At 42.4% G+C, this 61,174-nt stretch overlaps 5 protein-coding genes across 10 annotated transcripts; 3 read left to right on the plus strand and 2 right to left on the minus strand.

Moving 5' to 3' along the window:
* Positions 1–21,335: 21,335 nt before the first annotated feature.
* On the plus strand, positions 21,336–23,483 carry LOC136945707 (uncharacterized). Its single transcript, XM_067239691.1, has 7 exons — positions 21,336–21,582; positions 21,674–21,727; positions 21,835–21,888; positions 21,970–22,032; positions 22,238–22,321; positions 22,451–22,582; positions 22,695–23,483. The coding sequence occupies exons 1-7, from the start codon at positions 21,339–21,341 to the stop codon at positions 22,976–22,978; spliced, it is 915 nt and encodes a 304-aa protein (XP_067095792.1). The 5' UTR covers positions 21,336–21,338; the 3' UTR covers positions 22,979–23,483.
* A 429-nt stretch (positions 23,484–23,912) lies between these two features.
* On the minus strand, positions 23,913–37,578 carry mfn2 (mitofusin 2). Of its 4 annotated transcripts, XM_067239693.1 has the most exons (18): positions 37,496–37,532; positions 37,220–37,303; positions 34,739–34,917; positions 34,085–34,220; positions 33,778–33,940; positions 31,800–31,924; positions 31,458–31,566; positions 31,182–31,289; positions 29,823–29,976; positions 29,649–29,716; positions 29,391–29,512; positions 28,797–29,028; positions 27,789–27,891; positions 27,477–27,697; positions 27,184–27,339; positions 26,877–27,073; positions 26,243–26,377; positions 23,913–26,022 (listed from the first exon to the last, which is right to left on the minus strand). In XM_067239693.1, exons 3-18 carry the CDS (start codon positions 34,911–34,913, stop codon positions 25,953–25,955), a joined length of 2,274 nt encoding a protein of 757 aa, XP_067095794.1. In that variant the 5' UTR covers positions 34,914–34,917; positions 37,220–37,303; positions 37,496–37,532; the 3' UTR covers positions 23,913–25,952. The 4 variants fall into 4 exon arrangements, with proteins under 4 accessions (XP_067095794.1, XP_067095797.1, XP_067095793.1 ...); XM_067239696.1 differs by lacking the exons at positions 37,220–37,303; positions 37,496–37,532 and adding an exon at positions 37,554–37,578; XM_067239692.1 differs by having other exon boundaries at positions 37,220–37,567.
* Positions 37,579–37,937: 359 nt separating this feature from the next.
* Positions 37,938–47,831, minus strand: plod1a (procollagen-lysine, 2-oxoglutarate 5-dioxygenase 1a). Of its 2 annotated transcripts, none has more exons than XM_067239933.1 (19): positions 47,663–47,831; positions 46,765–46,856; positions 46,400–46,533; positions 45,959–46,122; positions 45,693–45,805; positions 45,521–45,584; positions 44,374–44,471; positions 44,159–44,260; positions 43,428–43,559; positions 42,491–42,612; positions 42,199–42,303; positions 41,944–42,069; positions 41,681–41,822; positions 41,345–41,458; positions 41,121–41,186; positions 40,883–40,987; positions 40,579–40,725; positions 39,568–39,693; positions 37,938–38,810 (listed from the first exon to the last, which is right to left on the minus strand). In XM_067239933.1, exons 1-19 carry the CDS (start codon positions 47,754–47,756, stop codon positions 38,655–38,657), a joined length of 2,202 nt encoding a protein of 733 aa, XP_067096034.1. In that variant the 5' UTR covers positions 47,757–47,831; the 3' UTR covers positions 37,938–38,654. The 2 variants fall into 2 exon arrangements, with proteins under 2 accessions (XP_067096034.1, XP_067096035.1); XM_067239934.1 differs by lacking the exon at positions 39,568–39,693 and adding an exon at positions 39,970–40,095.
* A 774-nt stretch (positions 47,832–48,605) lies between these two features.
* Positions 48,606–53,795, plus strand: kiaa2013 (KIAA2013 ortholog). Of its 2 annotated transcripts, XM_067240654.1 has the most exons (4): positions 48,606–50,128; positions 50,357–51,210; positions 52,575–52,627; positions 52,770–53,795. In XM_067240654.1, the coding sequence occupies exons 1-3, from the start codon at positions 49,171–49,173 to the stop codon at positions 52,605–52,607; spliced, it is 1,845 nt and encodes a 614-aa protein (XP_067096755.1). In that variant the 5' UTR covers positions 48,606–49,170; the 3' UTR covers positions 52,608–52,627; positions 52,770–53,795. The 2 variants fall into 2 exon arrangements, with proteins under 2 accessions (XP_067096755.1, XP_067096754.1); XM_067240653.1 differs by having other exon boundaries at positions 52,575–53,795.
* A 2,303-nt stretch (positions 53,796–56,098) lies between these two features.
* LOC136945312 (atrial natriuretic peptide receptor 1) lies at positions 56,099–59,330 on the plus strand. The gene is made up of 7 exons (XM_067239074.1): positions 56,099–56,308; positions 57,107–57,241; positions 57,338–57,512; positions 57,608–57,706; positions 58,017–58,108; positions 58,648–58,788; positions 59,031–59,330. Exons 1-7 carry the CDS (start codon positions 56,099–56,101, stop codon positions 59,328–59,330), a joined length of 1,152 nt encoding a protein of 383 aa, XP_067095175.1.
* Positions 59,331–61,174: the final 1,844 nt, after the last annotated feature.

Consider the following 61,174-nt stretch of genomic DNA (forward strand, 5'->3'; position numbering starts at 1 on the left):
GAGAGAGAGAGAGAGAGAGAGAGAGAGAGAGAAGATTGGGGTAGTGAAAACTTCCGTGTGTAATCTAATTCCATGTACCATATGACTACATCTCTCTACATTTTGTGAGAGAGAAGACGTCTGAAAATGAAGACATAGTCAACATATCCAAACTGACCCTAGACGAAGGAGTGTTGCCTGGGAGCATGTTAATGTTACACTGCATTCTTTGTGGTTGACTGTGGGTATGGCAGTGTGTGTGTGTGTGTGCACGCGCTCCTGTGTGGGTGTGTGCGTGTGCATGCAAGCGTGTGTGTGTGTGTGATAGCAATCAGGCAGCTTCTCAGTGACTGAGTATTATGGAGGACGCTCCTGAGTCATTGCTTGGAAGAAGGCACATAAGCCAGCTTCATTCAGACGTGAAGATGACTGATAATGCAGGAACAGCGGGACCCCTTGCTGAGTTCATTGGCCCCTAAGTGCTCCTTTGCTGAATGTGTCCCTTATCTTGGCCTGACAGCACTAATAGAATATGCATAGCTCTATTAGCATACAAGGTAATGGCACCCTTGAGGGGGGCAGTGACATAAAACTTTAAGTAGAAATCAAAACATGGGGAGGGAGACGAGAATAAAGGAGGACCATTGTCACCCAGTGCAAACAAGGCCTGGGGCCGTGGACGTGCACAAGGAATACACACACTCACACACACACACACACACACGGTATGCACACCCATACATATACATACACACATGTGCAAATCCCAGACAAAGTCACATCCTTGGCACTAACTGGCGAACAACACACGCAAAAAAACACATTATGCACGCACACACTCACGCACACACACACACACACCGACCAACAGACCTGTGCTGCACCATCTCCTTTAGACCCTGGAGGCATCTGAGAAAACGGAATGGGCAGGATACGATACAGAATGCCACTGTGTTCTCCTAAATGACTGGAAATGACTTTGAGCTTAGAACAACATAAGCAGTTTTTGACACTGTAAATTCTGCTATAATAATCCTTGCACCACAGTACGGAATGGACAAGTATTTTTTCATTCATAGAGGAAACCTATGGTCTTCATTAGAGATTTGTGGAGAAGATAACCAATGTAATTAATTAAATATGAATCTAACGTTTTGACAGTGTAAAGTGCACATCTCCGCTCAGTTTTAATAGGCATGAGACCCACAGTCCACTGTCATGGGTCAGTCCGAACGACCTCCATAAGGCTAATTGAGATTCATTAAAGAGAGCTGAAGTAGTCAAATGGTTCTCAGTCTGGAATGAACACACGTGCCAACTCCCTGAGCTGGTCTAAAGACCAACAACAGACTTTCTATAGAAGGAGCCACAGGCCTGGCTTTATCTGGGGGTGTTTTCACCCAACCCTCTCGTCTGAGCCCGGGCCACATTTCCAGGCAGAGCAGATCAGATAAATCACAGAAGGCCGATAGTGGAATGAGCACACCACATAAGAAAGCAATTTGCTCCCAAAACATCACCCTGAAATTATGGAGTGAAGGAAAGGGGTCCGGGGAGAAGCCTAATTTAGTCACGTCCATGAACACGAAGCAGCAGATTACTCCGAGGTCGTTGGCCAGATTTAGCCCGCTGCATTTCCACTTATTAACTTTTATTAAAGATATGTTAACCTTGGGGAAGAGGTTGAGGAAGCAGTGTCAGAGAAGGTGAAGAATTAACGCCTGAAGGGCCAATGCTTTAAGGAGCTGAATTTGTTCACTTCCTTTTTCTTCAGTTTTTTTCTTTTCAAAGTACAGCTACAAGAAGTGTGCAAAACAAAATCAACACTAATAAGGCAATAATAATAATAATTGCATCCTCAATTATAATTATGGTAATTACGTAGTCCTCCTTGATATGCATTTCTGCTCTCAACGCGATATGAGCCATATGTGAACACAAGCAATTATGCTAATCATTCTACAGCCAAGCGTGTAATGCTAAAGTGGAATAAAGTTCAGCTGCCTGAGCATGGAACACCACTGAGGTATGAAGCCTAAAGCAGGGGCTATCATCTGTGTAGGTATGAGGCGATTCAAGAGTTGCTGACAAGTCACTGAATGGATTAGTTAATTACTCCTATATGGAGCCAAGGTGTAAGCCTAGATACTATACCAACTGACTGTGCAGTTGACAATTCCAAATTTGAGATATTTCATATTACAATGCCGGGGCGTAATTAGAGCTGGCATGACTTTTATAGGCTATTCTGAACCTTTAACGGCTCTGAGCTCGGACTCAAACAGACCAATAAACTATTGCAGAGGCGTTATTAAACAGAGGCAGACACTATTAAGAACTATCAACTTCGTCTCTGACTGGGCATCGTTGCTGCTAGAAAATGGTGGAGTGAAGACAGGGCTTGTTTTAAATGTGGTTTATTTACTGTGTTTATTGCATGGGTGGCCAGTTTAACAAGCTGCCTCTGGACTATGTCTAGTCACGTATCTAATAGTATACCTTCCAGCACAAAATCACAAGCAAAAATGTTGGATCCACAAGAACCAATAAGCGAGTAAAAAAATTGATAAAATGTCTGTCACATTCTTAGTGATGACGACTTTGAGAGTACTGACCCTGCTCTCCACAAAAAAAGATCTCTTTTCAAGAGCATTGAACCTCCAGGTCTTGAACTTCCAATTGAGCTTATTGGGTTCCAGCGGTCACAACATTAGTGGAAGATGGAGTGGAGTAGTACGGCTGCACTGTAAATGTCTGAGGTTCCCTCTGGTCCATACAGATGGTTTGGCTGGGTGACAAGACAAACTGGGCCCAGCACCAAACTCCAACCTCTATTTCATGGTGGCTTAGCACTTTCTCTCTCACCAGATTACAGTTGCTGTGCTTTAAGGACCCTGTCCTTCATACAGACTCACCAAGCCAATGGCCAATCCATTTGTCCAGATATCATTCCAGAGAACATGAGTGGGTATGAGATGAATAAAGAATCAACGTCACCATAGTCACTGGCGGCGAGGCCCAGTCAATCCAAAGAAGTTTTTATTCAACGCGAGTGCAATTCATTTGGAAGGCGTAGCGTTAATACTGAGAATGATCTGGTGATTAGAACCATAAGTGCTACACTAGTGTGAGTTTGACTCTCAGAGTGCAGCCTGCGAAATGTGATATACTGTACATTGTGTGTGACTGTGCGAGTGTGTGTCCCCAAGGCCTTTCCTAGAGGCCTGGCCTGGAGCTCACACACACACACATACTAAGACACACATACAGTATACATACACACACACAAACTGGGATCTGAGCCCGGGATTTCCTGGATTTCTCCCGACCCTCTCTCTTTCCTACCAACACAGTCAGTAGAGGGACAAGCAGATGAATGAGGTGACTCATACTAGTCTATTGACGGCATACAGAGTCAACTCTTCACTTTTACTCTGACATCTACAGCAGAGGAATGTGAGAGTGTGTCTTATCTACTCAGAACACCTGGCATTGGAAGGCATCATATCAAAGAAAACAAAACCTTCTTCTTACTCAGTCCATCCTTCACTGCACTCAAATGATCATAGCGCAATCTACCGAATCTGTGGCCCCACCCTGGCTCCCTTAATCATTACATGGGGGATGGACAGGCACAAACACAGACACACAACCACACGCAACCCCATACACACTCTCTCTCGCTCTCTCTCTCACGCACACACACACACACACACACACACAGGAGGAACCATTGTTGATTACTCATTACTTAACCTGTAATGTGTTCCGCCCCTTTGTCTGCATGTCCTGCTCTTCCCCTTTCCCTCTTAAGTAAATGGAAAACTATTCCCTGCCTTGGGCTACTGGTGAACTTCTCACTCTGCATCCAATTTGGAGCTGCCCCCCTGTGATGTAACCAGAGCGCCCAAACCTGGAGAGAGGGACATGGAGGAACAGGACAGAGGGGGGAGCGATGAGGTTCTGGTGAGGGAGCAGGGAGGAGATGGCAACCTTCAGACCTCAAAGGTCACGGCTCTTAACCCCGGTATTTAGAATCTAATAACACTTTATAAATGTTTCAGTTAGAAGTCATTAATGCAGCCAAGCATCTGTTTCCAAAAGAATACAAATGAGGTGCTGGTCCCCCCACCCCTGCTCACCCTTACCCCGCCCCGCTCAGCGCCCCTCACCCCCTCTCTGTTTGCCTCCTGGCCCCAGCATCCTGATGTGCTGGGCAGGCTGTGGCCCCTGGGACCCTAGGTCCGCTGTGCTAAACCAGAACAATCTCCATGGAGCGGCCTGACCGCATATTTAAAGTCATGGAGGACACCGTTCAGGCACACATCTGGTCACTCAAACTCAAAGGCACGGGGGCTCATTCCAACTTCTACTAAATAGAAACCGAAACGTGAAAACTCATGGTCTCTCCTGTGTCACTCTGCATCTTAAACAGTAGTTGTTCAAACAACAAACTTGAAAATATCGGTATTTTTTTCACAATAAATAGCTGAGGTGTAGGCCGGGGAGACTGAAGCAACACAAACTCAAACCCTGCCAAGGTCAGCCTGAATATACAACCGTAGAAACCATCCCAGTGGTGTTAGTGCCACAGGCTTCCAACCAAGGTCTACATACAGTAGACTTCAGAGGGGATTAACTGGTATACAGTATTTTCAAATGGGGAAGCTTCTCAAGCATGACTCAATACAGAACTGCCTGACACAGTCCACAAGCTGCATTCTCTGTTGAATTGGCATAAATGAATCCAATACAACACATAGAAGAGTGGGTTGGATAGGTAGATAGAAAAGGCAAAAGGCAAAAGGCAAATGTGTGTTTGTGTGTGTGTGTGTGTATGTGTCTCACAAAAAATGTGAGAATGCACTGCTTAAATAACCCAACAGGGTTCTGTACCCTCTGATTTGGCCAGTTTGAGAGGCGGTCACAGGAGAAGGGCCAGGGAGAGAGAGGGGAATAGAGGTGTCGCACCCATGATGATGATGATGGAGTATCTACAAATATGACTCCAAACAGGGGTCATTTTGATTTGGCGGGCTGTGTAAAGGCCGGCCCGTTAACTCTTGACCTTTTGAGCGTGACCTGCGTGGGCGGGGCCACAGCGTCTGGAAGGGGGACGGGGACGGAGAGAGAGGGCTGTGCAGTGTCAGGCCCATTATGACCCGCTAAAAACTCTCGCTGCTCTCCGCCGAGGAGCCATCCATCATCGGGGCCTCTCTAATCAGCATGTTTGTCACTGTAACTAAACAGTGGGCTGAGCCACGCTGCCATGCTATTGGCCGTGACAGGGAGAAATAAATCTGCCGCCGGCCAATGGGCTGCAGGCAGCCGAGCGTGACAGGAAAGGTGACAGCCTCTCGAGGTCTCAACTAGAGAGAGAGATTAGGGGAACTAGCGCAGACTCTGGGGCGGAGGAAGCATTTCAACGTTTTTACTGGTCTTTGGGCGGTGGTTGGGGCTGGGACTGAAGCAGGAATGCAGTGGGTGTGGGTGTGAAAGGGAGAATGCTTTGTTCCCTCGCACACAGACAGGTCCATTTGTTCAGTTAAGAGGGACTCTGGTGGCTTTGTAAAGGGGAACAGATAAGTGTTCTGTTCACTTTTTCACCCAACATCGTCCACTGAAAATTCTCTCTGTGGACACAGGCTTCAGAAAGGATTAACTATGAAAGAAAATATTTTTTAAAGAAAGGTGTGTGTCAGCATTAAAAATGGCATCCTTTAAATAGTACTGACTTCAAATGTTTGTTCCAGTCAGTCCAGGAAAGCATAAATCGGGCAATTTAGATATCCGTTTTTATAATGTGCAGACCCATGCAGTCTAATCCTGATGGAACAAAGCCATTTAAGTAAGTTAATTTAAATAAATAAATTATGAATAAATTATGAATCAGAAAAATATGCTTTCAGCCCTGTGGGGTATTCAGTTGGTTGGTCTGCTTCTTGGGCCTGTCATTGTTTGGTTTGTCCTGAACCTACTTAAATCTCTGCGGGCGGGGAATGAACAGAAGCTTAGAGCTGCAGCAGTTTGACCATTTGGAAGGTGCTGCTTTTTCCACACAGGGCCCGGCTGCTGTCGGGAAGACCAAAGCTTATTCAGTGGCGCTGCATGTGCAGTTTACTGCTGCTAAGATTCGGTACTGAGTTCCCCAGCATTTTCTCTCACAATGTAAAATAAAAAGATCTCTCCAATAGTCAGGAAATCACAACTGGCACTGTTATTTTGAAGGTTTGATGGCCAACATCATAACAGTGGACCTCCTTCTCTCTTGTGCTCTCTGGCTCGGAGCTCAGTGGGTCCTGGATCCGTCCCAAACAGCCCCTCCGGTTGCAGCTTTTTTACAGCTGAGAACAGTAATACACATCAGTCCTTTCACAGTCTGTCAAAGCCTTGTAGTTCGCAGCTTTTCGGCTCCACTCCCCAACACATCCCACAGAGAGAACGCAGGGAGAGAAGCTAGTAAAAGCCCAGCCGTAGAAGACTGCTGTCTGGGGTGTCGATTTTGTAGTATGGAGGGATGTGGATCTAGTTTGATGTATGACAAGACTGAAACATTGTTCTCAGACTTCAAATAACCAGAACCAACTGCTACATTAATCCACCCCAAACCCCACAAAAATACAACAAAATGCACAGTATTCTGTTTTGCCACTTTTGATTGGTCAAAAGATTTGTCACATTTTCAATCCATCTAAAATGCATGTAATACGTGATCACAATGACAATGATCACAATTGCGACTAATTATCGGCCGTTTATGGCAGTAAATCTTCATTGATATTGATCTTGACTTTTTTGTAAATGCTCAAGAGACGATGTTCAATGATGTTCAACAGAAGTATGCACTGTGCCAGTACACTGACCCAGAGGAGAACCAAGAGAGGGCTCTATTGTTCAACGCACTAGATAAATCCAGCTCTCTTATCAGTGAACCAACATGCAAAGAGGAGGGCAACTTATGGTCTAAGACCATAAATAGCATTGCCTATACCTCCTATCTACAAAGTCCTTGTGTCAGTAGATAATGGTTTAATAAGAAGTCTGTTTTTTATTTTGTAATACTGGTAGTAACTCTGGATCACATGTCTCACTCCGTGGGTTAGGACGGAGGGGAAACAGGGGGGGAAATACATACACTCATTTCTGCAATGTAAAATGACACTATATCAAATCAAGCATTTCCATATGTGGGCTGCTGCTGCTGCTGCTGCCGCCGCCGGGCTGGGCTGAGCGCGACAGGACGGCCGAGCTGCATGGTCACCACAGTCAACAGAGAGAGAGGGATTCAGTGGGCTCTGGAGCCTCCTACTGAGAAAGAGGAGAAAGTGCCTCAGCACTGGGTCTTAGTCAGTCAAGTCTAACTATATGCCAGAAAACCTTGTCATCTTCATCTCACCTGCATGTACTGTCACCTCCTGTGCAGTCACCTCCTCACATGCACCAAAGAATCCAGTGCAGATTATAAGGCCTTGAACCACGTGTAACGTGCAGCAACGTTGTTCAAGATGTCCGACAAAGACACAGTGAGTGTGCGTCTGATATTCTGACACAACATAACCATCGCAAGCTTCAACCCTCTGGTCTGGTGAACACTGCAGAGGCTACAGTTACACAGGCACTGAAACTAAACTTCTGCAGCCCCAGGGAGCAACGGGGACACAGTGTGTGAGACAGACTTTACCTCTGCCGCTGAACTATGACAGGTTAATGACTTCTACTTCGCCATTAGACATGGGAACTCGTCTCATAAATCTAAAGGGCACCAAGGACCTGTCCGGGGGCCAGCTCTCATAATTGCACAGAGCAACCCAGTGTCTGGATGGATGACATTAGGGGATGTCTTTCCATACAATGGAGCCACATGTTGTCCACTATCAAGGATAAGAGGCAAAGGTCAAACCATACCCTTCAACTTTTATCAGCACTAAAAGAGCATTTTTCCAAAGCTTACATTTTCCCAGGATGGTAAGAGCAGTGCGGAGAGCTTTGCCATAATAAAAACATTGCCGCTTCCTCCACCTAACGAAATCAAATGAGCCACTCTGCTGTGGCATGGGTCAGTGGAATAGCCAGTGGCCTTTAGTGGAAGCTCCCCTCGCCAAGCTTGTCTTTGCAGACATAAATAAGCTTGGGAGTGCTTGGCTACAACATGTCAGGGCCAAACGAAGATTGAGCGATGAGGTCGAACAGGGGAGACTCAGGACCAGGGGGACAAGTGGGAGAGAGAACCTTTCCCCCCTCTTCTCCTAAGCCCCCAAAAAACATTTTAAAGGGGGAAAAACGTCCAGTACATAAGTTGGCACGAGTTAGAAGTCAGGAAGTCCAGGAGACGCCTCTGCCTGCCCTGAGAGTGAAACCCAAAACCAGTGACATAGCCAATACATGTCATATTCTCTCAGTCATGAACAGTTTATTTTTCAACGAGGAATTTCTACCTAAAACCTGTTCTTCATAATTATCCTGATTTGTTTGAAAAACCAATGTGGATAGTCCTGGCCCAATCACCAACAAGAGACCTGTTGTTAAAGTTAAAGAAAAAGATGGTTTCCAGCTCGAGACATTCACTTTCACATTTCTAAAACAATAACAAAAATGACATCTTCTACTGTCAGCTGAACCTCCTTCATCTACTATCTGAGCTTGTTGTCCCAAACTCACAAGTCTTTGTGCTGTTTGGAGTAGCTCCAGGTGAAGTTTTAAATCTAAATAACCTTAGTCTTTGGGATTGGTCTGGGTAAATCTAGAGAGTGCTTTCTGCTTTCCTGCCGAGTTTTATTTTTTTAAGGAACAAGAATTACTCTCAGTCTTAAAGCTGGACCATCTCCCAGAGCTATGTTGAAACAGATTGTAGGAAACAAATTCAAACTGGTACAACTGAGAGGTTTAAATTGTCTATAAAATCTGAATCCCCCATTTTTATGAACAAACAAAGTAAGCTTCTTTCGCCAGGGAATCTCTGATACTTTGTCAAGCTGCCAATAATTGCCGGCTTTCCATGTTGTAAATGGAATGCATAAGTATGTAAAGGTAATTCCCAGACCGGTTTGCCTCAAATTATTCATGTAAATGCACTGTCAATACCATATATCTAACTGTCCCTATGTATGTTGTTTTGTGTATGGTCCAGTTTATATCTCTAAATAAGGTTAAATAGAGCTATTAAGAAATTCAAAACCAGATGACAGAGTGGGCAACTTTTTTTGGTTTCTGTTCATTTAGAAATACATAGTACATTTTAATCACAATAAAGTTCCTCTGTTTTAGAGATGCTGGCAACCTCACTCCTGGACTGAAAACAATGCTGTAGATTCCAATGATGCTGTAGATTTAAGACTAATTTAAGACTTGGTTTTGAAATACAATTAAAACAGCTGTATCATTAATAATTTCACATTTTGTAAATGTTCTCGTTGACACTATGGATTCTTCCATGAAGGAATCACGCATGAGAACCCCACAGATATTTCTAGAATGAAGTTGAATCAAAATACGTTTTATTTCATTTCCTTTGCGGTTGTGCAATTCGCAAAGATATCGTAAAAAGGGAGGGTCTTAGAATTACATGGAATGTTTTGTCAATAATGAAAACTAAACTTATTGACCATTATGTGAAAATGTGCCATAAATGCTGAGATGAACACAGAGAGCTTTTTCATTTCATTGGTCAATTTTGTTGACTATATAATGTATTTGAAATGCTACTTGTTTGAATCCCTCTCCACCCTTATCCTATCTACAAAAAAATCTCAAACGTCCATTAAAATTGTTTAGGGAATAACAAAACATAACTGAGTAGTTTAGATCTATAATGCAAAATTCATATTTATAATTTAATAGGTTATAACTTTTTGTTTCATTTCAGATATATACATTGGCGTATTTGAGAGCGGCAGTGCACTCAACAGAACGGAGACCTTGTGCTCACCACCTTGGTGAGACTAGAAGCAGGGAAGAAAAGCCTTTCCACACTGTTTGTTCTGTTTAAAAAACCCTGAGGTATTAGGGTGCACTAATCTTTAAAAGGTTAATTTATTCATAGAGATTTTGACAGAGATGTATGGCCAAGCCAACATCTCAGGCACCTCTTCCCAGAGGGAGACGGCTGGTGCTACGAACAGAGAGGGAGAATGAGGAGGGGGGGGGGGTTGACTGAGGGAAGGAGGGAGGTAGAGAGGGAGATGGGGAGTGACTGAGGGAAGGAGGGAGGTAGAGAGGGAGATGGGGGGTGACTGAGGGAAGGAGGGAGGTAGAGAGGGAGATGGGGGGCAGAAAGATGGAGTGCAGGAGAGAGACAGAGTAGGGAGTCAACATTCTATAAACACAAAGACATAATTACCTCATTGGGGCTGGCAATGGCTCTGGCCTTTAACCCAGTACACTACGAACTTATGGCTCCTCATAGTTAGCTTGGGAAGGGAACAGATGTAACTTGAACATACACAGTATATAAAAATGTGGACTGACAAATGTAGCACATGAATTCCGAAACCGTACATTTCATTGTGCTGCAACGTGTAGCGTGCCTTTTCCGTTTACACTGGTGAGCAGTGTATAAGGTATACAACTATTAAAAAATGTCTAGCCAATGTTATCATAAAAAATACAGACTCTTGATTGCAACATGTCCCCACATGGGGGATATGGAAGGGCTATGACATAACAAATGAGGTAATAGATCTATAAATAAATCAATTTGCGTCAACTAAACTGGACCAGAGTCCACAGCATGAGCAGTCTAAACCCCATGGTTTAAGCTAAATGATGCTGAAAGCATAACGGGGGAATTTCTGTAATTTTTTGTAACTTTTTTTGCAGAGAAAAAAAAATAAACAGCAAAGTCTAAACAATTAAGGGCGCTCCAACAAAACCCTAAACATCGGAGGGGTCCGTGTGGTGGCACATACAAAAGGCTGGCCCTCTGGACCTGTATGGGGGTGGGCAGGATGAAGTGATTCTTTGTGAAGCTCTGTTTACAACATCCATAGGAGGGTTCCACACATATCAATCACCCACGTCAGACACTATAAGCATTGATCTGTTGCTGAGAGAGACCGCAGTGACTCGCCAGGCAAGACATAATTTAATTTGTACCCAGGTTTTTTTTTCACTAAATGGCCACGCATCACTGAACAAGGCCACATTTTAATTTTCTTCTATGGACCTCCACTCTCCTGTGTAGTGAGGTGGTAAGTTGTTCCAACTGCATTTAATCTTTGGGTAGGGGTATATCACACCCAATTTATATTTCTTTATGAATCATGTAACCTTTCTGATTTAGATCTGTTAGATAATTTACTATGATATTATTATAGGACAAATACGTGGATGTTAAATAATAGAATAAAGTTACTGGAATCTAATGTTAAGGCTACCCGTTTAGGTAGATTACACAGGCAGAGGGAAGAGGGCCAGGGAAAGGTCAAGAGATGCTGTGCTGATTCAGATTCATTGCTGGTACTGAGGGTTGAAGTTGGGTATTACTGCAGTATATTGGGCTGCTTGCCTTTAGCATTTCCAAATGACATCAGTGAAATGTTCCAGAGCACCAAGACCACGTCAGTTCTATTCTTGGTTTTCAGATTGAAAAACCGGTGATAAAACAGGCACGGAAAGCAAGGCAAACGCCAATGTGCCATCTCCAATTCTGTTTTAGTTGGTCTTGAGAAGTCACTTCTGACACAAGCAAGGATGCATTAGCCTTTAAAGCTCTCTTGCCCCCCTGTGTCCTCCTCTGAGAACATACAGAGGCCTTTATAAGGCCTGCTCTCTAATTGGATAGGTTTTGGCCTGACAGCTTCTTCCACCCACTGGCCATCAGTGTGGTAGAGCGGTTGTCAGGTAGGGCAGCCCCGTTGACTTCCATTAACCCCACTCAGACATGACCCGGGCAGCCTGGCACTGGCACGGCCGGAGAAGGGAGAAGGAGGTGGGAAGTGGGAACGCGACATGCCCCCTCTTCTCTTTCACCTTTCTTCACTCCTCCAGTCTTTTGGGCCAGGTCCCCCACCCTCCATCTTTAGTCCCTTTGCCCTGGGCGCATCTAATTGAAAGCGATCTCTGGGCTGAGAGAGTTCCGTTTCTTCTCTAATCCTTCCACTGGGGGAGGCTCACATGGTCTCAATTACCCCCCCCGCCCCCCACCCCACAGAACACCGGGTCGCCTCCACTCTCTTCTCTCTCTTTTTCTCTATTCCTCTCTTCCTCCGGCCTGCTCCTCTGCCAACGCACCGGCCCGAGCCCTTTTTCAGCAGTTTATGTTATTAACCGCGCGCTGCCGAGTTCCTGTCCGTCACGGAGGCCTGGAGATGTTATCGCCGCCGTCGCCGTCTACGGTTACCTCCAAAATATTCCATAAATTAGATTGGGATTGGCAATTCAGAATATGGAAGTGGGGCTGGGGTGGTGGGGGTAGCGGAGGGGTGTTGAGGAGAAGAGGGAGGCGCTGTGTAAGTAATAGCATGAGAGGATCTCCCGATGTTTACGTTGGACAGAGAACCATTGGGAGGTATGTCACTGGCAAAGCGAAGGGGAACACACGAGGAAAGCGCTTAAGGGCTTTCGGACGAGGAGAAGACGAGACTCAAATCCAGGTCTATTTGGATAGAGATTCTTCTGGTGGTGGATTGGAATATGTGGACTAAGAGCCAAAGCAGGGTGGTGGACTATAGGGGATCTGTGTGCAGTGATAGGCGTGCATCCCCCCTCCTGTAATTAAACAAGGCTGTATTTGGACAAGTGACTTTCCAACCCCTGGACGGCCCTGTCAATCCCTGGAGCATGGAGAAAGGTCCTAAGCAGAGACATCCATGGCAGATTGGATCAGGAGGAGCCTGTGAGGTCTCCAAGCACTGGGCTCTTAGAGGATCTGAAATAACACAAACATGGCCCCTGACACTGAACTGCACACATCAAAGAAGTTGTTATCACTCCCTTCTCCAACATTTGCAAATCCAGTTTATGTGAAGAAAGTGAGGACAATGATTTGCCAGGGAGAGTTTACTTAGTAGTCTATCATACAATGCTGTGCTCATGGTACCAAACTAACGCAAAACTCCTCAGCACACCACCATGATCTTATACAAACTCAGCTAACAGAAAAGGTGTAGCCCTATCACCCACTGTTACTCCAGGCCACGTGTTCCTGAGCAGGGAGACAGAGGACCTGCTCCTGGCCCCAGTGGGATGGTGACTGGCCTCAACGTACTGTACTCACACTAGTGAACAACGTACTGTACTCACACTAGTGAACAACGTACTGTACTCACACTAGTGAACAACGTACTGTACTCACACTAGTGAACAACGTACTGTACTCACACTAGTGAACTCCCCCCCACCCCCCCCCCCCTCCCCAAGATCCGTATTTGGTACAATACAGTCTTAATCATCAGATTGGACCAAAGAAAACTTAGAACACAGTAATTTACAAACACTGTACACAACTGCACATTGTTTCCTCCTAGCGGAGTCATGCTAGTATGGGTGGAGGTAGCTACTGGAGTTCTACCAGGACTAGATTCAGCACTGAGAGAGTGGTAACTATGGTGGTGGGGGGAGATAGAGGGGCTTGGAGAAAGGGAGGGAGGGGTGGGGGAGGAAATGAGAAACTGTTTAGTCCCCTGTTCAAGCGAAAGCAGGCAGGCAACACAACTAAGTAAGGCAAACACAAGCGGGTTGCAGAAGAAGGGGGGGGGTCAAGGGTTCAGACACTGCCCCAGGGCCAGCCTGATCTAAATTCTGTTACCTGCTTGACTGTAACTCCATGCATGGCTAATGTGGCACGGTGTCCCTTTAATTAGGGCTGACCTCCTGGAGAGGCAGGCGGAGCTTAAAGCTAGCATCTTGAGACCTGGGAGTGGGGGGGGGGGGGGGGGCTCACTTTTAGAGAACACTTAGCATCTTATACATCTGCATATTGTGCATCCAGCCTCACTCAGTGAGAGGAATTGTCATAAAACTTTATTTGACTGAAGCATGGAGACACATCATGGAACAACAGCAGTGAACCATTAGCTGCGCTCATCCAGAGTGGGTTTCTCTCAGCACGTCGGTTTTTATGAGGAAAAACACCACAAAGCCTATGTTGCTGGTCGTTAAGACAGCGGCAGTTAGCCTATGTAGCCAAACAGCAGCTCTGGTGATAATTCTGATGAACATTCTGATGACCTTTTAATGATAAACAGACAATAGTGAACTTGTCAGCCCAAATTCCAAAGACAGCCTACACTGCTTATGGAAAAACAACTGGCAGTAACAGATTAAAAATAATAAGTAGTATATCATCACTTAATACAACCCAAGCAATATTCAAGATAGTACCACATCAGTGCAAACATCCTTCCTACTTAAGATGAGGAACCAAGAAATAGAGGGCGAGAAATTTGAATACGAAAATTAGCATTTAATTGCCTCTGACCTCCAATGCACACAGGGGAAGTAAGCAGAGCTGTGGATGTCAACCAGTGAGGCGTATGCTTCAGCAGAAAACCCTGTGCTCATTCCCAGAGGACACCTGGCTACCTCCACATGCTTCAACCATGAACAGTCCTGCATGAAGACCTCCAAAACCTGGCTGTCCTACATTTTTAGCAAGTCTGTGCTTCCTGAAAAATACATTTTAGTAATAGAGTTTTTAAAAACCATGGCCATCAAACCATGTCTCTAAACCATGTCCAGATCTTCAATCTGCTTAGTGAAATATGTTTTTTTACGGAACATTGTTATGTGCTTTAAGTAGCTAATACTGAGACATTGTATGGCATCTGAAAACAAGTATAGTCTAGGAAACCTTTAATATGGCTCATAATTAAAACTTGTGGTGGCAAAAGTGCTTTTCGTTTACCATCTGTTTAAGAAAATAATACATCTTTAACTTGTCAAAACATTCAGCAGTACGCGACATGTTCAATTGTGCTTAAAATGTGTTGGGCCAAATTTTCTTCTTTTTTTTTTCTTTACTTCGCCCGTCTCCTTCCACCATTGTTGCGAGAATCTGTTCTTCATTTGGGTTTCCAGATACATATAAAATGCTAAATGTTGAACAAGAGTGTGGCACTGGAGTCAAGTAGCCTCTGAGTCCCTGATAGGGCAACAGCTCTCCCTCTGCTGTGTGTGGAGTGAAGGGCTGTCTGAGTCCGTCTGTCCTTCACTCTGGAACATGTGGTTTTGGTTACAGAATGTTTTACTGCTGAACAATGTTTCTGCCTTGGAGCTCGGCACACCACATAAAGAGCACTTTGTCCCCGGTGCCCACACGGGAGGAGTCCGCCCCATCACACACACACCGGGTGATGATGACATCAGCAAGGTCCATAAAAGCACCTTTTTACCCCACTAGACAATCGAGGGGCACTACTGCAACGCAGAACCCTAACTTCAGTACCCCTCTGCCTAACCTCAGTACCCCTCTACCTAACCTCAGTACCCCTCTACCTAACCTCAGTACCCCTCTGCCTAACCTCAGTACCCCTCTACCTAACCTCAGTACCCCTCTACCTAACCTCAGTACCCCTCTGCCTAACCTCAGTACCCCTCTACCTAACCTCAGTAAGCCTACCCCTCTACCTAACCTCAGTACCCCTCTACCTAACCTCAGTACCCCTCTGCCTAACCTCAGTACCCCTCTACCTAACCTCAGTAAGCCTACCCCTCTACCTAACCTCAGTACCCCTCTACCTAACCTCAGTACCCCTCTACCTAACCTCAGTACCCCTCTACCTAACCTCAGTACCCCTCTGCCTAACCTCAGTACCCCTCTACCTAACCTCAGTACCCCTCTACCTAACCTCAGTACCCCTCTACCTAACCTCAGTACCCCTCTGCCTAACCTCAGTACCCCTCTACCTAACCTCAGTACCCCTCTGCCTAACCTCAGTACCCCTCTGCCTAACCTCAGTACCCCTCTGCCTAACCTCAGTACCCCTCTACCTAACCTCAGTACCCCTCTACCTAACCTCAGTACCCCTCTACCTAACCTCAGTACCCCTCTGCCTAACCTCAGTACCCCTCTACCTAACCTCAGTACCCCTCTACCTAACCTCAGTCTATGAACTGATGCATCGTATGCTGATGCCTCCAGGCAGGTGATGCTAATGCAGGCTTGCCTGCTGCACCAGGTCTGGTAGTAAAAGAAGCCAGCATAACTGCCACATCCCTGCCCTATGACAGAAGGATCATTAGATCAAAGAGAGAACAGCAGATTGCGCCACAGAGCCAAGTGCTGCTGACTGAAACTAATAAAGATCAGACATACTGAGTGGCGGATCATATAAAAAATAATGAAACAAGAACTTAAAAAGTGGAATTACATATGGGTTTGTAAAAGCCAAATAAAACTTCAAATAGGAACTGTAAATTACCGAATTATAACAATGGGATCTCAACAGCTAATATATTGCACCAACCCAAACTGTATTTGAGTCAAGAAAATTGAATAGAAATACATTGAATGTGACTGAAGCAACATTACCACTCTGGTTCCATTCATTCAAAAGGGTGTTTTAGAACAGGAGAATCAGATTTTCATTTGCTGCCCCTATTTAAAAGGGGTGATTAGCACACCCAGGGGTGCAAGGTGAGGGGCGAAAGAAGTGAGGAAGAGGTCTGGCATGGCGTCACTGTGGTTGGCACACTGACTCGTGTATCTCAGCACCTCACTGAGGCTCCAGAGGAACACTGGTCACTCACATGTATTGACACAGCTGCTGTACTGGGGCCATTTAACAGCTCCTGCACTACATTACAGGCAGACTCCATTTCCCAGCAACACCCCCTGACCTCCCCAAGAAGATGTGTTGTGCACAGTGTGTTTGAGTTGTAGTTCATGCTCATGTTGCTCACTGCACATGCTTCATTACTTATAGGCTTGTTCACTAATTGCTGTCTCGTTATGTAAATGTGTGTACTGCCACAAAATGAACTACAATGTGTTTAGAACAAACAGTTTGTATCTTTCTTTGCCCAGAAATAATGACAGTAATGTCATTTTTAGAGCATGATTCTCCATGACAATATCCCCATGGCTTAAACTAAACTCCATTTGAACTTGCACAGCCCAACGAGGCTGCAAGTTGCAAGTCTACTTGGTCCATCGCAGCACATACATCTCCTTTATACTCGCTCCCAAAACTGTTCCACCACACCCTGAGGCCAACAGCATGTGTGACACCCAGCACTCTCCTAACCTTGGACATGGTAACAGACGGAGCCAGGTCACATCACAGACAATGACAGCCATCCAGGGATTCTGCTGCAGTGAGACAGAATGCCAAAAACACCTCTGCTGAGCTCAGGAGAAGTTGAAAGGTGACATTTGTTCCACATTACCACATGTAGGGTTCAGTGCGTGGATGGGAGGCTCACACCTGCTGGTGTCCAGGACTAAGTCATTGTTATGACTCAAGCCCTCTGCTTAGAGGGAGGAAGGCAAACAGCCCTATATGCTTCTGTACAACGATTACAGTTTCATGTATGCGGCTTGACATCTGTGCAGTTGCTGTAGCATTAGCAGGTGTGGTTAAACATACAAATGTGGTCGTGATCATATGTGAATAAAATGTACATGATAGCGATTTATCACCCTCATAGCCCTTTGTCAGAATAAGCTTATAAACTCTTCCTGTCCTCATATAATCATTTAATATAACATTAGATCACAGATATTACAGCTCCTGTCCTGGCATATGTGAACAAAATATAAAGGCCATGATTAAAGACATTCTACAAACGCAGATGGTGGTGTTACTATTAGCAGCCTATCCATACGTTACACGTAATTTAATGTTGCCGACTTTACAGATGCTTTTGTAAAAAAAATACAAAAAAATAATGAAGCATTTCCAGATTATCTAAATCCATTTTAAGAGAAAGTTGACATTATAATAAAAGGCGTATCTGCGTCTAAAAAGGCGCTGCTGAGGTGACCACCATGTGTCGCCATGGGGTTTGTTAGGCTACTATCTTTCACAGACTTGTATAAAACTACAGTATTTCTGTGTCAGAAGCAATTAATTTGAATGTAATTTATTGGAAGACATGTCTCTCAGTCCTGCACACCATGGTATACAGGCCAAAACAAATGGAGCTGTGGGTTGCTACAGAAACCCACATTTGCTTCCTAAAAACAGCCCCAACGTAGATGAAGTTATATTTACATGTTTACGGTAATGTAGTATTACTGTAGCCTACCTTATATTTTTCTTAGAAAGCATTTCCTTTTGGGAAGTCACTTGATGGATTCAATTTCACCTGATCTGTAGAATTCAAAATCAATATTTTGTCGCCCTCCTCTGGTCAGCATAATACGAACCATCTTGAAGCGAATAGAATGAGGAAAATTTAGACTTTGTATAGCCTATAGCCTACTTAGGCATGGGATACAATCCAACATTTTGAAATTGTACTAAACCAAGCTGGCAGGCTTGTTATACATATTGAAGAATATATTTTAAATTATTTATGTTGCAGTGCATTAGCCTAAAATAGCTAGTCAAATAGCATATCTTACCAATCAGATCGGCTCTTTAAAAGTTTGTATTCGCCCTATCTTTATTGGTCTTTATTAGATAACACACAGACTCAAGGGACAAAAGTGTGTCATTAGTAAATTGTTATTGTAACCTGAACAAAACAGTCGTGCTGATAGTAACAAAGCCGTGATCCGACATAATACATTCCCCGAGCCAATAAAACACAACATTCAGAACCTGAAAAGGGTGGTGGTGTGTGTGCAGGAGACTGGGGGTGACGAAATTGCTAATTTGACTGTGAGAGCTTGTTTCCCTTCGCTGCTAATGATAATTAACATGCAAATGAGTCTGGGGACCAAAAAAGGGGCTCAGTGGTCCTCTGTTCATTACTGGCTTAATTACTGTTTGAACGGTGTAACATCATGGTTATAAATGGGAGACTTTCAAATACTGGGCAGGAACGTAATTTGGGTTATGACTGAGACTGTAGTCACAGACAGCATAGCCATGTCAGCAAAAGCACATTTTTATTTTAAACTAAATGTAGGCCTTGTCATGGCCATGCCCTTGTTTTATGTGTAGACTAGTTTTCCCTGCCCTTATGGTTCTATGCCCAATTGCTTTCACCTGTGTCTTGTTGAGTGGTTTCAGTTTGCTCGTTAGCATGATTCTTTTCACCTGTGTTTTATTTGGTTTTGTATTGAAGTCTCAGCAAAGATGGGAAATAACGTACACATACTTTGTTATTGTACGTAAGTCGATTTTTCTGGTATCAGTACGTTATTTCACTATTATTTTTTCTGACAACTTTTTACTTTATACTTATTATATTTTAAATCCAGGCTCGTTACTTTAGTTTTAATCTGTATTTGGTGGCATAATCAACATAATTCCTTGTCATTGATTGCCCATTATTAATTTCCTGTTTCGAAAAAAGGTTTCAAAGAAAAAGTTTCTACAGGTTGAAAAAATATTTTCAAAAAAACTTCGGCTTCTCTGTTCTCCCCTCTCCTCCTCTCCCATCTGCTCCTCTATCCTCTCCTTTCACTCTGTGTGTGAACAAAACGTTTCGAAAAGCTGGGAAAAAAGTTTCGAAAACATTATTCACAAAAAGTTTTGACAGATTGAAAAATATATTTTCGACAAAAAGTTTGCAGGTTGAAAAATTATTTTCGAAAAAATTGTTTGTACAAAAGTGTCTCCAGGTTGAACAAATAATTTCCCCAAAAAAGTTTCCACAAGTAGAAAAAAATTCTACAGCTAAAAAAAAACGAAAATAAGTTACTTTTTTTTGTTGCATAATGTATTAATATGATGTGAGGTCAAACAGGTAGTAGTAAGGGCTACCTTTTACTTAAGTATATGTCAGAGCCCACACTTATTTACTCTAACTTGAGTAAAAAGTGTAGTGTAGTCAGTACTTCAACTTTTACCAGTCTTTTTAAACATGAGTATCTGTACTTCTACTTGCTCTTCTACGTGCTCCTAAACTGATTGCTTATCTTATTTAGTACATGAATGATCGTCAGTTCAAGGAATGATCTGTTTTTCTCTTTGTTTCCTCAATAAAATAACGGTGTTGAGGACAAAGACCAACCTTCACAGCAGCAGCAATAACATCACTATAAAGGTTGTTCAATAGGAAATATGCCATTGACTTCACCATAGCGATGCACTGATGAACAAATAAAAACAATCAGGTAACAACACCTTAACTAGATCTTGATAAATATATCCCAAATCTAGAATCTGTAATGAAGGGAGAGATATGACCTAAACAGGACTAAAGGGGTGCTGGTTGGCACTGTCCATCCATGATTTCGGGTTGTCCTTGCACCTTCTTAGGTGACGGGACTGCACCCGACTACATCAAGTCTCTCCTCCAGCCTTACACCCCCACTCGCCACCTACGGTCTTCTTCTGACAACCGTCTGGTGGTCCCACCGGTCAAGAGCGCCCGGTCCCAACACAAGCTCTTCTCCTGTCTGGCCCCCCAATGGTGGAATCAACTCCCCACCTCCATCAGGGACACTGACTGTCTCCCCACCTTCAAGAAAAGGCTCAAGACGCACTTGTTCCGGGAGTACAACGGCATTTAGGAATGCTTGGTTGAACCTGATGTTAGTTTCCTCCAGGATCACAATGACTCTTATTGAGAGACTTGTTGCTCTTGTTGGTTGGTTGTAACGGATTTAAATTCTTGTACTCGCTGTGAAATATATATATATATATATTTTTACTGTTGATTGTTTTTCTACAGGTACACTTGCACTTTTGAGTTTCATGTTGTTTAATTGTAACTTGTTTAACTGCATGCTCTTATGGTTCTTCCCTTTGGCACTTATTTGGTTTTCACAATGTATGCTTCATGTTTTGGCTGCTCGCAATGTTCGGGGCTATCTCGTTGTTATGATCAGTGACCTATGCACTTTTGTAAAGCTCTCTCTTGGAAATCGCTTTGGATAAAAGCGTCTGCTAAATGCATAAATGTAAATGTAATGAATTTGACAGTAAATACAGATTTTTCTGCTGTATGTAGGCCTATTGTCACATCAGTACAATGTTGATTCTTGTTTTATCCTTTTGATAGTATAGTGTTTTATATTACACAAGAATTTACATTACACCGATGTGACAACCATGACATGCCAAGTCTTTTCAGTCTTTATACCTAGACTAGTTTTTGTACACAAACTTACAGAGTAAAGGTGCAGGAGCACATTTGCTATGAAACTATACTGTATGTTACTGCAACTAGAAAATATTGGCACAGCTGTTATCATATACTGCACGTGTATTACATATCAGCTGTCAATGGTTAAACAAGTGAGGAGAGGGTATATAAAGGATCAAGTTAAACAGAGATAAAACATTACAAGAACAAGAACAACAATGGAGACCACTGTGGTTGTGCTGGCGTTGCTGTGCGGCTGTCTGTGTTGGACACAGGCTCAGGGAGACACTGTAGATGGAGTCATTGGGAATGACATCCCTCAAGAGGTTCTGGAGATGAGGACCCAGGGAGCGCGCTCCCAACAGACCTGTCAGCCTGACATCCATACCGTGCTGAGAGAGATGAGCGCTATGCTGGCCGAGCAGAGAGTCGAGATGACACATTTGAAGAAAGAAAATGATGGTAACTAATTAGAAACTAGTTTGTTTCTGTTCCCAGTGTTTCTGCTCCAGTGTTTCTCTTCAGTGATGGTAATGCACCCATGTCTTTGCAGCACAGAAACTTCAGCTGAGGGCGATGGAGGAAAAGACAAAGAACGAGTTTGAAGGTATTTTATGAAGAGATATTTGATAAAAACAGCAAAGTATAATGTATTTGCCCAAATATGCTCCAGTGTTTCTGTTCAGTGATGTTGTTGCACCCGTGTCTTTGCAGCACAGAAACTTCAGCTGAGGGCGATGGAGGAAAAGACAAAGAACGAGTTTGAAGGTATTTTATGAAGAGATATTTGATAAAAACAGCTAACTATACTGTATTCGACCAAATATAAACTACAGTCATCACTTACAGCACAAGCAGCAGACCTGACCTCCACTGTAGGCCAGGTGGAAGCTCTGAAGAGGAACAACCAAGGTAAGATGATTGGATATCTTGGAGTTACACTGATGTATTTTTTACAGTATAATGTAACAGGCATTACATGAAAAGCTTTGCGATGTTTTGTGTCCAACAGTCAGACAGTTAATGAAGATATATTTTATAGAAACAGCTTACTATACTGTATTGCAACATGTCTTTACATGTTTGTCCAAGTAATAACCATTTATCTCCCTTACAGCACAAGCAGAAGTCCTTGACTCCATTAGAACCAGGTCAAACATCACTGAAGGCCAGGTGGAAGCTCTGAAGAGGACCAACCAAGGTAAGGAGATTGGATATCTTGGATGTCTGTTGTTTAAGGTAGCAGTGTATAGGCTATACAAACACTGGTGTATTTGTACAGGTAACATGCTTATGTCACATAGATGACTGTGATGTTGTTGTGTCCCAGTCAGACAGGTGGCGTTCTCAGCCTCCCTTTTGGCCTCTGGCTCTGGAACCCTGGGACCCTTCAACATCCACACCAATCTGATCTTCAGACACGTTGTCACCAACATAGGCAAAGCTTACAACCCAGACACAGGTATGGGGGTACACTGCCCAATAACAAAATATAAACATGGCTGTAGATATGAACCATTGTGCATTCTTTCTTGTTTGACCCCACAGAATAATAAAAATGTTCTTTGACACAGGTTTCTTTATTGCACCAGTAAGAGGGGCCTACCAGTTTCAGTTCTACGTTAGTGCACATGGGCAGTCTTCACATGCCTCGGGTGCAATCTTGGTGAGGAATGGACAACATATATTTGTTTCCTGGGAGCACCAACCTTCTGGTTATGGGACTTCCTCTAATGGAGCCTCACTACTGCTGGAGGAAGGAGATGTTGTCTTCCTTAAACTGTATGTCAACACAAGGATATTTGATAATGAGAACAACATCAGCACCTTTAGTGGTCACCTGCTTTTCACCATGTGAGGTGGAACATTGCTGAGTTAACCTTGTACTATCCCTTATTAGATTGACACAAAAAAACTAGTTATACCATAATGTACTATAACTGCCTAGCTATATAGCTGAAATGATATGTTCGATTATATACTTAACTCATGTTTCCATATGGTTAGTGATTATATGTTGTGATACATAATTGTAAATACATTTTCAAATCCAACCAGTAAAGATCTATAATAAGTCTTGTTTATCATACCCACTGTCCCTTCCACCCAATTAAAAACAGAACTGTGTACTGTATTGTACTGTATGTTCATATAACTATTCCTTCAATGACTCAATGTTATATTTTATCTTTGTTGCTTTAATATAATAGGGTAAAGTGTTGGTTTACTTCATGGCCATCAAGTGTCATTCTTAAGTCCAGTCCTAAACCCTGATGGTCTACAGAATGCATTGATTGGTGTCCATGCACATGAACAGTTTATGTAAAATGTTTCAAATAAAAACAGGATGTATAATAAATCGACATAGTTTGTGTCTGTGTTATTATATCACCTGCCAATGGTTAAATAGGTGAAGAGAGAATATATGAAGGAGATACAGATGCATGTAATGTAACAGAGACACATGGAGACCACTGTGCCTACAGACATGGGCTTAAACAGGCCGTCTCAACCAGTCTTGGTCACAAATCAAGAGCGTAGTAATGGTACTAGGTCAGCTAGCGAGACATGTCACTACTACTGTAAACGCCTCCAATGCAGTGACACTACAGCTACAAAAATCTTTGTAAAAATGGGCTTGAAGATGATGTTTGACTATTTTAATCACCATGGTACCTTCAGTGGTGACCAACTTTTTATAATGTCAGGATGGCACAAAAAAATGAAGTATTAATATAAATCACAACATTGAGTGTAGGACAGTGTGAAACTAAGACTCCTTTACAAGACTATAGGTTTCCTAGTGTCAACTTTATTACTCATCTTTACATTGACGGTTAACATGACAACAAATCACAATAGTCACTGCATGCATATCTACATGTTACAATCTAGCTTAAACCTTCTTGTGTCTACCCAAACATGCTTTCTGACTTCTTTCTGCTATTGGGAAACTATATGGAAAGCAGAAATTAAGTACAAAATGAAACAAACAAAACAGCAGAATAAAACAGCAGCAAAGTATAAAGTGCACATTTGGGCTCCAGAGTGATCTGCTGAAGTAGCCTTCCTCTATCACTTGGCACAAACACAATCCAACATAAGAGACTTTGGCTGTTGCTTATTTACAGTTTGGTTTAAGCAGATGCTTGGTTGTTTCTGTTAAACTATCAAAACAAACAAACAAGATACCCAGAAACTGGACTTAAAAGAAAATGTCATTTACAATAAAGGTGCCAAACATGTACATGATTTCCTTATTAATACAGTTAAAGAATGCAACTGCTTAAGCCAGACAGAGATGAATAAGCATCAGCCACATCGCTTTACACCTGGAGGACAAATAACAATGTTAACAGACAAGGAGATTGAAAAACACGTGTAAGTTAATAAATATGCCATTCAGTAGATAGTGCCAATGCCTGTATGCATCATTCTATGGTATATGCCTACACAGTGAGTATCTGTCCTGTACCTTCATTCCTCTACATGTCACCTGTTTGGGTCAAGGCTTTTAATATGCAAACACGTCGATTTGTTTGCCATAATGACGCTTCAATAAATTCTGCTTGAACAAACTCAGTTGTTACAACACAGGCTACCTTAAACCAACTGTCCACGGACATCTAAAAAGATGTGCAAGTTCTTTTTTTTTTTTATCCCACCAATCATACTAATTAGATTCATCAGACAGCTCTTTCTAAACGGTCATTACCTAGGAATTCCACATAGTGCAGTTCAGGTGAAGAACTCCCAACGAGGTTGCCAATATATGGGTTTTTATAAAAGTATAGTGTTTGACAAGCTTTCTTTATTGTGCATTTCCTCCCTAGCCTCTATTTTGAATACATCTTAACTGGAGACTAGAAACTAACACATACACCTGCCAGACAACCTAGCTGTATCCACCAGGCCATGCCCATATATGGAGACAACACTACAACTTCTCCACCATGATTGTTGAAAGTGCATCAGGCAACAGATTGGACAGTTATAGAGCATATTCTTCTTTTTGACACACCCTGATTTCTATCAAACCAAGGATGAAATAAAGTAGGCATGGCATAAACATGAGCCCAAAAGGCATGTGAGTGCATTCAAACTAAGCCAGCCCCTGAATGGGCCAGCCCAAGACCATGTCAATGTATCCTGTGAGTTTGTTCATGTAGACTGTCATTTCATGACCAGAATACCATATCGTAACCACAAAGTATGCAGTAGTATTGTAATTCATAGGAATAAATAATCTATACTTCTGGAATTCCCTGCTATTTACAAAATGACAGAAGTCATTTTTTCAATCTCGTTCTTTTAGGGTGCATGTTTTAGGGTGGCACTTCCATATTCAAAAGGCATGACTGTACATCAGTTACACAAAAGAATACATCTAGCCTCTTTGCTCTACACAACTTGCATGACCGAACAATATTTGGTGTCAAATAAACTCCCACTTCTATAAAAAGCACTGATAAAAAAATATTCTCCACAAATTAATGAGCAAAACAATAAGCAAGAAAAAGATGGTTCCTATGATGGCCATGAGAGTGAATTACTTGGGGAGGCGTTTGTCTTAGTAGCGATGACCCTCTCTTTCTCTCATGTCAAGACTCTCTCTGGCTTTCTCCTTGCTCATACACAGGACACACTAGGTCTTTGCTCATACACAGGACACACTAGGTCTTTGCTCATACACAGGACACACTAGGTCTTTGCTCATACACAGGACACACTAGGTCTTTGCTCATACACAGGACACACTAGGTCTTTTCCATGGATGTGACCCTGCACGGTCCATCTTTCCACCAAGCGTCCGGGAGCGGGGGTGATGGTATCTACCGGCCTTGATGCAGGTACTGCTGGGTAAACATGTTCAGCTCGCTGTCCAGCCAGCCTGCCTTATTCCTGCACACACACACACAAACACACCCCCACATCCAGCACATCATGCTTGGTGACAGGTAATACTTGCAGACTTAAAAAGCATAAAGCATGTTCTTGGTTGGGGTACATTGTTACATCTACTAGTACAAATGAAGTCTGTTGGGAGTTGAGACTGAATTGTAGTTTTAAGATAATAAGCAAAAGCTGCCATTTGTTTTCTTCCTCAGTGCCTCTATTTTACCTGAGCAGTTTAGCCTTGCTCTGCAATGTGTCCAGTAGCTCAATCTTGGTGTTCATGTCAGTGATCTCATCCTCCAGGTTCTGCCGGGTCACGTCCACCTGCTGGCACAGCTGGGAAAAGGTGCCCGCAAGCTCCCTGACAGACACACAAAGAGCGGGGGTCATGGAAGGAGGGGTGAAGTCAGCTTGAGAACACTTGTCCAGTAACAACAAGCTCCATGCTCAAGAGGCAGCAGAGCAGCTCTAACGCAGAATGTTGTTCAGCGCTGTCAGTCCCTCCTGTGTGTCTCCACTAGAGGGCAGGAGTGAGCCACCTGGATCCAAGGCATGGTGTTCTAGATCAAATGTCTTACATAACACTGTGTGGAAGATTGACTGCCCAGTGGGTCCACTAACCAGCTTTAGCAACCTCCACCCTGATAATGTTGTAAACATACAGAGACTAGATAAGAGGAGAGCAGGAGGGGCTAAGCTAAAGCGACCAAAAAGGCCAATAGACTTTAGTGGCATATGAGAGTGGAAATGTGGGGGGGGAACCTCCATCTAGATATGAACGAACTAGGCAATGAATCTGGGTGAGATATAGAAAGATATATAAATGTGAGTTCCCAGCTGCTGTTAGTGTGTCCACTCACTGCTGGACCTGGTGGCTGCAGTTGGAGCCGGTGTAGCTGACGATGAGCTGCAGCTTCTCGCTGGCGTACTCCACAAACTGCCGCTTGAAGGCGCGCTCCTTAGCCCTGGTGGTCCAGGTGAGCCGCTCGTACACGTACAGCAGGCCGTACAGCCCCACCGAGAGGGCGATCAGACGCCAGCCCACCGCCTTCCAGATCTGACACACACACACAGAATACCTGATGAGCTTCAACACCAGGAATAACTGATTCACGTTTTTCATTCCCGACTTTTCCCAGATGCACAGCGTGTTCTCTGTCTACGTACCACACCACCGACCACGATGATGCCCATGGAGGTGCGCGAAGTGAGGGAGGCCAGGCCGGTCACCATGGAGACCATAAGCTCCTCCTGGGTCATGGAGTTCTGGGGGAAGGGGGGCATACTGGTGCTGATTGGAGTGAGGGCCATGGGGCGCGGAACCTGGGAGGGGGAGAGACACAATCAGCTGGGATTACTCCATATTCACCTAACTAAGAACGAGCAGGCAAGACAAATCAAACAACACAACTCTTCAGAAGACATTCGTTTACGTCCCCACAGACTGAAAGGTGAGCAACCTGGTCGTTGTAGCCCATGAGGGCTCGCCGCGTGTTCTTGGGCCCCAGGAAGCGGTTGACCAGCATGGTCCAGCCCAGGGAGAAGTGGAAGCCGATGTCCTCCTGGAAGTCGGAGCACAGCTTGTCGCAGGCCAGGTCGTAGCTGAGGCTGAAGCACTGGCGGGGCACCAGCTTGTCCACCTGCTCCCTCACCGGGCCCGGCAGCAGGGGCTTCAGACCGTCTGGAGGAGAGGGAGGGAGGGACATGTTAGCTGGCAATGACATGAGACTGGTGAGGACCCACTTCCCTTGAGGGTATCTTGCTGTACGTACCGATCATGTCGGTCTGGGTGGTCTGTAGGGCAGCGGTGATGGCTGTGGAACATCTCTCAGACATGTTCCTGCCCAGACCCTCCTCTATGTGTCTGTGGAGCTCCTGCAACACACACGGCACTGGTGACTTACCTTCATTCAACCTACTTGTACAGTCCACAGTGTTCACATGTGTTACAATATCCCTTAAAGCACAAGACCTTGTTGTGTTTGTTGGGAAAAATGCAATGTAAAACCATAAGCCTGATAAGCACATCAAATCCTTAAAGCTTTCCAAGAAATTAAATACCAAAAGAAAGGTACACTGGCAGTATTCTAAGAATAATGCGTGGAGAAACTCACTTAAATTCCACTAATGACATAATTTGATGTGAAAAGCACAAAGGCTGCAGGCTGCGTGTACTGCCTGACCTGAAACCCGAGCAGAGTAGCCTTCAGGTTCCCCTTAAACACAGCTTCAGGATCGCTCTGAAAGCTCTTCTCTTCATAGAAAAGTAACTGGCTGACGTCATTTTTGCCTGCAACATGTCTTTCGACACACTGTCACAATCCTAACTCATCTAATCATCAGGCTGGTTACGGTATTTGGACATGGACTATGTCAGTGTGTTGGGATAACTACATGTCTACCTACCTCTAGTACTGCCCTCTGCCTAGGGAGAAAAGAATGCAAAACAGCCCAGAGTTCAGATGACACATTCCAGACCTGACCAGACAGGAACAGGTCGTCATGTGACACAAATGAGACTTTGTGAGAGGAATGTTCCGGGGGGGGACAGCACTGGCTGGAGCCAGAGGCCTTAGAGACCCCAGCTCCACTGTTTATCAAGAGGGGCCTATTTACACCTCCACTCAACAAGACAACAACAGGAGATTATTCCAGGCTGTGGGAGCATTCGTTTAGGAGAACAGCAAAGCTGTCAAGCATGGGCTTCTGACCAAGCCTATGTATCTGTGCTGGTGTGTGTGCGCGCGCCTGCCTCTGCAGTTATAATTCAACCCACTTACATTCTTGTAGACCTTGAGGACCACCAGTGAGGGGTGGAAGTCCAGGTGGAAGTCGTCCACCAGCACGTTGAGCCTCCTGATCTCCTCGGCCATGGCGTTGGACACCTGTCTCTCCACCTCCTCTGTGATCTTCTTGATCTTGCTCTTGCAGTCCTGTGTCAGCAGGTCCAGCTGTTTGTCGATGAACTCCATCCGGTCCTGACGGTCCTCTCTGGTCTCCATACAGTGGATCCTGAGCACAGTCACCATCACACAAGATTTAGTTTAAAACAAGGACCCCCCCCCCCCAGCCATATAAATACTGTTGCCCATCATGCATCACATCATCAAACAGTAATGTACTGGAATATTTAGCACACGGAATACGGAAAAACAGGATTCGCATTGAAGCTCAACACACTGTTGGTCAAATGACACATTTATGCTGCGCTCTCATTGGGTGTCCTGAAGGGCCAGATTCTGTGTTGGGCGAGGTCGGGGGAACGCTGGTGCCCAGGGCTTGATGGGATGAGCTCCACAGCCTTGACGTGCTGCCACACTGCTAAGCTTCCTCTCAGATGCATTATGGGAAGCGTGCCTGACTCCGGGCCTCACCTCTGCTCCTGTGCGGCTACGTGGACAGAGTCCATGATCAGCCGCAGGGCTTCAGAGATCTGCTTGGCCCTCACTGTGTGCTGCTCAAACTTGGTCTTCACAGCCGACTGGGAGATGCACTCCTGCAGACACACCAATGAAAGGACCAAAGACAGATTATAGTATCTCTCTTGGACATGCTGATATTGTGTATATAAGTGTGTAATAGTGATGTGGCATGCTGGTATTTCGGTTTCCAATATTTGCAGCTAATCTTACCTCAAAGCGCCTCTCGAAGTTCTGGAACTCAAACATTCTGGCCTGGAAACCTTCGGCTAGAGCCCCACCTGAACGGAAAACCGCAAGTCTCACAAACTGTGTGTTTGGTGTGTACGTGCGTGTTGCATACCTGATTTGTGTGTGTATGTGTGTGTGTACGTGTGTGTTGTGTACCTGACTCTGGCATGCCCTGGGCCTTCTGGACTCGAGCCTGAAGAACCTCCTTGGCAGAGACGAAGAAGATGCGGTCGCTGGCCTGGGCCCTGTCCACCACGCCCAGCTCATCCACCAGGAACCCAGAGCAGCGGTCCATGTGCTGCCTCCGCACCTTGGGAGGGGGGGGCAGACGTGCAGGGAGATGTCAGCCAAACACACACACACAGCTCTGAGAAAAAAAGGTTGAGACCACTGCACCTTTTGTCTTTCATTTAAAAAAAAAAAAGTTGAGAAGTACAATTTTGAGTGAGGAACAGAAGGGTAAAATTTAAGAGGCCACTGCAAATTGTACCCTCATGTTCCTCCTGTATAATTGCCCAATGTATACTGTACAGCCGTGGCGAAAAGTATTGGTAATTGGTATTGGTAATTGGCTAACTTGTACAGTGCAGAGACTGTACAGTCAGCATGACCAAGGAAGGACAGTCAAGTCCAAGTGCAACCCTACCTGAGGCAACCATCACTGTCACTCTAAGTCTAGCAGCCTTCAGTCTCCTAATAGGATCACATGGCTGTCTAATCTGAAGAGAGTGTCATCAGTACTAAGCCACTGTGTGTTCTTGTCCACGTGACGTGCACAATGTTCCGAAACCGTAAATGAACATTTAGCTCTCTCCAACGTAAAGCTAGTGCTATCACACACCCAACCTCTTGAGTTGCATAAGCCCAAAGAGCAACCTCTACCGTAGTATCACTTACGACATATAAGGTAAACAGACCAAGACAACCAGACTCCTCTGAGTGAAGCTAACCCACCTCCTCCATGCAGCACTGGTCCTAGCACATTTGGCGCCCTAGGCAAGATTTATCACGAGCACGTGATGGCGTGGTTGACGCCCTTTGCTGGTAGTGCGGGAGGGTTAATTAATGGATGCACTTCGGAAAATGCCGCCCCCCTCTTCATGCCGCCCTAGGCGGCTGCCTATGTCACCTATAGGAAGGACCGGCCCTGCCTCCATGTACTCGGGCTCAGAGAGTGAAGCTAACCCACCTCCTCCATGTACTCGGGCTCAGAGAGTGAAGCTAACCCACTTCCTCCATGTACTCGGGCTCAGAGTGAAGCTAACCCACCTCCTCCATGTACTCAGGCTCAGAGAGTGAAGCTAACCCACCTCCTCCATGTACTCAGGCTCAGAGAGTGAAGCTAACCCACCTCCTCCATGTACTCGGGCTCAGAGAGTGAAGCTATCCCACCTCCTCCATGTACTCGGGCTCAGAGAGTGAAGCTAACCCACTTCCTCCATGTACTCGGGCTCAGAGAGTGAAGCTAACCCACCTCCTCCATGTACTCAGGCTCAGAGAGTGAAGCTAACCCACCTCCTCCATGTACTCGGGCTCCGAGGCAGACGCATCCCAGCGGTTGTTCAGGATGAAGATGTTGGGACTGGAGAGGCGCTCGTTGACCTTGTGGAAAAACGACTTCTCCTGGAGACATAATAGTTGGGTTAAAAAGTTCACCTTTTCTTTTATTGATATGGAATAACATTGATTTCAAAAGTAACTTCTTTAATGAAACATGCCAGCACTACAGGTTGAAACCGACAAGAGTATAACACAAAAACATTGAAATAAAAGCTTCAAATCCTCTCTCACCGTCTGCATTAAAGTGGATTCGGAGTTGGCCACTAGAACAAAGACGTCGGCATCCAGACAGAACTTGTCGATCCAGCTGTCCAGCTCTGTGGTGACGTCGATGCCAGGGCTGGGGAGGCAGACACAACACAGCCCACTCCAGTCAAGCACAGACCGGAAACATTTTGAGGGAATCAAGGGACAGTTCAACCTAAAATAATCAATCTAATCACATCCCACAAACCTGATAGATGCAGAGCTTAACGTTCTTTGAGGTAATGGTGAACAATAACCTTAAGATCTGTGGTACTAACCTGATTAGAAGTGGGCATGTGTGTGGAGCTTCAGAAGTACGTCTCTCACCTGTCCACCAGCACCAGGTCATCCCTCAGCAGGGCACACTTGGCCTTTGGCCACATGACACACACCAGACTGCCTGCATCCAGGTCCTCATCCTGGTGCAGAGCGTGGGCTAGCTGGTTCACAGTCTGGAAGAGGGGTGGGGGAGTGGTGGCAGACAAAGTGCTGTTGAGGTAGATCCAAGATTGATGCAATTATGTCTGTTGACTTGATTGAATGAAATAATTCCAGCAAATCTCGTCTTGGTGGATCATACATTGCAATCGTGGCTTCGGTTTGCCTACGATTTCGGGCTTTCATCGGCAATCTCCAAGAAAACTGAGTGTGAATTTGGGATTATTAAATAACTTACTCAATATAATTTAGTTTCACTGCAATTGTATTCATTTCAATGGGATTAGCTAAACTGACCCTGAGAGACAAAGAAAATCCCTATAGTCGTGTTTGAAGGAGACATTCCATGAAGCAATATGTGACCACATTTGACTCCAGACATATTGATCTTCATGCCACTGTTACATAAGAACAGATTATAACAACAGTATGGAAATAGATGCAATCCATTTGTCCCATTGCATATTTTAGAGAGTAAAGCTATATCAAACACAATTTGTGCAAAATGGAGAACAGATGAAAGGGGAAATGACCGAAGCCTTGTTTCCATAAGAAGCAGCCTGGGAAAGCCAGCAAACACAAGGAATATGGACCCTGATAAGACATTCGATTGGACTCTAGTCTATGTTTCTGTTGTAACTATGTTTGGCCACGGCATGGATGACATTTAGAGGGTGTGTTGGTCAGACGTGTGTGGTGACAACACATGAACCACGGTCCCTGAGATACGGCTTCTATCTAGGCCACGGCCATGACAGCGCAGAAACACAACACCTCCGACCTGCTCACAGTGGCTGTGAGAGTGTCTGGCACATTTTATAACCTGGGTGACTTGTACAATTATTTACCATCTGCATAATTATAACAATTTACTAAAATGCTTGAACAAATCCATCTACTTCTTCATGTCATTTCGACAAGAAAACCTCTTTCACCAAGACACCAAAATACAGCTGTATTGAGCCAAGTCACAATGTGTTGCATAGGCAACACATTGCCTGAAATCGTAGGCAAACACATTGTTGCATAGGAAGTGTGGCACATTTTCAACTGGCAGAGCCAACTCCTAACTAAACCAAAATGAGCTGTGGTCACTTCCATACTGACGCACTGGGAGCATGAGAGTCAAGGCCGGCAATATAACTCTAGAGAAAACCTGTAAGGAAATAGCATGAAGGAGAACTTAAAAAACCTAACCATAAGCTTAAGAAAATACTGAGGTGAAAAACCAGCACATAGCGGTACTTGAGGAAGTGGGAGACCATACTAAAAGCTATTAGTAGTAATAGAAGGCTATACAAATATTAGTAGAGCTATTCAAAGTACGTGTTCTATACCAACGCTGATGACAACTGGAAATCACAACACAATGCCTGATCAGAGATATAAAAAGGCTTCTTTACATGACCCTGTCCAAATGGCATTATTTAAAATAGCTGACTAACTGCTGTGAGAGTGTTGGTTGTGTGACAGTGGACTATTGGCTTACAAGGCTCCTCACGGTTCACTCAAGTAACAAAGGCTTAGCAAAACCATTTGTGACAGATCTCTGTTTGGTTCCAATCATGAACGTGTCGATAAGATAGTGCCCTGGCTGTGCATTAATCACATTAGTTCCTTCTATAGCTGGATGCTCTTTCTTGCGTAACAGTAATTAGAATGTCTAATATAAGTTTGGATTGGTAAATGAAAGGGCCGTTTGAGTCCCCAAAGGCAACTGGGTATGAACGTGTCTAAGACGAGGGGTAGGTCCATCATAATCATGTGCCATAAATGTTGTGCTGAGTCTGCACTACGTTTACAAAGTAACTTGGAAACGTGTGAGTTTTATATGAGTCGTGAAAACACGTATTGGTGAAATCCTCACTTTGATACTCTTCTTCTCCTCAGAGCCTTCGGTGAGCAGGAAAGACTCGTGTCCATCTGTGCCTTCCACGCGTAGGAAGCAGTTGGTGGTGTGGCCTATCCCCGAGGGCAGCACTTTGTCACACAGCATGGCGTTGATCACAGAGCTTTTCCCGTTACTCGTTCTGGAAAGCGAAAACAGATCTTATTCACAATTTTTTAATGATCCTGTTGACTAACTGTTCTTCGAACTAACAAGACAAAGGAATGAGTAACGATATGCTGGGAACAGCAGAAGAGTACAACTCTGTGTGGTGTGGCAGACGCACCTTCCAAAGAAGACCACCTTCATGTGCCTGCGGGCTAGCACCTCTCCAATCCCTGACACTTTGGAGAGATAACCTCTCACCTCCTGAACCTGCTCCTCGGTGGTGACTGGGTCCAGCTCATCGTTCTTATACGTGTCTAAAACAAAAGAAGTGGATCTTTAATACATGTAAACGTGTGAGTATTAAACTTCGCAGATAGTCACAACCCATGCATACTCAAAGCTACCATGTGCCGGTACATTTCATTAGTTTCAATCAGGCTCATGACTTCAATTTGATCACGCATACAGCATTCACTTGAGGAAGAGGCATGTGCAGGACAAGGACTGTATCCATTGAGACTTATGGTTCTTTTTACACTGAAGTACACATTGAAGTTGTTTGCACAGTTTGGTAGAATGTCATACATTCCAGTTATTTTGTTAAGGAAATATAGGCTAGTACGTAAAACAGATGGTCTACCTCTGGCAGGTTGATTCCAATATCTAATCTTCTTAACAAAACATTATTCGACTTATATTCAAGGTTGTCAAAAAAAACCTGAATGTACGGGAAACAATCTATACATTGTCGATGGCTACACAAATAGCAGTCCAAAGCTTGCTTAGATTTAAGACACCAATATAAGAGAGTCAATATAGAGTAGTAAATTACCTTCTAAAAAGGATGAACTCTCTTTGATGTAGGCAGCCAGCTGCTCAAAGATGCCATTGATCTTCTTCTTGGCTGTCACAAAATGTTTTAACGGGGAAGCGTTCACCTCTGCCATTAGTCTTTTGTCCTTCTTGCCGATAGCGTTGGTATTGGGTCTCGTAAAAACCAGAGACATTGCACTGAAAGACAGGGACATGACAAAGTAAGGTTTAGTTGTGGTTAACAGTCTTGACTCACAGAATGGTTTAATGTCATTTGTCTTTGTAAACATTTGAACACATTATTTAAAAGTAAAGTGGTTTAGATCGGCCCTTGCCAGAATGACAGCAGTGTTCAGCTTACTACATTCTGCTCATTCCAAAATGGTGGTGTGATGCTGCCTTAACAACAGGCTATACTCTAACCTTTAGTCTCACACATGATGTAAAGAGAGGCTTTTTCCAGAACCCTTTCAACTGGACTTTCAATATCCATTCATTGAAAGACAACAAGCATGTTATGAGTCTATGATGGAGTCGAACAAATAATAGGTGAAGAAGATGGAAACCTGAGGCAAGATCAAATTTCAGGAAAACAGAAAGCTAAACCAGCTAAATTTGGTACAGTACACATGGTGAAGACTGTCATTGTACATAGGCCCTACATTTCTTTCACAAGACCATTTAGACTTCCAAATATGCAACCCTGTGATATCAAACTGAATCCCAAATTCAAAGAAAAAGTGATTTTCCAGATCTAAATGAAGAGGAGTGGGGCTAGGTAACTTGCGACCAAAATGGGATTACAGTCTTGGTAGAAACAAATGCATAAGGTATGTCCAACAGCACATGCAGTATGAAGTACGTGCGACACCACCTAATTTCCCAGCCAGTAGGCCGTCTCTTTCTCTCGGAGCTCTTGGCTCTGAGTTTAAAGTGTCGGGTGTCAGCCAAGAAAAAAAACCTTTGCAATTCCAAATTCAAATTGAATATGGACATATGCCTAAAACCTGAGAATTACACTAAGTAACAAACTTGATCAATTTCCGATAGTCTACCTTAATAATTATAAACCACAAATATTATTCATGAAGAAGTCAAAAAGAATTAGAGACACTGAGAGCAGCTGTGAGAGTCACCTTCAGTGCTCAGTGAGGGAAAGCACTGCTGTCCCTTCTGTTCACATGGACAATTCTACTTCCCTGACAGTTACTCAAACATCTTGCAGTGATATTAATTGGTCATTGAAATAGGCAATTATTTGGGATACATTTGTCCTTATAAAATAGACTACATAACTAAATCAAATAATTTTACATAGTTCTCACCCGGTTATTGTCCTCAGCCCGCAACAGAATGAAGAATAAGGAAATATTTGTAGGCTTGAAGCCCAGTGACTTAAATTAGAGGCAATTCCATATATCCCAGTTGAATATCCAGTCCAAATCTAAAACCATTTGGCTGTTGCCATGCGAGACAGTCTTGAAGATTTGCTTAAGTAAATCACCCTATGTAGTAATGCAAACCAAGTACATACTGTTCTGAGCAAGTACTTCTGAAATCGTTTGCGACTAAATCACTGCCATTAACAGTTAACGGTTCAGCTACTTTGCTTAGACAGGCAAGGGAGAACAGTCTTGACTCTGATAGGACACTCCCACTTGGATCAGTAGCTGCGCAAATTAGGCTGTCTCACGTCAAAGGTGATTAGGAAAGACTACAATGGTCTGTGTGCTCAGTCTATTACATATTGGGTGTCATACGGGGATAGCTAGCTTGCTTCTAACTTGTATTTTACGTGCAAACCCGGTCAGGGAGATATGGGCATGACTCACGTTGTAAGGCAAGTATGACTATGCGGTGCTAGCACTTCACCCTGACATTTTACCTGTAGCCCTACAATACAACGCAGACCTATCTAGGGCGAAGTGAACATGAATCATCAAATTAGGCAGCAACATACAGTTAGTTACGTTATAATTAACAGTACTACAGTTGTGCCTCGACAATATATGAGTGGACGTAAATTATGAGAGTCGAGCATTTACTCTGTTATTGAAAATGCATGCAGCTTGTAACGCCGGTTGCACGCAGATATACATGATAATGCTGCCACCCCAAACGCAAAACCAAACTAGTAGCATTGACTTTCTCGGACCTGTCTGTTCAATGTCAGACACAGCTGACAGTGACACTAGTACTGGCTAACTTGGCTAACATATCACGTTAACTATCAGGTGTCACCATAGAGAGAACAGCTACAAGCATTCAATCAAAATGGGTTCCATGTTATATAATATGCAATACACAAAATCCTGTAGGCCTACTACTGGTGGCCATCATCAGTCCATCATCGAGGACAAGATACTCGTCGTACTGTAGTAGCGACTTTTTCCAAGTAGCTAGCTCTAACTATCTAGCAGTAGTACTTCCTGACTGGCATTCTGTTAGCTAGGTACTAGGCTAGGTGTATTTGTAATACTACAGTATGGGTTAGACTTACCGAGGAGGGGCGGACTGATTTTATAACCAGTCGTCTTGCATTTTGATTGTCTTTTTCAGCTTGATGAGCCAGCCAATGCGTTCACTTATGTATCATCAGTGAGCCAATCAAGTTAACCTTGCTAGAGCTAACTAGCTAATCTAGACAAAATGACGAGGGGTGATGTACCAGTACTACTGTGTAAAGGCAATGCTACAGTACTAGCAAATACAGACTAGCTCGTCTAGTAGTAGTTAAACGTGCCAATGAAGCCCCCAGATATAATTAGTAATTCACCTTCATCATATAACTCAAATTTTTAGCCGCGTTTTCGGGTAGCTGAAAATCAACTGACGTTTTTCTTCTTCGTTAACTTTGTTCCTCCTTCCGTTTCTTCTTCATCGTGGTTAAGCATGCCATCAGAACACCATGCACAAACGTACTGCCACCAACTGGACAGACTTGAGATGTACTACAATCTCTTGATCAATGTTATCAGTAGGTTCTCATTCTGACACTTGTTTTATTCCACAGCATTTAAACAGTATAGTTAATCAAGAAATAGGTTTGAATGCTGTTTTTGCTTTACTCAGGCTAAAGCTAATAATAATAAAAATAGGCACGGTGGGTGCATCCGTCCATCCACATAAAGGTTATGCATTCACTAACTGTTCTTAATATTTTGTGCGCCAAAATGCAAGGTGTGAAATAATATTTTCACAGATTAATTACAGTTTTGTTGTGTTTAATTGTCAAATGGACAACATATACACATTTTCACAACAATCCCTATTCTAACATTGGGTGCACAACTGCAAATATCACTTGAAATGATCACAAAAGACTATTGCTACTATTAAACATGTTCTGCTCGCAACATGAACCCTTAAGAGGAGATGGAGAATGTGCTTGTAAGTGGCCAGATATTGCACATTCAAAAGTCTTTGGCATACTTTCACAAACTGTTTAACACATACAAATAAATAGGATAGATGATTGGAACTGTTCATTGCAGAGATGACTTCAGCACCCTCATTAGTGACCAATACATTAGGAGTGTTTACAATGCAAGTTGAAATACCGAACATTTCATATTATCCAATAAAAAGTATCTCATGCCTGTGAACATTGCCCAGTTTCTAGCATCACAAATTGTTATTCAAATAAAATGCTAAATGAAATGCACATTTAAAAATAGACTTCAACAATACAAACATAAGAATTGGCTTCTGGAGTTTTCCTGAATGAGTCTAAGCTCAGCAACATACATAAAATGACCTTTTGGCAAACCCATGAAGAGACTCATACTGGCAGGTAAAAACGGTCTAAGGACTGCATCCAAGACCAATGTCCAAGTGATAAACCTCATTGACCACTGATAAAAAAAATACTCAACTGTCTCTAGGCGAGCATCTAAAGACATCTCACCAACTCTAAAGTAAATCTGAATAGGTACTCAAGGGTCAACAAATGACACTGCAATGTATCTGACGCCCCCAGTGGTCCTAAGGCCTTCATGATAGTGGGTGAGGCGTCCGGGGTGCATGAGGGCCCAGCCTTTTCGAGGTGCCTCAACAGAGCAATTATAGCGAATGAACCTGCATCCACCACCCTTTCAGAGGAAAATGAAAAACACAAGCAACAGTCAGAAGACACATCTGGACATAACATTTAACACACTGAGATGGCTCCAAAGTGTCTATGTATAAAGTGTGTATTATGCTAACGTTAAGAGCTCAAAACAGCTTTTAAAGTATAAATGCAAAGGAAGTCACTATTAAAAGATAAATCAAATGATATGTTGTACAATTACGGCGCACAAATGTCTGAAACATTTCTAATACTTAAAACAATTCAGATGGTTACTTAAATTATGAATGATGCAAGGAAAAGTTAGACAAAAAAAAACACATATTTTACACAAGACTTAATGTTTTTGTTTTGAAGTGCAAAGAAGAAAGCATGAGAAGTAACTGAGAAGTCTTTAAAATACAAACAGGCTGGAGTAAACATTCACACTTTCATTCTCTTAATGAAAATTTAGTTGAAGATACATGCTTAGACGCAATCTAAACACAAATGTATATAGAGACTAGGACATTTGAATATAAATGTCTTTATATTCTACATGTGTTTTGCTTAAGGTTACCTTTTTTTTTCTTTCTTTTGAGTGACTTTTGTAACTGTCCAATTGTTTATTTGTTTGAGTTTCCAAATAGACTCGCCTGACACACCATGTCAACCAATGAAGCTAGGGAGGCAACCCATCAGGAATGCCAAGCAAGCTAAATCCATCACAACTCACATTTAGTAACAAGAGCGTCGGTGGTTAACAAATAAGCACCTCAGCATTACACAACCTCACTCACCTGGTAATCAAGTCCCACTTGATTGAGTGCAATGTTTACAGTGAATGTGGACGCATCATGGTGTGGCCTTAAAAGGGGCTGCTCGTCTGGCTTATATCTAACTACAAAGGCCAACTCAAAATGAGCCTGCAAAGAGAGACAGACAACACCAGTGTGATGCAAAGAGTCATGCAAGCATTCACAGAGCTCTAGTCGGCCAGACGGGCCAGTGTGTGTGCTCTTCCACCTCCTGACATACGAAGCGAGGGAAGGAGACTCCATACGCCGGCATTCAGTCCCATAGAAGAGGAAGAAAAAGAGGAAGGAGAAAAAAAAAAAAACCTGCATCCAATCCCTGGTTGCCTCTCACTGTTACCTGTCCATTTTTTTTACCTGGTCTTAATGGGCATAGCACTCATTTACCTGATAATCAGTGTCTTTGCTGTTGAGAGCTACATTAATTGTAAAAGTGGATGCATCATGGTGAGGTGTGAGCAGTGGCTGCTCGTCTGGTTTGTACCTCACCACAAAGTTGAGATATGAAGTGCACTGATGAGAAAAGAGATGTTTGTCAATCAAAACATAACCGTGGAGAATAAAAGCGGAAGATATCTCAGTTAAATAAAATATCTTCAACCATTCAATGTTGTCTCTGGCCATTTAGCTTTTCAATTGTGTTAGATAGACATCTTGTGAATATTTAAATATGTCCACAATGGTTACCCGAATACAACTATTTGTATTTCTCCTTTTCATTACTTCTGTGCCTGAAAGTAAAAAAGTTAAAAGTACTGCCCAATACATTATGAAATTGCCTATTTTGGAAATTAAAGGATACACAATGATTCGAGATACACAAGACTAGAAGAGAGATGTGTTAAATTCTGTAAAGTGCATATTCTAAAGCTCAACCCAGTTGTCTAGTTAGCTCTGTCAAGCTAACTAGACAGAGCTTTATACATCTCATGTACGTTTCATTGCAACTAGCTTTGTAAACAAAATTGTATGAAAAACCTTTAAATGTCATTTTACCTTGGTGTAGTATCCAGGATACATTTTCTCTGTAATTGGTGCAATGTAATCCAATAGTATTTTCTGCCACTCTTTCTCATAGCCCACTTGGTTCATGTGGATATCAATGGTGGGGACATTTTCATAGCCCCCCTGGATCCTTTTGTCCTAAAATAAACAATAATCTTCTTAAATTAAGTTTTGGTCAAGGATTACATATGACTGACATCTTAAATCTTGAACATTTATGAACAGTTGTGTTGTATTTCATTTGGAATGGCAATACATTTGAAGCAGTTGGCTGAAGCAAAGAATTGTAGTTTACATCATTCCTGCCTCCTGACCACTGTCCAAAGTTTTCCATTTCTTCGACAATGTGGTTACAACCAATATCAGAGAAGATAGGGAACCAGTACACATCAGGGCAGGGCTGTGGGGAAAGCCAGGATAAACAAGTGGTTAGAGATGTCTGCTGTACGCTTTGTTCAAAACACCCTCAGGAATATTTTGGTGTAGTTTGTAGATTGGGATCCATTTGCATGACAAGAAAATTCAAAACTCACAGTTTCAATCAGTTTGTCTCTCATTATTCGGGAGTAATTCTCATGAATGTATCTCTCCTCCCAATCCTGAGGAAAATGATAGGAGTCATGCATCGCTACAACATCATGTAATTTTATGAACAACATACTGTGAAGGCCATAAGCAAAATAGGTAATATGCATTGAATTCAAGTATTCAAATCACAAATGTCAAACTTGTAATGAACTCACAACTCAATACTTACCACTAGGTTTTCATATATCTGCCAGAGGTCATTATGTAGATGGTTGGTCTGGTAGTTCTCTGTTGAAAGGATACGCCCAAAGTTGTGCATGTTTGTGACATACATGAAGACTCCCTGAAAAATGTAATGCAAAACAGATTAGTACAATACTTGTACCACCTTAGCTTTCCCTTCATATCATCATATAAAGCTATACATAAGTTGAATCAATAAAGCCCAATACAGCTGAGCAATTTGAATGTGTTGGTTTGACAATCCATTACACCCATCATTAAGTCAACTAACAAATAAACAAACTGACCAATGATTAAGTCTCTTTTGTCAGCCAGATGTTACCTTGTTTCGGACGTTGTGACAGAAAGCCATGTCAGAATCCATGGAGTCTGAGCTGAAGAGGTCCTTAGCGGAGAGTTCTGTCTGAAGGAGGCTGGCCTTTACCAGGTACACACGGGACAGGTAGGGGACGTTCCAAACACCTCTGAACAACCACACCGTATTACATGTTACACATACGCATTTTATTCAAATACATAACTATAAATGACTAGGAGGAACATCACTGCAAAGTACTTGCCAAAAGACAATACATTTGGACTTACACCCTGCGTCCTTGCACAATGTCCACATAGTCCTCGGATCTCGCGTAGTAGCCGTCCGCACTGAGCGCACCCCAGAAGTTGCTCCACAGTCGGGCTGGTCTGGTTATCATTGGTGCAATGATGGGTCTGGAACAGGAGAGGGTTTATCAAAGACTCAAACAGACGTCAATGTAATAAAATCACTAGCTACTGTATGACTCTTGTCCTGTTAAGAGACGGCCAGGCCTATAGTAATTATTGGGCAAATGCACTTACTGATTTTGCTCAATGAGAATTCTGAGAACATCCTCGTTCTTAAGAACCACTTCAATGTCTATGCTGAAGTAATATTCACAGTCCTTGTCCTGACGGCAAAAGTCACTGAGGAGGAAAAACGTGGGAATGTCAAACATATGGAGGCTGAAGAGAACAACTAAAATGGTGCAATACAGCACTAACAACCTTAACTGAAAGAAATAGGGAGTAGATGTTCCCTAATCAGAAGTCAGTTTCAGTTTCCATAAATACCAATGTTAATATATAGTGCAGGGGAGATGTGTAAACTCACAGCCCAAGGTTTCGAGAGGTCACGTGGTCTATGTTCTCCTCAGGACCAATGATCTTCACATTCTGATAGCGTGTCCCATGATCCTCCATAAAAGAACGTACATGCTTCTCATGATGTGGCTCCTGGAAAAAGAGATAACACAGAAAGTAACATAGTAGTTACTACTGGAAACTTGCCACACCAAACCTGAGATTATTTATTGTACAATAATTTATGTTTGGCATAACAGACCACTCATTTGGTTGGAATTATTTTAACCACACAATCTAGCTTCCATATATAGCCCAACATTCCAAAAAGACGGTTCACATCAAAATGTTAACACCAGATTACATGAACCTTAAAATGCATTCATCAAAAGACAGCAATTAAATGATGCTATATTTGTGATTGAGGCATATATCTAGTATATCTGCTTAACATATGTTTTGGGACACGCCTCTCAACATGAAACTACTTGACAACCTTTAATCTTGATATGTGAATTATGACAATTTCATTTCATTTTTGGTGTCAGCATTACATGGCAGATTTTTTGTCTTTTTACTTACATATTATATATTGATTCTTATGCATTTTAACTTGGAGAGGGTTTTGTATTAAAGGGTCCTACACTTGCAGCGCTGTAGCATTCCTTTCCATTGTAACTATACACAGGCAAGTGGGCACATGTGGAAATTTGAACATTTGGAAGATACCAGCTCAGAGGTTGAAGAGTGCATTGTAAACCTGTTACATTCCTCCAACACGATTAACCAAACATATAATATAGTGATTTAACTTAATAAATATGAATTGTGAAAAAGGTGGCATAGGACATTGATTCCTCTCATTTACAAAACATTGAAAGAAAAAATTATTTTTACTTAAAAAATACTTTTAGACTGAACACCAATCAGTTGAGACACAGAATATACCTTCTTCAGCTTCCTCTCACCTGGTTGTAGATAAATAGTTTGAGTCTGTCCATGGGATACTTGAGTTTGAGCAGGCGCTCAAAGAAGACAGTGACAAAGGGAGTGGGCTGCTGAATGTAGATCCCAATGACAACAAGTGGATACTCACTCTCCTGAAGACAAGACAAGTTCAAATTAGAAACAACAATTAGAAAAAAACATTACAAATGTTTGTAGTACACACTTGTGAGTACTCATTGTGATAAAACTGTATGCATGCATGAAGTTTGCTGGTTGAGGTTAGGTTTATTGATGTTCATGTAAATGTCATTTTCAGCATTGTCCTGTTCACAATCTTTTTCACATAATCCTCATTCATATATAGTAAGGATGTGTTTCCCAAAAAATTGCTTTTTACAATGTCACCCTAGTCAAGTCTTTGTAAGGATAGGCGCGCTCTACTTCCAAAATAAAGGCGATTTAGGGTGCGAGTGAAAAAGACTATTAACTTAAAGTAGAAAAAACGATGGCTTACGCCGAAACGCGTCTGTGAATAAACTGGTCAAAATAAGCAATGAGACAAGCTTGAGAGTGCGTTTTTTTCTATTTTAACCCTAGTCAAGTCTGTCAGCTCATCCTTTATATTACTAAAGAAAACAAAGACTTGTTGCTGATGAAATTAGGAGTATTTCCTTTTAAAACATATGCCTTTTATGAGCTTACACACACTAATTAAATAAAGTAAGTTAGTTTGACCTATAACAAAACTCACCTTGAGTGCAGAGAGTGGCCTTAGATCCTTATGACACACTGTGCATCCATGCTCAAATGTCCACACTTTGGGGATATAGTTGCCAAGATAATTGATCTGGAGCTGTAAAACAAGGATGGCCGTTTCGGAGTTAAGGAAGTCTCACATATCCTGTTATAGTAGATGACTGCACTTGCAAACCAAACAATGAAATGGGTGGAAAATTAGAGTGCTACCTTGGTGGGCCCGTTTCCATGAACAATCACTGGTAGTGTATCATAGAGCACATTTCTGGCCCGCACATGCCCATCCTCAAACTTCAGCACCACCTCATCTACACAAACACACATAAATTACATATCTTACTGATTGTCCTTTAGTTTAGGTAGATTCAGGTTGTCAACTTGTACAAGACAATGATACTCACAAACTTTATTTTATATTCAGACCCCTATTAATTTGTTTATTCCTGGAAAGACATCCTAAACTCAATTGTGTCCATAGTCCATAAAAGCACACAGCCCATAACATTAGATAGAATCTTTACTTTGTTAACTGGGGCATAAGGCTGGACTCACACAACAGATGGCACCTCATTATTAGCCAAATTAAAAAGGTCTATAAAGATCTGACTCACTTGGATTTTGGAGGGAAATATCCCAAAGTGGATAGTTACAAAAGAATCCAGTTGATGGATGTGGAGTCAGATGACGTTGGCTCTTTACTCAAACACGCCTCTATAGACACAGCTGTTTTATACTTTACATAATTGAGCTCTGCACTCTCCCAGCATCTGGGCAATGCGTGGAGAAGTTCCCCTACTCCCGCCTTCCCCTTCCTCTCTCGTCCTTGCTGGACTACGTGAGTTGAGGCACATCTCTGTCTCACAGCAAACTCATAAATTCCTAACACAGGCGGCGTATCTAGCGGCAGACAAACGGAAGAGTAAAGATGGCAGGGAGAGTAAAAGAGTAAGAACTCAGGTTTGTAAACTATCCAATGCCAACAAGCTCAGGATATTCATATACAGCACTGTGTGAACCTTGCAGAAGGACAATCCCCTCCATCCCTCATCAAAAGGTTAAACCAGCCAACTATTAGCATACACCAGGAAGTGAAAGCAGGAGGAGGTCTCATTTCCCTTGTTCTTTATTCTCAAGACATGCTGAGCGGAAATGCAGTAAACTAAACAGCAGCTTTGACTATCCACTGAGTAGGAGGTTGGGATAGGCTGAAAGTGTTGTAAAGCAATACATGATGATTTTTAGAATTCAAACTCAGTAAGCAACTACGCTTAAAATGTAATATGCTTACATTTATAAAGTGAACCCTTTTCGTTGTTGTACATGTGACAACTAAAATTGTGTTTACAATTTAACTTACCTAGGGATCCATGAAGATTCTGAAACAATCTGCATTTATGGTCCAGTGTTATATTTATGGATTTCTAAAACAAATCATAACAATGCAATACATACATATTAAATCCCTTAGATATGGTACAGTACTAAATATATAAAATTGTGTACAATTAGAATATATAGTGTAGGATTACTCTTTTCTCAGCGTTGATGTAAATCTTGGTAAAGAAAAGTTGATCACTATCATTGTCTTCTCCTGACCAGTCAGCAACCATCTCTTTGAGGTTGGCAACATAGCCAATGAAACCTGAAGACAAAAAAGATAAGCTGATTCCTGAAATAATTCACTTCATACTGTATATATTTTGGTGCTTATGCTTTTGAACATCACCATAACTGAAATTCTGACATTCTGTTAGAGTTTGTATGGTTACATGTACTTTATATTTACAAGACATACCTCCCGATCCCAGGAACCTCTTGCCTTCTCTAACATGGGGATGCTTATCTTCCAAATGTCTGTCAGGCCAGATGAGGGTTTCAGAGGAGAAGACCACCTGGTGTTTCGTCTGCTGGAATTTTTTCAGCAGCTCTTTGGGACCAGAGGCAAAGACCACATCATAGCTGCACAGAATGAGAAACATAGAAAACACTGTTCCTCAGGGGGGTAAAACCAGTAGCAAGGTTTAACATGTTACTGCTTCGACACTGGCATTCTTTGTAGACATATTTGAGTCATTAAATTCTTCAGAATTACAATGGCTGTTAACCTGGCACATTTTACTCAATAGGGGCAGATGTTTTTTCCAACCTGAAAACTACTTACAAAACTATCTGTAACTGAATGTCCACCTTATTGTGGTGAATTTCACTTGCAAACATTAAACAGTTGATTATCTACCTGTCAATAAAGAGAATTATCTTATCCTCCTCGGTCATTTCCTGCAGAGCGGTTTTTAGGAGCCGTACTTTTTGGCCCCCTCCTGGTGCCGACATGTAGTCCCCACCTTTCCATTTTTCGTCCCTGCCAATCACCTTTAAACCAAGACAGAACAAATATGAAGCCCCCACAATACACGGAATACCTTCCACAATGCACTGACTCATTTCAAGCAAGTCAATTATCAAGAGACAAAGGGTATCTGTTTTCCAACTTTGGCTTCATGACTTTTGCATTCCATCCTGACCATGGTTGGCAGAATAATACTTGGTTTTTAGTAACATAGATGAAGAATTGAATCAATATACATCATTTATTTTCCATACCTTTACAGTGTAGTTAAAGTGCAGAGCAGACCTCATGAAACGCCTAAAGCCATCAGTTTCTTGGGTTGCAACAGTTACAACAAGAAGCTTGCCTGGAAGACATAAGATCTGCATTGCAACTTAAGATATATGGGTATGGAATTTCATTATTCCAGCATTTCTACACAGTAGGTTAATTTCCCTGTTTTGTTGTGACAGGGGTTTCATTATGTTGAAATAATGAACCCCCCCCCCCCCCCCCTCCTCCCTTTTGGCACAGTTTTATATTGTCTTCAACGAAACCTGCCACCCTCATACAGCATCTTGATTTAATAAGCCATTCATTTAACCATGGTTTTCAAGTACTCTTGAGATGAGAAGTTGCCATGTTTAGGTGGAGGGTCTTTTACTACATTACAACATGTGCCTGCTTGCCCACAGAGTTGCTTTACCCCAGTCGAAAATGTTGTCTGTCCATTCTAAGCTACTTTTCCAAAGAAAATTAATGAGATGTTTTAATCGAAATATATTATGTATGTAAGGAAAATCGGCTATCGTTTTCGATCTTAATAGGGCTATAATAAATCTAAATACGTTTTCTATTAGTTTCTGAATGGAGCAGTTTGACCAAACGCAGTTATGTAGGCCTACTCCAGAAGAAAATTTAAAATCCACGCATTCTCTTCACGTCAATTTCCACATTTCTGCAGGATAGGTCGACCGTCCCGTCCACGTCAGCGGCATGGAAGACTCGAGAACCACGGTGTGCATGCATGGCTTTGATTTGTGTTATCGGAAAAGTTACATGGCATAGACGTAAACCTTTCGTTGTATAATAGGGTCCTTGAACTACTCAGATGCAGAGGGTGACAAACTTCTGAAACATTGCATACATGTAAGTTAACATGCAAGATCTTACCTTCGGATATGTCGTGCTGTCCTGTAGCACCTATCAGTGGTACAAATGTTAGCGGTAAGAACCAAGCGATGAGTGAAAGTGCAAAAGTTTTCATTTTTGGTTTCAAACTATACAGCTGTCTCACAACATTAGTGATACCAGCCCAAAATGAAGCTACCGGTATAACGGATTCCTTAGTTCTTAGTTTGTTTATTCTCCCACAAGTAGGCTAATCCCCTCCCATTTTCGTGAAATTCAGTCTCACTCCTCCCCTCCGACTTACATTTAGTCATCTTATATTTAGTCATTTAGCAGACGCTCTTATCCAGAGCGTCTTATTGTATTGATAGCTGTCAGATTTTCAATCGTTGCAATTTCACTTAATTAAATCACAACTTCTTTGTCCAATTTGCTAACACAGACTTGTTTAATTCTTGGTCAGCGGATTTGTTTCTATTACGCAAGTAAGAGGCTCCATTGACTTTTAATTGGGCTATTATTAGAGACAATTTACAGCCTATAACTATAATTTCATAATAGTCTCATATATTGACTATATTGATGTTGAGGCTTTGCATTTACATTCTCCAAAGTTCACTTAAGATATTGTAAATGACGCACGACTCGAGTCTAGACTACGTGACAGAGGGCACGTAACAAGCATTTAAAATAGCTTGTTTGTATAAAAAATAAAAATTATAAGAGAAAAAAAAGGAATTCACAATTCAAAATCCCAAATGAATCAGTATTGTTAATGCTTTAACTCTCAGCAAGATTTGTATTGTTTTTGCATTATACATTTTAAATACACATTTTAGCACTGCTATCGCAACTTTCTAGAGCAATATATGGAGTGTCGCAAAAAACTAACGTCGAAGTGTAAGTCACGACACTTCCGGGTGCTGTCAGCCATATACTCACGTTGCCTTACGGTAATTTTTGTAAACCCAGAAGTGTCATCGAGAGTTCTGTATAGGAATAATGATATAAATAACTGTTACATCAAGAAAGATGACATTTAACAAGCACTAGAAGCAACCAACGAATGACCAGCAAATGCAGCCTTTGGGCAGTGTGACAATAGTCATGATGTGAGAAAAAATTAAAACTTTCGCCTGATTAGCAGCGCGTCGCTAGTCATCCAGTGAAAGACGCAATAGCTAGCTAGCAAGCTTGCTGGCTTAAATCCAGCTTTTACTACTGGTGCTAACTAGGTATGTTGATATCAAGTAGTGTTTGACGTTATTAGCTGTAATTGTAAAGAATTAGGTAAGGTTGGTTGAGTTTGTTCGACAGTAACGTTTACCAGTTTGCCATTGCTTAAAATCAGATGGTAAGAGGACTAGCTTGCTAGTCAACTTTTCAAACTCGGTCTCTACTAACCTTTTAAGTCCGTTTAAATGGTCAGATTCAGCCAATAATTAGATGCCCACGCATCTACTTGCAACTAAAGAAAACCTTTATGTACTGCTGAGTTGACTTTTTTGCCTGCCAATCGTTTTTTTGAATCCCAAAAAATTAAATACATTATGTGGCTGCAACAAAGATTAAAGGGTCTGCCAGGGTTGCTGTCAAGCAGCTGGGCGAGAAGACTCCTCATTGGACTGTTAATTTTTCTAATCTTCTACTGGTACCTAGGCTCGGATGGTGCATTGAGGCTCTTTGGTAGTTCAGCTCAGTCAGGTGGAGTTGCTGGGCAATGCCTACAGACTGAAATCCACCGGTGGAAGTCCCTTGTTGAACGAGGGGAAGGAGTTTACAGCACACCTCTGGAGAAAGTAGACACACCATTTGTATCAGGTAATGGCCACATCCTGGTTGATATCGACTCTAATAAACTCTGGGTAGCCTCATCCACTCAGCCTGGCTCTGCCCCTGTGCACCAGACAGAGTATTCCCCAATAGTGGGCGTTCATCTTCCTGGCAAGCGAGCAGAGGCCCAAGCTACCATGTTGTGGTTTCGCAAAGGGGCTGTCCTGTCGGTCCGGTGTCTTTTACCAAGCACCTCGCAGTCCGTCCGTGACTGTGTCACCATCAGGGAGGAATTCATTGCTCATCGCAGCCGCCCTAACGTGTTCCTGCAGAGGATCCACGTTAACAACCCTTCAGACCGGACTGCCACCTTGGAAGTTTCCTCTGAAACTCCTGCATTTGGGAGTAAGTTTTCTGCCAGTGTGGAGAAGATGGAGGAGAAGGACATTGTTCTGTCATCAGGGAGAGTTCTGCTAGAGAAGAATCGCATTGTGCTGGTGGTGGTGGCTACCAAGAAGCTGAACAGTAGGATCCAAGTCCTGGCCAAATCTGAGTATTCAGACAATGTGTTATCTGTGGTGTGGACCTCAGAACCCATTGAGTCTTCTAAACTGGAGGAGACCTTCACCAGGTTGAGAGACGGAGTCAAGAAGGAGATGGGGGAGCTCCTGAGAGCAGATGTAGAAGATGTGGTTCAGGACCATCAGCAGGCTTGGATGGACCTCTTCATCTCGGGTGAGTTTTTTTGCCAAGGTTTATATTAAAACACAATTTTTTTTATCTTTAAGATTTAACAAGTTGCTAAATATATTCTCTACATGTAGAAGTGAAATAGAGTTACGTAATAAGAAAACAATAGATAAGTGACTACGAGCCTACAATGTATTAACTTCACCAAGAATATACTTTATTTGATTGTTTATTAATGTTAGATGTCGTTTGTTCCCATTTGTGTCTCGTTAGGGGTGGAGATGAAAAAGATCACTGACTCGCACACGCCGTCGAGCCACACGGTAAACACCACCCTCTACTACATCCTGTCGTCCACCACGGCACCCCTGCTGGACCGGAGGCTTGGCGGGGAGGAGCATGCCCGTCTGGAGTCCAGCCTGAACTACGCTGACCACTGCTTCAGCGGCCACGCCACCATGCACGCTGAGAACCTGTGGCCAGAGCGCGTCAGCAGCGCAGCACAGATCCTTCAGCTGGTCACCCTGTGGACACTCACACTCCAGAAGAGGGGTTGCAAGGTTCTGGTAGCGGCTGGTGCTCATGGCTTAATGCAGGGCATGGTGCTCAGTTTTGGCGGTCTCCAGTTTACCGAGAACCATCTGCAATTCCAAGCAGACCCAGACGTTCTACATAACAGCTACTCGCTTCGAGGGATCCATTATAACCAGGATTTGATCAACTTAGCAGTGTTGCTGGATGCAGAGGGGAAGCCTTTTCTCCATGTGTCTGTGAAACCACAGGAGAAGCCTGTGCAGCTGTACGCTTGTGAAGCAGGATGCATGAACGAGCCTGTGGAGCTGACATCAGAAGTCAAAGGTCACACGTTCCCTGTGATGGTGACACAGCCGATCACACCACTGCTGTACATCTCCACAGACCTGCGCCATTTGCAGGACCTGCGCCACACTTTGCACCTTAAGGCCATCGTGGCCCATGAGGAGCACATGGCAAACAGATACCCCGGGCTGCCCTTCATCTTCTGGTTCAGCGTGGCATCACTCATCACCCTCTTCCACCTCTTTCTCTTCAAGCTCATCTACAACGAGTACTGTGGTCCTGGCGCCAAGCCTCTCTTCAGGAGCAAGGTATAAACACACAACAAAATGCGTTGAACTGAAAAGACAACCTCAAAATGACACTATTTTTCTGCGGTTAGCTTAACATTTGTCTGTTGGCAAAGATTTCCCTTTTCTGTTTCAAACCTCCTCTGGTGTGTGTTTTTCTCGGTGTATCTGCTTGGTATATTTTGGAGTGTGAGTGCGGACAATTTTCTGATTGTGTGCTTTGGATGTCCAGTGGATTTGCAGTGGGTTGACATAGTTGCGGTAAACATCTTCCCCCCTTTTCCCCGCTAACTAGAGACTTATTTTTGTTATTTGTTAAAGGAATCAATTAAAAACCAATAGGCTAACTTAAATCTAAGGAAATACACAATGTTTGTGAAACTTTCAAAAGCTTACTAAAACAATTTTATATCATTGAAAGCACCAGTAGTAAGCACCTACACCGTATTTAAGATAATACTGTAGTTGTTGATGAAGTTTGGTTTGGGACAATAATTAATATTTTCCAACATGTACTATTCATTATTACATTTTCTGACAAGAATTTTGGCTGTAGCGTCAGTGGGTAAAATAAGTGATCTTTTCATTCACAGTTATTCATCTGTTCAGTACTTTTACTGGTGCCTTCAATCATTCTCACACTCGTATGAAATGGGGTTTCTTTGTAAATATTTCAACCTGCGGCAGTTTTTTGTTGCTTGTGCTTCAGTAGTTGTTTTTACCACCTCAGTTTGACAATAAAAAAAATATTTCAGTGAGAAAAGAAAAAAATACTTAATATAAAGAACAAGATAACAATTGGAAATTCAAGTGGGGTGGTACTAACAAGGAAAAAACTAAAATGTCTTTGCTGCCTGTCCTCTGTCATATAAAGTAGGCTAGTCCACTACTTGGATTGGAAGAGATGATGTGTGTGGGTGATGCCCTGGGAACCATGAGACACATCTACAGTGAGTGGTGCTCAGCTGTCTGATCAGCTTGGACTTGGACAACTATGCCTATCTTATTTGCTTTTTGTTCATTCTTTGTGTTTTGGATGGTGTTTTATATTGATTCACTTTTTATTAAATTAATGATGCATTTACAGGTTGACTTTGCCTCATTAATGTTCAGTCTAAGCCAAGATTGATGATTGATTACCAGCTCATACCACCATGGCACTTTGCAAACAACTGAAAGGATTGGATGAATAAGCAATACAGTAAAAGCACCACGCAGCAATGCGTTGAAGCTATTACTTAATTGCACATACAATCCTATCAGATCTACACTATACAAGTGCTTACGGGTGGAGTCGATTTGAATTTGGGATATATTGACTGCTTCAGTAAACCATCCTGAATTTCTGCTTCCTGTTTCTAATCTCCCCCCTTTGACCTTACCAGGTGACGAAGACAAGTGAGGAAATGACTCCTTAGGAATGCAACCATCTCAACAGGTGCAGATAGCTGAAATACTGCCTGAGTGAACGTATGAAGTGTTATGGGTTCATTAAATGGCTGTGAACTTTGATTGTTATAAGTTTGTTTATGCAGTTGACACCAAGTAAATCTCCTAACTAAATTCCACTTTATCTCCAGGGCCATTTCCTCATAAACGCTTCCACTCTATTTGACAAGACAATCCCTCTGTTTGAGCTTGTCATCCAATCAGAGTCACTGGATTACCACAATACACATGAAATTGGAGTCAATCTCCAGTCATCATTATTTAAAAATGTTACCTCTTACCTGCTGAGCAAGCCTTTTTATGGTCATTCGTGGGGGACATCTGTTATTACCTTTAGTAGGCTACATACATTTATTTGAAAAATATGAAGAAATTATATGATGACAGGATTATATTCTAATAGTCTTATTCTCTTGATTGTTAATCTTATTTGCAGGTTACAAGCAATGTTTTGAGAGCCATTATTTTCAATATTTGTGCTTTGAGGACCAAATACTTTCAACTACATTGAATGGATTTTCTCTGTCTTTTTTACCCAGCCTGTACCTTCTGATTGTTAGTGAAATCTTAATCCTAAATTGCATTCCTGCTTTTACATTTACTTGGGTATTTGTGAACGCATGAATACATCCTTAAATTACATTGATTAAGGCTTTAGAATGTATTTTGAAATTATTGAAGTGAATATGGTCGGGGTTTAGTATATCAAATATTCTTTAAGATTTGCATATTTATTTTTAAAATATGTTTGAATAAATGTGTGTATATGTTTACCATAAATTACCATATGAACTGTTTCTCTCAATTTCTCAAGAGTTGGAAGTGAAATGTATTGTTTTTTTTCTGGTTTTTCAAATTATTGTATTGTTTCAGAGTATTTTAAGGGCTTTATACTAATTATTTGGGTTTTTATGATAATCTGCTGAGTGTGCCTTAAATTAATTTTGATTACACATTATGGTCTGCACTTGAATATTGTTTTGATAATGTGAATTGGGAGTAAAAGGTATATGTTATTGTAGCTTGAATCAAATGTCAATAAAAATATAAAATAAATAAGTTACATCTAAGTATGCTGACAGGAAGGTTTAAATGTAGGCTATTTGTGAAACGAAAGTATTTTATGTAATAAAGTAGCCTATGCTACATGGAGGTTGCATATAGGTCATGGTCTGCAATTATTTTTGAAAAATACAATGTGTATGTTTTTGTTAATTGTTTTTTTAACGCAACAGTAGAACTTGATTAAAGATTAACGACACGCTTTTTATCATCCAAATTCTACTGCTAAAGCAAATGTAGTTTGTTTCAAAACAACACAAAACCATTCGTGTCACGATTTTTTTTAAATGCTTTTGAATAGCCTAATTGGGACAAAATGGACATAATGTTTCTAAGCATAATTGTCCATATTTAGGTTAACAATAGATTGTCCCAGCTGGCATGTAGTCCCTTGATTTAACAGAAGCACTTCAAAACCAGGCTATACCGTATCTCAACAACACCTCCGCGAGAGGAAGTCCTCCCTCAGGACAACCCAATCATGGATAAATTATTTCACAATCGCAAGATATGCTAATATAAAAATTATATAGCCTACACTCTTAAACGTTTTAGGCTTATCTGATAAATTTAGATTATGTTGTAGGCTACCCCTAAATCTGATTGTGGTCTAATAGCCAATTCAACAGTTAAACACATAGATAGGCTACATTTGGGTCGTGTCTTGCTAAAAACGAAATTGCCAGGCTACAGGCCGAATTCTCTCATGAAATGGAAAGGTTAGACGGTCACAAGACATGTCTTCGTAATTTGTGAATAACCCTACAACAGTTTATATCGAATGAAATGTGCAAATGTATCTGTCCAAACAAGAGCCCATGATCGAACTCACGTCAGGGGTTGCTTGCATCTCATTACGCATTATCCGACGGAGGATGAGACAAGCAGTCTGCACACAAATGACAAGACAATTGTAATAATGGCTACCTCTAGCCCACAGCTGAAAATGTTGCATTTTACATCTGGATGAAGAGTGAGTTCCATGTCATCGTTTGAGTAGGCTACATGAAAAAAGAATGTTTTGCATCTGGGACCCTGTCCTCGGCATCTCTGAAAGGGACATTCACCAAAATTCGAAGCAGGAGGCACAGAAAGAGAAGGGTTGCTCCAAAGACTCACGAAGACTCTGACAGTGACTGCGATATTTGCAGGTGTGTTTTAATTTGCTTCAAATATTAAGATACGCAAAATGTCTATTCTAGCTTCAAGTTTGTAGCTTTTAGCCTGTTTAGCGACTTATGCAATGGTATTTAGGCTATATTAATTTAGGTCAAAATAATAATGCAATCTTATCATAAAACTAAATTAACTTATATGTCCCATGTCTGATTTAGTAATTATTGTGTTTAATATAGTTTGGGGCAAACAAAGGGAGCTAAGATTGAGCTTATTTTGTAGCAATATTTTGAATGTTTCAGAAGAATTTAAATCAATCAAACGGATCTTTTGCAGGGGCTCGTTATCTCCGTGCCTTGGTAAAAGCCGCACAGTTCGTCGCATTCTAACAGCTTGTCTCATGTCTTTTCTGGCATTACTTGGCTCCGTGTCCATTGACCTGCACTCCCACTTGAACCTGTTGCACACCACAGACGCTGCTTTGGACGAGCTAACCTCGTGTAAGACTAAAACATATCTCAGACTTTTTGATGAATTTCAAAATATGAGAAAACTATGCAACAAGTACAGAGACAATGAAACATACCAACAAGCGTGTAAGAGTCCACCGGCCGTCATTTTGCCGGCATTAATTCAAGTGTGCGCAGAAATGAAACAGCAAACCAACGCCAAGGGCCTCTCCTGCAGCATGGAACTGGCGGGGTTTTGTCGTGAGACGAGTGATGATCTATCACAGTTCATTAACGAAACATGGGAAACTGCGGACTTAAATGACACTGACAAGTCATTTTTCTCCTTAACCATGCATAGACTTTTGGATACCTGGGGCACTGTACAAGATGATATTATCAAGGTCAAGCAATATTCATACTGGACTGATGTATTTGCTCTCAGACTTCTGGTAATATTCCAGGAGCTTAACCACCAGTTATGTGAACTCCCCTCCTTAGGAACTCACGTGGACTTCCAATTTAAGTGGGCCCATATACTTAGCCACCTAGCCTTCACCAAACTCCTGTCTGAAAGACTGAATGGCTGCTGGGTAGAGAACATAGACGAGAAACTCAACTTTACCGATCATTTAAAAGAAGCATATATTTTAGACTTGACACCCTGGTATATCTCTGGAGAAAGGACAGATGAAGCCATGGCTGGGTCCCAGACTGGCATTGAGGCCCTGAAGGACACCCAAGGATGCCTGCTTGCCCACGCAGTGCCAGCCTTGAGGCTGGCATCCCGAACAATGTTTTCAAGTTTTAGCATGAGGATTTGCCTGTTGGCGATGGCTTGCCTCATTTATCCAGTGGTACTGGTGTCCTTCAAGCAGGTGACAGAGTGGATTCAGAACTATGCCCGCAGCCTGAAGGAGAAGACTGAGGATCTGAAACGCCAGAGGCAACTGGCTGAAAATCTCCTGCACCAAATGCTTCCCAAGTCAGTAGCAAAGCAGCTTCGCCAGCAAAAACACGTAGAGGCTGAAAGCTATGAGCAGGTGGGTTCTGGTCAATGAAGTAACATTACAATCAATGCAGGTGTCACTGTCATGTTTGCTTCCATGCATGGTTCTCTTGAAGAGTTTCTAAACAGAAAAGGTGTATATTTGTTATATTGCATAGTTCTATTGGCATTTGATTATTTTTTTACCACTTACAATACACTAGTAATGTGTTGATAACTACTTTCAGGTTCATGGGATACCCAGTTTTCCTTAGCATAATGTGAAATTTAATGTCATAAGGTCCTGTCTCCCCTTCACTTTTAACATTTAACCAAATAAAAATGAGAATGGTCCGTGTGATGTGAAGAGACTATGCTTGTGTGATACATTGGCAAGATCACCCAACATTCTGAATGAACACATGGGTCCGCTTTCTTTGTTCTTATTGTTGTCGTAATTACCTATAATTACAGTATTCCATATTCATTAGGAGATAAAACAGGTTATGTGGGTGAAAATTGTATCTAGCTCATTGAGGGGCTTGAAGCAGCTGTGCCAAAAGCACTCTGTTCAGGTTTATTATTTAATGTGATCAGGGCTGTTTTCACACACACTCTTAAGCCCCATGAAACATTCTGCCAAGAGCAAGGAAAACAAAAGCTGTGTACAGAATCTTCAAATTCATCTACAACAAGACTTTCACTTTCAGTTTTTGAGAGGTTTCATTCAGAAAGGAAATTCACTTTCTTTCTTAGCACCCCCTCATAAAATATGTGGAAAGTGAATACAAGGTATGATGAATTCAGAAACTGTATTTCTTATTCCAAATAATTCATTTTCCTTGTTCCCTAGGTGACCATTTTCTTCTCTGATATTGTGGGATTCACTTCTATATCTGCCTCCTGCACTCCTTTACAAGTAGTGGAGATGCTGAATAACCTGTACATGTGCTTCGACACGCGTATCGACTCCTATGACGTCTACAAGGTAAAAGTGAGCCTGCAAAAAAAGAAAATATTGTCTACAGTCCAATACCTCATTACTGATTTTTGCAAAGCATAATTGATGCATCCCACCATTCAGGTGGAGACTATAGGAGATGCCTACATGGTGGTGAGTGGGTTACCAGAGAGGAATGGTGACAAGCACGCCGACGAGATTGCCAAGATGTCCCTGGACCTGGTGGCAGCAGTCAGGCAGGTGCTCGTCCCACACATGCCCAACAAGAGTCTGCAGTTAAGGGCAGGCATACACACAGGTGAGACGGTTATTTTCCTTTCCATCTGGCACAAAGGTTATTGTATAAAATATAACAAAGCTACCTGCGCCATTGCATTGCTGTCGTTGCTCTAGGTCCTTGTGTGGCAGGTATAGTAGGCTACAAGATGCCCAGATACTGCTTGTTTGGAGACACTGTCAACACTGCTTCCAGAATGGAATCCACTAGCCTGCGTAGGTCAATTTATTTTAACACAGTGTATCTCCCACGAACGTAGCCACTGTATTTCACACACACACACACACACACACACACACACACACACACACACACACACACACACACACACACACACACACACATACACACACACACACACACACATCCTCTGAAATGTACAGTAAATGCACATCTCCATAAGATGTTCCATATCTACATAGCTTTATGTTGACTTTTCAGTCAGTTCAAAACAGTGTGAGTGTGTTTGTGTGTGTGTGTGTGTGTGTGTGAGAGAGTGTGTGCATAATGTGTGTGTGTTTTCAGCCCAAAAGATCCATGCCAGCTCAGCTACCTACCTGGCTCTGATGAAGGACAATGCCTATGAGCTCCAACTCAGAGGAGAGATAGAGGTCAAGGTGAGATTCAGTGTTTCCTTCACCAAACAACACTGCACCATTCCTTCCCAGTCTGAACACACATTAGTAAAAATGTATTATGGCACTATGGTCATTCTAAAGGGTCTAGTGTGGGGTATATCATGTTCATCTTGTGGTAGTCTAGAAACTACCTCCTCCACACAATACACACAAGACACACACACACTTAACAGAAATGTGATGGTTTTGAGTGACATTTCTCCGGTTAATTAGTCTGAATTGACTCTGCATAATTAAACACTTGATTATAGGTTGAGAGGTGTTCTTCAACCGTCTCTTGTGAGTTAATGTCACGATAGTTGACACTCCTAATTATTGTAACAATGGAATGTTGATTTTTCCTGAAGTACTGTACAAAGTTTTAATACACTGAAGAAACACTTAATTGTTAATATTAATCCTTCAAAATGTGAAGGTGTTTTGACTGATTTAAAAAACAAAAACAGTTGTCTTCTTCAACTGAAAAAGTAATTAAGGTGTTTGTATCCATCAAAAAATCTGTCCCTTCTTTTTTTAAGGGTAAAGGCAAAATGAACACATACTGGCTGATTGGGCATAAGAACTACAGTGTCCAGAATGACAGCCTGGTGTGCCACTGGAACCCCAACATGGCCAGAAAGAAAAAGACTCTTATTGGAAGCGAGGGCTCTATGGGAAATGTATGCTATGTTTATATTGTACCTGATTGGTGTCTTGAGTGTCCATATACTTTCAACCGTGTTTTACTAGATAGTGTCATTCAATCTAGTATAGTCCTGTATATATATAGTATACGTATATGTAGAATAATTAGTGATAATTTGTAAATGTTTTGTTAAAGAGCTTTGCCTTGGAATCATTATTTATTTCTCTCTTGTTATTCACACCTTCTTCTACCTCTTCCCGTCTCCCTTGCTCCAAGTCCTGCGCAACAGTGCAGAGCATTAGTGAGAACACCACCACTCCCATCTCCCTTCTGGAAGGGGCCCCACCCTCTGGCTCCACACAGCCCTGCCTCCAGCCCAGTACCCAGGGTTCCGCAGGCCCCGGCCTGTGTGTGTCTGCCCAGGTGGAGCCCTGCGCCAGTAGTTTTGGAGCCCTGGGCTCCCTGATCGGGGGTCTCCAAGGGGGGAGTGATGGTCCATTGCCCAGGGAGAAGAGGACCCATGGAGGGACAGGGGACAAGCCTGACCTGCTGCCTGGTTCCATCGTTCACATGTAAAATAAGGTTTTGAAGTTTAGATGTAAATTTGTGATTTTTTTATTCATTAATGCATTTAGATTTTGGTTGTATTGTGTTGTAGTGTATGTTTTACAGGCTGTAAGGCTGTAAAACTGTTAGTTTTGATTAAAATAAGGAGATTTAACCAGAACATTACCAACTGACTCTTTAGTCCATCCTTAAATTTGCACTGGAAGATTAAACTACATGGATAAAGAAATTTCCCAGCTAAAATTATATCAGGCATTGTAACTGTTCATCATTCAGCAACCTGATACATTTGAATAATTTCAGGATTTTAGCATCCTTTTTGTTATTTGAAATTTGTACACAAGAGAAACATGTTTTGGTGTGGCTTCTCTGAGGGACCATGATTGACATGAGGAGCTTTTTTGGTTAGGTTTAGATTTAGAAATAAAGGCTTACTAACCGCCTGTTTAATGATGCATGTGTTTTGTCATATAATGGATCAATGAAATATTTATACGTTTGAAATCCAGTCTAACCACAAGAGGGCAATGTTTGATCATATCTCAACCCAGCCCTGCAGTCCTGGATAGTTTGTTTGTCCACTGACTGAATGCCATGACAATGCATGTAACCTGTGTGGCTTGGTTCAAACAGCTTTGAATCAGTACTTTAGTTTAGTTTTCTTGGATCTGGTAGAATGGGTTGCCTGCTGGGAGTGCCACAGGTACACATCACATGACTCAAGCTGTGTTGGTCTGTAAACACTGTGGCTGTGAACCACTCGCAGGCATGACACCCACACAGAGAGGAGAGTGGTGTGACTGGAACCATCACAGATCATTGTTCATATTCTACAACCTTATATATTTTAGTAACTTTTTGTCAAATGGAAAAATATTCATCTGTTTGCAATTTGTTACGCAATCAATCAAAACCCAGAGATTATTTGTGCCATTGTCTAGTGTCCCCAAACTGATTGGTGATATCTATGGATAGCTCTTGTTAATTCCTTATTGTGAAACAACTGCAACCTGGGCTGTTGAATGCCAAGATGGCATTTACCTCACATGCAGGCAAACAGCAGCTACAAACGTCACCTCTGTGTAATTAAGCCACATGTGAACCACAGGGCATATCATGGCTTGCTGAATTAACACCCAACACACTACTATGAAATGGAGAGGAGCCCTTGTCGCCTACTGTAGGAGAGACAAGTAGGTTGAAACAAGACCTCAACTTTGTTCTACAATAATGAGGGAACAGCTGAACAGAGTACCAATTTGTTGGAGGTCCTTTGCCAACCTGACTGATGCCTCTCTTCTTCTCTCCCCCTTAGTTTCTCTCCATTCTCACTTTTCTTTCTCTCCCCCTGCACAACTCCCCCCCCCCCCCCCCCCCAACATTCAGTTGTGTCCTTGCTTTGTGTTTTCCAATCTCTCCCTCCCTCTCTATTACATCTCCGTTTTTCTGCAAGCCACATGTCAGGCACACTCACTTGTCCTGAGGTGTGGAAGGGGTGGGATCATTGGTGGAAATGACTCTTGTGTTGCATTCCGCCCTGATAATAAAACTGTCACGGGGGGACAGCATGATGACTAGATCACATAGGCGCCCCTTCTGTTTCTTTCTTTTTTTTCTTTCTTTTTCTATCTCTCCCTCTTCTAATTCTGTGCTCAAAAAGAACCTCCTCTGCAATGTTATTATAATCTAATAATTCATGGATTTCATGTTCTGTTTTGGAATAGCTCAAATGCATTCTAATGTTTTCAATATCAGACACAGCTATTGACTGTGGTTCCATCCTCAGAAGATGCATAAAATCGAATTTAATTTGCAGTAGCTGCTCTGTTTCACAGAATTCACAGCTGAGCTCA

The sequence above is a fragment of the Osmerus mordax genome, chromosome 7 (genome assembly GCF_038355195.1).
Source record: "Osmerus mordax isolate fOsmMor3 chromosome 7, fOsmMor3.pri, whole genome shotgun sequence".
Lineage (NCBI taxonomy): Eukaryota > Metazoa > Chordata > Actinopteri > Osmeriformes > Osmeridae > Osmerus > Osmerus mordax.

Bases quoted from the DNA above. Each gene is read 5' to 3' on its own strand.
- mfn2 (XM_067239696.1), bottom strand. From the start codon at position 34,913: ATGTCTCTGGTTTTTACGAGACCCAATACCAACGCTATCGGCAAGAAG. The intron at 29,029-29,390 runs GTGAGGCCCGGA...GACTGTGCTCAG, and splicing joins GTAGCCGCACAGGAGCAGAG to GATCCACTGTATGGAGACCA. The intron at 27,340-27,476 runs GTTGCTCACCTT...TCCCCCTCCCAG, and splicing joins TCATGGGCTACAACGACCAG to GTTCCGCGCCCCATGGCCCT.
- LOC136945707 (XM_067239691.1), top strand. From the start codon at position 21,339: ATGGAGACCACTGTGGTTGTGCTGGCGTTGCTGTGCGGCTGTCTGTGT. The intron at 21,889-21,969 runs GTATTTTATGAA...CATCACTTACAG, and splicing joins GACAAAGAACGAGTTTGAAG to CACAAGCAGCAGACCTGACC. The intron at 22,583-22,694 runs GTATGGGGGTAC...TCTTTGACACAG, and splicing joins AGCTTACAACCCAGACACAG to GTTTCTTTATTGCACCAGTA.
- kiaa2013 (XM_067240653.1), top strand. From the start codon at position 49,171: ATGTGGCTGCAACAAAGATTAAAGGGTCTGCCAGGGTTGCTGTCAAGC. The intron at 50,129-50,356 runs GTGAGTTTTTTT...GTGTCTCGTTAG, and splicing joins GATGGACCTCTTCATCTCGG to GGGTGGAGATGAAAAAGATC. The intron at 51,211-52,574 runs GTATAAACACAC...TGACCTTACCAG, and splicing joins AGCCTCTCTTCAGGAGCAAG to GTGACGAAGACAAGTGAGGA.
- LOC136945312 (XM_067239074.1), top strand. From the start codon at position 56,099: ATGGCTTGCCTCATTTATCCAGTGGTACTGGTGTCCTTCAAGCAGGTG. The intron at 56,309-57,106 runs GTGGGTTCTGGT...CTTGTTCCCTAG, and splicing joins AGGCTGAAAGCTATGAGCAG to GTGACCATTTTCTTCTCTGA. The intron at 57,513-57,607 runs GTGAGACGGTTA...TCGTTGCTCTAG, and splicing joins AAGGGCAGGCATACACACAG to GTCCTTGTGTGGCAGGTATA.
- plod1a (XM_067239933.1), bottom strand. From the start codon at position 47,756: ATGAAAACTTTTGCACTTTCACTCATCGCTTGGTTCTTACCGCTAACA. The intron at 46,857-47,662 runs GTAAGATCTTGC...TATGTCTTCCAG, and splicing joins ACAGCACGACATATCCGAAG to GCAAGCTTCTTGTTGTAACT. The intron at 42,304-42,490 runs GTGAGTTTACAC...TTTCCTCCTCAG, and splicing joins ACCTCTCGAAACCTTGGGCT to TGACTTTTGCCGTCAGGACA.